The sequence below is a fragment of the Saccostrea echinata genome, unplaced genomic scaffold, assembly GCF_033153115.1.
Source record: "Saccostrea echinata isolate AGI-Se365-2 ecotype Australia unplaced genomic scaffold, CSIRO_AGI_Sech_v1 ptg000009l, whole genome shotgun sequence".
Taxonomy (NCBI): domain Eukaryota; kingdom Metazoa; phylum Mollusca; class Bivalvia; order Ostreida; family Ostreidae; genus Saccostrea; species Saccostrea echinata.
Window position 1 is genome coordinate 9,909,121 of NW_026889758.1, and position 72,089 is coordinate 9,981,209.

The 72,089-nt window shown below is 32.8% G+C and overlaps 2 protein-coding genes across 3 annotated transcripts; one reads left to right on the forward strand and one right to left on the reverse strand.

Annotated features, from left to right (window-relative positions):
* Positions 1-15,965: 15,965 nt before the first annotated feature.
* On the forward strand, positions 15,966-23,663 carry LOC133181744 (E3 ubiquitin-protein ligase TRIM71-like). 2 transcript variants are annotated; one of them, XM_061316320.1, is made up of 2 exons: positions 15,966-16,047; positions 21,103-23,663. In XM_061316320.1, exon 2 carries the CDS (start codon positions 21,116-21,118, stop codon positions 22,769-22,771), a length of 1,656 nt encoding a protein of 551 aa, XP_061172304.1. In that variant the 5' UTR covers positions 15,966-16,047; positions 21,103-21,115; the 3' UTR covers positions 22,772-23,663. The 2 variants fall into 2 exon arrangements, with proteins under 2 accessions (XP_061172304.1, XP_061172303.1); XM_061316319.1 differs by lacking the exon at positions 15,966-16,047 and adding an exon at positions 16,174-16,263.
* A 4,341-nt stretch (positions 23,664-28,004) lies between these two features.
* LOC133183269 (neuropeptide receptor 15-like) lies at positions 28,005-44,074 on the reverse strand. The gene is made up of 3 exons (XM_061318230.1): positions 43,827-44,074; positions 37,263-37,855; positions 28,005-28,811 (listed from the first exon to the last, which is right to left on the reverse strand). Exons 2-3 carry the CDS (start codon positions 37,754-37,756, stop codon positions 28,082-28,084), a joined length of 1,224 nt encoding a protein of 407 aa, XP_061174214.1. The 5' UTR covers positions 37,757-37,855; positions 43,827-44,074; the 3' UTR covers positions 28,005-28,081.
* Positions 44,075-72,089: the final 28,015 nt, after the last annotated feature.

A 72,089-nucleotide genomic window follows, 5' to 3' on the forward strand; every position in this document is an offset into this window, starting at 1 on the left:
TATATATTCGGTTTAGATTTAAATCTGGAACATGTGAATATAATTACCATTTACATGTATACAGAATTTCATATTCTATAATGGTAGATTTGTCATTATGAAATGTTCAATTTACGTCTGAGAGAGAGAGAGAGAGATAGATAGATAAGACAGAGAGGAGAGAGAGAGATTCCCTCTTAATCCCGATCCTCCTATCCATTTACATAGACCAAAAATTAGTTCTATATCGGTCACACCCATTCTTTATTAAATGTTTTCTGATTTCATAGTCATGGTCACATTCTGTATATTTTTCAGCTTAAAAAGTATCACACGGAGTGCACCTGTGTTGACCTGTCAATCAAAATCACTTGACGCTGTATGCACTGCAATTAAGTAGCCTGAGTTCGAAATGATCTTGAAGTATGATCTTTAAGTAAATCTGATGCAACAAACTTGTGAAAAAGTAGAATAAAATAAAAAATAAAATATCTCGGTATTATGAACTTCGATTGTGGGACGTGGAGACCGGTCCTTTGGATGAGATCGTATAAATCGAGGTCCCTTGTCGCAGAAGGTGCTGGCATAAAAAAGATTCCCCAATGCTCAATTGCGATAAGTGCCAAAGTATAGGACAAAAATTTGCAGTCTCCACCGGCGAGTGGTGGCGTCTCCATGCGAGTGAAAAATTCTGGAGAGGGACGTTAAACAACATACGTATAATCAATCAATCAATCAAATCGATTGCTGAAGAATTACTGTAATTGAATAATCTGTCTTATAGGTATGCTGTCAAATCTTGATATTATAACTTTACAAAACTCAGTGACTTTACGTTCAATGTGATACTAACTTAATTCATTATATTTTTTTATAACACCAACACAATTATGCCAAAATATACACACAATGAAGTTTATGATAGTACAGTGTTCGTTCGTCTGTTTGTTTGTCTTAGAAATGATTGCAAACAATTTTTTTTATTAAATTGCTAATGATATACGTTTATCTCTTATAGGTGCCAAATGTATTATACAAGATTGATAATGAAAATCAAAGTACCTGAAGTACTGAAAGGACTTTTTTTCCAGTTTTTTTTTCTTTCACAGTAAATATGATATGTATGTTTTTTACACAGAAAAAAAAGCAAATTCTTACAGATTTAGAAGAACGGAAGACTTTTTTGTTGCCATGGCAACAAGAGTCTAGTTATTATTATTATTATTATTATTATTCCTCCCAAATTTTGTGAGCGCGGTTACTCAGAGATGGCTGGATAGATTTTCACAATTTTTTACAACATAATAGGTTGATATGTGAAGTTTATATAAAATTCCGTTTTTTGAAGAATTCACTTCCGGTCCGACGTTATGGCCGAATTTTAAATTTTAAAATGGACTTTTGTCCGGCATTTTTCTCGGAAACGGTTTGAGATAAAGATGTGAAATTTACAGGAGTATTAGATCATGACATTCTCTTTGTTTCGAAGTTGTTTTCGTGTGTTTCCGGTACTTCCTGTCCGAACCGGAAGTAAATTTGTGTTTCGGTAAATTTTTAACTTTTTTGTTTTTTAATATTTTTTCAAGATATTATTATGTATAACAGAGGTTATTCTACAAATACTAGATATATAATTTGTTTTGAAATCAGATTCCACATTTTGTAGATTTTTGGTACCGTCATTTTCCCTATTTATCTAGTGGGCAAAGAAAGATAACTCTGACTTGTGAGAATAGAACTTTCGAGATAAAGGCGGAAATAGTATCGATGACGTTAGAAACATATACACTCTCCATATCAACATATTTAGACGTTCCATGTTCACTCTTCTAAATGTAAGAGTACGTTAGTTACCGCCTCCAGTGCATGTATAGTTTAAAGTTACCAGTGTAGTGTAAGTCTGTATTGACAGTTAATTGATTTACACATGTATATATCTAAAAAAAAAACTATATATGCTAGGTAGCTAATTCAAGTAAATATATTATAAGCACTGAATATACATTTATAGTGATGGACAGGCATGCAGTTTTATTTATCTCGTATAGTAGTAAGTTCAGAATATTTATAAGATAGTTACTAAGCCTTCTATAATCAGACGATTTTATTATTCTCTATTATTTGAATGCGAATTTATCCCGATTTCCGAGTATTATTTTCAATATTAAAAAATATTACATACACTCGAAAAGGAACTGAGCGATTGAAAATCGTAATACAGTACTGTTTTAAAGCCTTTGGAAATAAATTGATATCTGCCACTTAAAAGAAAGAAAATCAATTTATAGATTAGATTTGTTTATTACATGTATATTTGACAAAAAGTTTAATTATTTATGACACATGATCTATACTCTATATACTCAAGGAGTTATAAAAGATGTGAAAAGGCGATTCTTGGATTCTTGTGAAATACTCAAAGAGTTAAAAAAAAATATGTGAAAACGCGATTCTGTGTGAAATAATACTACGCTATGTTTCTTTTGAAAAAAAAAAAAAACATGATAAAAAAATTGCACAGGTCTGTTGATATGTGGGATAATTATACCTGAATGAGCACAATTTTATGCAATGATATATAATTATATACATGCAACTGACGTCTCTACTTTTCCTTATAATTCATAAAACATAAAACTATCTAATTCCTTTGACCCCCCCCCCCTCGTCTTGATTAATATTTGGAGACGTTCGTGCAGCTAGGCATTTGAATTATATATTCGTTTTAGATTTAAATCTGGAACGTGGTTATAATTACCATTTACATGTCATGTGTACAGAATTTCATATTCTATAATGGTACATTATGATACTGAAATGCTCAATTTACATGTCTGTGTGTGTGAGAGAGAGAGAGAAAGAGAGAGAGAGAGAGATTCCCTATTAATCCCGATCCTCCTATCTATTTACATAGACCCAAATATATTTCTATATCAGTCACACCCTTTCTTTATTAAATGTTTTCTGATTTCACAGTCAGTCATGGTCACATCCTGTATATTTTTCTGCTTAAAAAGTATCGCAGAAGTGCACTTGTGTTGATCATGACCTGTCAATCAAAATCACTTGACGCTCTATGCACTGCAATAAAGTAGCCTGAGTTCGAAATGATCTTGAAGTATGATCTTTAAGTAAATCTGATGCAACAAACTTGTGTGAAAATATAAAATAAAATAAAAAATAAAACATCTCGGTATTATGAACTTCGATTGTGGGACGTGGAGACCGGTCCTTTGAGATCGAATAAAGCGAGGTCCCGTGTCGCAGAAGGTGCTGGCACAAAAAAGATTCCTCACTGCTCAATGGCGAAAAGTGCCAAAGTATAGGACAAAATTTTTAAATCTCCACCGGCGAGTAGTGGCGTCTCCATGTGTGTGAAAAATTCTCTCGAGGAACGTTAAACAACATATGATCAATCAATCGATCGATTGCTGAATAATTACTGTAACTGAATAATCTTTCTTATAGGTATGCTTTCAAATCTTGATATTATAACTTTACAAAACTCAGTGACTTAACGTTTAATGTGATACAAACTTAATTCATTATATTTTTTTTTATAACACCATCACAATTATGCCAGAACGTATACACAGTGAAGTTTATGATAGTAGTTTGTTTGTCTTAGAAATGATTGCAAACATTTTTTTTTAATTGCTAATTATCCTTGCTCTATGATATTCGTATATCTCTTATAGGTGCCAAACGCAGTATACAAGATTGATCATGAAAATCAAAGTACCTTAAGTACTGAAAGGACTTTTTTCCAGTTATTTTTTTCTTTCACAGTAAATATGATATGTATGTTTTTTTACACAGAAAAAAGCAAATTCTTACAGATTTAGAAGAACGGAAGACTTTTTTGTTGCCATGGCAACAAGAGTCTAGTTATTATTATTATTAAGTCTTCCGTTCACAACGGAAGACTTATAGTGATTGTATTGTTTCTTTTTATTAAGTCTTCCGTTCACAACGGAAGACTTATAGTGATTGTATTGTTTCTTTTTATTATTATTATTATTATTATTATTATTATTATTCCTCCCAAATTTTGTGAGCGCGATTACTCAGAGATGGTTGGATAGATTTTCACAATTTTTCACATGATAGTAGGCTGATATATGAAGTTTATATAAAATTCCGTTTTTTGAAAAATTCACTTCCGGTCCGAAGTTACGGCCGAATTTCCAATTTTTAAATGGACTTTTGTCCGGAATTTTTCTCGGAAACGGTTTAAGGTAAAGATGTGAAATTTACAAGGGTATTAGACCATGACATTCTCTTTGTTTCGAAGTTGTTTTCGTGTGTTTCCGGTACTTCCTGTCCGAACCGGAAGTGAACTTGTGTTTGGTCAATTTTCAACTTTTTTGTTTTTTAATATTTTTTCAAGATATTATTATGTATAACAGAGGTTATTCTACAAATACTTAATATATAATTTGTTTTGAAATCAGATTCCACATTTTGCAGATTTTCGGTACCCTCATTTTCCCTATTTACCTAGTGTGTAGACAATGGGCAAAGAAAGATAACTCTGATTTGTAAGTGAGAATAGAACTTTCGAGATAAAGGCGGAAATAGTATCGATGACGTTAGAGACATATACACTCTCCATATCAAAATATTTAGACGTTCTATACATGTATTCACTCTTCAAAATTTAAGAGGACGTTGGTTACCGCTGCCAGTGCATGTAAAGTTTGAAGTTGCCAGTGTAGTGTAAGTCTGTATTGACAGTTAGTTAATTTACACATGAATATATCTTAAAAAAAAATTAATATATATATGCTAGGTAGCTAATTCAAGTAAATATATTATAAGCACTGAATATACATTTATAGTGATGGACAGGCATGCAGTTTTATCTATTTCGTATATTAAGTTCAGAATACGATAGTTATAAGCCTTCTATAATGCAGACGATTTATTATTCTCTATGATCTGAATGCGAAATTATCCCGATTTCCGAGTTTTACTTTCGATATTAAAATATTTACATACACTCAAAAAAGGAATTAAGCGATAGAAAATTGTAATACAGTACTGTTTTAAAGCCTTTATAAATAAATTGATATCTGCCACTGAAAAGAAAGAAAATCAATCTATAGATTAGATTTGGTTATTACATATATATTTGATAAAAGGTTAAATTATTTATGACACATGATCTATACTCTATATACCCAAGGAATTATAAAAGATGTGAAAAGGCGACTCTTGGATTCTTGTGAAATACTCAAAGGGTTAAAGAGTGTGTGAAATAATGGTACGCTATATATTTCTTTTGAAAAAAAAAAAAAAACATGATAAAAAAATTGTACAAGTCTGTTGATATGTTGGATAAGTATATCTGAATGAACACAATTTTATGCAATGATATATAATCATGTACATGCAACTGACGTCCGTACTTTTCCTTGTAATTCATAAAATTATCTAATTCCTTTGAAGCCCCCCCCCCCTCCCCCCCGTCTTGAATTTGAATTATATATTCGTTTTAGATTTAAATCTGGAACATGTGAATAACATTACCATTTACATGTATACAGAATTTCATATTTTATAATTATGAAATGTTCAATTTACATGTCTGAGAGAGAGAGAGAGAGAGAGAGAGAGAGAGAGAGGAGAGATTCCCTCTTAATCCCGATCCAGACCAAAAATTAGTTCTTTATCGGTCACACCCATTCTTTATTAGATGTTTTCTGATTTCATAGTCAGTCATGGTCACATCCTGTATATTTTTCAGCTTAAAAAGTATCACACGAAGTGCACGTGTGTTGACCTGTCAATCAAAATCACTTGACGCTGTATGCACTGCAATTAAGTAGCCTGAGTTCGAAATGATCTTGAAGTATGATCTTTAAGTAAATTTGATGCAATAAACTTGTGAAAGAATAGAATAAAATAAAAAATAAAATATCTCGGTATTATGAACTTCGATTGTGGGACGTGGAGACCGGTCCTTTGGATGAGATCGTATAAATCGAGGTCCCTTGTCGCAGAAGGTGCTGGCATAAAAAAGATTTCCTTACTGCTCAATTGCGATAATTGCCAAAGTATAGGACAAAAATTTGCAGTCTCCACCGTCGAGTGGTGGCATCTCCATGTGAGTGAAAAATTCTGGAGAGAGACGTTAAACAACATACGTATAATCAATCAATCAATCGATTGCTGAAGAATTACTGTAATTGAATAATCTGTCTTATAGGTATGCTGTCAAATCTTGATATTATAACTTTACAAAACTCAGTGACTTTACGTTTAATATGATACTAACTTAATTCAGTATATTTTTTTATAACACCATCACAATTATGCCAAAACATATACACAGTGAAGTTTATGATAGTACGGTGTTCGTTCGTCTGTTTGTTTGTCTTAGAAATGATTGCAAACAATTTTTTTAAAAAAAAATTGCAAATGATATACGTATATCTCTGATAGGTGCAAGATTGATAATGAAAATCAAAGTACCTTAAGTAATGATAGGACTTTTTCCAGTTATTTTTTTTTTTCACAGTAAATATGATATGTATGTTTTTTTACACAGAAAAGAGCAAATTCTTACAGATTTAGAAGAACGGAAGACTTTTTTGTTGCCATGGCAACAAGAGTCTAGTTATTATTATTATTATTCCTCCCAAATTTTGTGAGCTCGATTACTCAGAGATGGTTGGATAGATTTTCACAATTTTTCACATAATAGTAGGCTGATATATGAAGTTTATATAAAATTCCGTTTTTTGAAAAATTCACTTCCGGTCCGAAGTTACGGCCGAATTTCCAATTTTTAAATGGACTTTTGTCCAGAATTTTTCTCGGAAACGGTTTGAGGTAAGGATGTGAAATTTACAGGAATATTAGATCATGACATTTTCTTTGTTTCGAAGTTGTTTTCGTATGTTTCCGGTACTTCCTGTCCGAACCGGAAGTGAACTTGTGTTTGGTCAATTTTCAACTTTTTTGTTTTTTAATATTTTTTCAAGATATTATTATTTATAACAGAGGTTATTCTACAAATACTAAATATATAATTTGTTTTAAAATTGGATTGCGCATTTTCTAGATTTTAGGTACCGTCATTTTCCCCATTTACCTAGTGTGTATACAATGGGCAAAGAAAGATAACTCTGACTTGTAAGTGAGAATAGAACTTTCGAGATAAAGGCGGAAATAGTATCGATGACGTCAGAGACATATACACTCTCCATATCAAAAATATTTAGACGTTCCATATGCACTCTTCTAAATGTAAGAGTACGTTGGTTACCGCTTCCAGTACATGTATAGTTTAAAGTTGCCAGTGTAGTGTAAGTCTGTATTGACAGTTAATTGATTTACACATGAATATATCTAAAAAAAAATTAATATATATGCTAGGTACCTAACTCAAGTAAATATATTATAAGCACTGAATATACATTTACAGTGATGGACAGGCATGCAATTTTATCCATCTCGTATAGTAAGTTCAGAATACGATAGTTATAAGCCTTCTATAATGTAGACGATTTATTATTCTCTATGATTTGAATGCGAAATTATCCCGATTTATTTTCGATATTAAAAAATATTACATACACTCAAAAAGGAATTGCGCGATAGAAAATTGTAATACAGTACTGTTTTATAGCCTTTATAAATAAATTGATATATGCCACTGAAAAGAAAGAAAATCAATCTATAGATTAGATTTGGTTATTTCATGATTGTATATTTGATAAAAAGTTAAATTATTTATGACACATGATCTATACTCTATATACCCAATGAATTATAAAAGATTTGAAAAGACGATTCTTGGATTCTTGTGAAATACTCAAAGAGTTAAAAAAAATATGTGAAAACGCGATTCTGTGTGAAATAGTGGTACGCTACTTGTGTATATGTTTCTTTTGAAAAAAAAAAAAAAAAAAAAAAAAAAAAAAAACATGATAAAAAAAATTGCACAGGTCTCTTGATATGTGGGATAAGTATACCTGAATGAACACAATTTCATGCAATGATATATAATTATGTACATGCAACTGACGTCCGTACTTTTCCTTATAATTCATAAAACATAAAACTATTTAATTCCTTTGAAGCCTCCCCCCCTCCCCCGTCTTGATTATTTGGAGACGTTCGTGCAGCTAGGCATTTGAATTATATATTCGTTTTAGATTTAAATCTGGAACATGTGGATATAATTACCATTTACATGTATACAGAATTTCATATTCTATAATGGTAGATTTGTCATTATGAAATGTTCAATTTACGTCTGAGAAAGAGAGAGAAGGAGAGAGAGATTCCCTCTTAATCCCGATCCTCCTATCCATTTACATAGACCAAAATTAGTTCTATATCGGTCACACCCATTCTTTATTAAATGTTTTCTGATTTCATAGTCAGTCATGGTCACATCCTGTATATTTTTCAGCTTAAAAAGTATCACACGAAGTGCACGTGTGTTGACCTGTCAATCAAAATCCCTTGACGCTGTATGCACTGCAATTAAGTAGCCTGAGTTCGAAATGATCTTGAAGTATGATCTTTAAGTAAATCTGCTGCAACAAACTTGTGAAAAAAATAGAATAAAATAAAAAATAAAATATCTCGGTATTATGAACTTCGACTGTTGGACGTGGAGACCGGTCCTTTGGATGAGATCGTATAAATCGAGGTCCCTTGTCGCAGAAGATGCTGGCATAAAAAAGATTCCCCGCTGCTCAATTGCGATAAATGCCAAAGTATAGGACAAAAATTTACAGTCTCCACCGGCGAGTGGTGGCGTCTCCATGTGAGTGAAAAATTCTGGAGAGGGACGTTAAACAAGATACGTATAATCAATCAATCAATCAATCGATTGCTGAAGAATTACTGTAATTGAATAATCTGTCTTATAGGTATGTTGTCAAATCTTGATATTATAACTTTACAAAACTCAGTGACTTTACGTTTAATGTGATACTAACTTAATTCATTATATTTTTTTATAACACCATCACAATTATGCCAAAACATACACACAGTGAAGTTTATGATAGTACGGTGTTCGTTCGTCTGTTTGTTTGTCTTAGAAATGATTGCAAACATTTTTTTTTTAATTGCTAATGATATACGTATATCTCTCATAGGTGCCAAATGTATTATACAAGATTGATAATGAAAATCAAAGTACCTTAAGTACTGAAAGGACTTTTTTCCAGTTATTTTTTTCTTTCACAGTAAATATGATATGTATGGTTTTTACACAGAAAAAAGCAAATTCTTACAGATTTAGAAGAACGGAAGACTTTTTTGTTGCCATGGCAACAAGAGTCTAGTTATTATTATTATTATTCTTTTTTTCTACTTTCTTCTCCGGTACTTTTTTGTCCGGGAGTGTTCTCATAGAACCACTCATCCGATTGACATGAAACCTTTTTAGGGTTAATAGGCATGTTGTGTAGGTGTTCGGAACGAAGGTCATTTTGCGCGCACATGCATGCACGTGCGCGCGCGTGCAATGAGTGAAATGACTGGTATACTTGATGAAGCCGTAACTTTTATATTTCTTGATGAATTGCTTTGAAACTCAAAATATAAAGATATATTAGTAGTCTAGACAAGATGACATGGTCAAATTAGCGTGAACTCACGCTCATGCACGTGCGCTCTTCTCTGATTGGCTGATACAAAAATCTCAATATTTTCCTTGTTTTTTGACAAAATACTTTGAAATTTAGAATATAAGTATATATTATAAGGTGCTACAACATGTTATATAGGAAATTCTTGAAAACACGCGCATGCAGGTGTGCTGCAATCTGATTGGTTGAAACTTTAAATGTCTATAACTCCCTTGGTTTTCAACAAAACAGGATGAAATTTACGACATGGATAGGCACATAGAGCTCCTACATTATGATACTATCAAAATTGAATGTAAGGCCATGCATGCGCGTATGCTGAATTCTGATTGGCTAATACTTAAATGGTCACATCTCTCTTATTTATCAATGAAATTCTTTAATATTTAAGACAAATGTATGTATTGTGAGACACTATAAGAAAATTAATGTGAAAAATGTAGAAAACATGTGCAAGCACATGCACTGAAATTTGATTGGCTAATACCCATATGGCTATATCGGAGTAGTTTTCCAATGAAATACCCTTAAAAATAAAGTGTCCATCTATATTACAAAATTATTGTCCAATTTATTGAAGCTTGTAGGGAATGGGGCATCATAAGGGATTGGGGAGCCGTTTGGGGAACATCTGTAACGGTTCCCGTTACAATTAGCACTAGTTATTTTATTTTGTTAAAAGAAAATCACAGGCATTAAGCAAATGTAAAAGCTAGGACATCTGAAAACTAAGTCAGGAACTTTGATGTTTACTTTAATAAATTGAAAAATTCGTTGCCTAGGACCAATGATCAGAGGGTGGTACTGTGCTTGAAAACACATTGCATCTGAAAATCTTTGCTCATTTACATTAAGTATGTAAAATGTTAACATGATAACAATGAGTACTTAACCCTTTAACAAAATTTTAAATTTCATGCCCCTTCGGTCGATGGATCTTAAGGTGGGCATACATGGAAAATTAATATATTATCTGAAAGATGGATAATTTCAAGCGAATTTTATTTGCGTGACCTTGATTTTATTTTTAAAGTTTGGACCCTCTATTTAAATTTTTTTTTTTTAACTTTTTTTTCAATTTTATTAAATCATGTATTGAACGCAATGGATTTATTTCATACGATGTGTTTTACCCAAAAAATGCTGTAGACAAAGTGAACAAAATTTCACCGTATTTCTATTTGCTGAAATTCTCGGAATTTTTATTCTATATTCTAGCAGAATATATACAAATATTTCAGGATTAAAGATACTGTTTTTAATCAAAATGGTATATACCATTTCCCCTTTATATATACCAATTAATTACCATTTTATTTCTAACAAACCCAAAATCTGAATTTTGGAAGACGTTTCGAAAGAGATGTATCACCTCCAAAATAAAGTAATATTCAGAGGTCATATTTTCTGCAGATAAACTGAAACAATAAATTCATTTTGATGATAACTGAAAGATGTCTTAAATCAGCTGAAACAATAGTATATCAGGGAAAATTGTAAACTGAAGTAAGTCCGACTGGAATGCATCTACTGTAGTCGTGACCAGATCAGTTTCATTACTCAGATTCTACAAAGAGTGATATCCACATGTAAAAGATACTGACAACTATTGTAACATGTAGGCAGATCATTCTAACGACATTAAATTACCCTAGTTCGTTGAGATGTGTTTAGAGCTTCCTTATCTCCAATGAGAATTTCTCTGTAAAAAAAACAATTCTTTGAGGATGTACAATCCAGTCTTATCGTACCCCCGTTTGAAAACTGGGGGTTGTATAGTATAATGATGGGGTGTCCCTCCGTCCGTCCATCACCATCTGGGGTATCCATATCTTATCCGCAACTCCTCTTATACCACTGAGTAAAATTTAATGATACTTTCACAGAATCATTGTTACATAGTGTCACTGTATTACGTTTATTTGCGTTTATTACGTTGTATTTGCGTTTAATCGCAAAACATTGCGTTTAATCGCAATAATCATTGCGTTTAAACGCAATACTTTTGCGATTAAACGCAATAATTTTTTCGTTTAATCGCAATAATATTTTTGCGATTAAACGCAATTATTTTTGCGTTTAAACGCAATACTTTTGCGATTAAACGCAATAACTTTGCGTTTAAACGCAATAATTTTTGCGTTTAAACGCAATGATTTTTGCGTTTAAACGCAATACTTTTGCGATTAAACGCAATACTTTTCCGTTTAAACGCAATACTTTTGCGATTAAACGCAAAGTGTTTTGCTTTTAAACGCAATATACATTGCGATTAAACGCAATCAATAATCAATGATTATTGCGATTAAACGCAATGTTTTGCGATTAAACGCAATAATTATTGCGTTTAAACGAAATAAAAAATATTTCTTTCTCTGAATTGGCCTCAACGGGCTTCCGTAAGTTTCACGAAATAATTTTTTTTTCTTCATTTTTACAGTCATGTGATGAGTCATTTATTGATCATAGCTATTTCTTCCCATTCTTGTTTTTTATATATGTACATGAGTGGTCGAATAACCAGCTGGTGTCATTTATGCAATAACGCATTTATCTATAAAAACAAAGCCAGGTTTCAGCTAAAACAAAAATATCACATGATTTTTGTCATGACAAAATTGTTGACGGATAATGATTATTCTTTAATTGACTGCAGTCTAAAGCACAAAGAATTTTTCAAATTGTTGAAATTGACAAATTTTATGTAAATATGTATCAAATTCACAAGTTTTCGTTCGTTTGTCGAGTTTGAAATCCGAGCGAGTATGCTCGCAACTAGATATTACACTCATTTATGCATAATTTTGCTCACCAGAGGTGGGAACAGGTGCATACTGGAGTAGACTTTTGACAGATGATGTTAAATATGGAGATCTGGCTTCTGTACTACTTTCATAATGGAAAGAAAATTATAAAATGTAAAACCTAAGTCCATGCCTTCTTTTAGAGTATGCACTATTGCATATTTTCAACGCATCGTATTTTTAGAACCACATACATGGGAACAAAAAGCATGGTAAAATACAGATTTCTACGAAGTCTGATCTGTGTCGAGGTAAACTTCCTTTTCCAAGTATTGCACGTACATATACCTGCAACGTGACTTGGAGCTGTAGCTTGGAATTCTAGACGACATTTATCTGCTTATGCATGACCAGGTATATTGCATTTAAAATTTAAAAAAAATTCTTCTCTCATTTCATCAAAAATTAGCAAAAGTTCGTTGCGTGTCATGTACTCATGATATGCAGGGTATTGCCTGTCTCTATCGTACGAAATGTATCGCGCATATCAGACAGGCAAGCCAGTCTAGTGAAACGATTGTTATCCACCTTACTTCCTTAAGTTAATCTAACTAATTTTTTTCAAGGCTTGTCCGTCAATTTTATATATAATTTTATATATGTGAGTCCAATGTCAGTAACTTTCTAGTTACTCCCGAACCACCAGACTAATTTCAACTTATCTTTCAATTAAATTTATCTACAATTAAGGCAAATTAGTTCAATTTTCTGTCTTAAAAGGGGGTAATGTGACCTTGAAATAAACCTGATTTCTTGAGAAAATGCTCCTTACCTGAGTGAAGTCAAAATTACAATTTCAAACATCATGTTTAGATGTATTTGGCTAGGACAGAACATAAATAAATGCTTGAATTAGGTATTGTATGGAATATACACTAAGATTGACAACATTCAATGATAAATAAATACGACTTGGTTTGTTTAAAAAATGTATTTTTGCAACAGTGTTTATTAAAAACAACTAGGTTTCATAATTTGATTTATAGAGAGTTGAAAAAAGGTTCCCACGAATAAAATTGACGCCAGGAAAACAATTCTTTTATTCTGGAGATATATTTTCCGCCTTTTACACTTCGGTGTCAAAGGGAACTGGTATATAACTGGTATATAAAGGTACTAGCTGGTGTCATATTGTAAGCCTTTTGGCAATTGTACGGAATATATATATATATATATATATATATATATATATATATATATATATATATATATATATATATATATATATATATATATATATGTATATATGTATATATATATATATATATATATATATATATATATATATATATATATATATATATATATATATAATTAAAAACTTTATTCAAGCATATCAAATGCCCTGCACGAATCAGTAGGAATTATTAACCCTACCTTCAAAAAATCCGACAAGGACGATCCCTGAACGAGGAATGTTTAATATAAATCTGTAAGAATAGCAAACGATCCACCCAAAGAATATTTACTATAATTCATTTCAAAGAAAATTTAACTACGGATGTTAGCAGACTTAGAGGATAAGACACTTGAAAACTTGGACTAAAATTTCAATTTTTACATTTTAAAGTTACATGGATCCTGATATGATCTAATGTTGTTATCCGGTTTTTTGTCCGTCTTTTTTTTTTGCTCTACATCTGTTTTTGCCTATCTACAACTTTTGCCTATTTTCAGCTTCTCCTCTAGAATGGTTCAACCAATTTCATCAAATTTCAGGATAAGGTTGGAAAACAAGCAATCAATATGTTGACATACATGTACATGTAATTAAATGAGCAGCTAGTATGGGTTCATTGCCCCGGGGTTCAGACCTCCGTTTGCGCTAACTTGGTAATGATGTGAAAATGCAATAAAAAAAAAGCATGTTGACTCTCTTTCCAAACTCATTATATCCCTTGAATTAAGGCACCATGATGGCCTAAGTTCTTCATATAACATTGGAAATGCTTGATGTGTTTAAAGAACATCTATCAAAAGAAAAAGTTTGCCTGATTATAGCCCCTTACTATTGATATAAAATTCGTATCCTCGGTTTTTTGAGGGTGGGGCTTAGTTGGTCACGTATTGATAATATATATTTGAAAGATATAATTTTTCAAGGACATTTATCAGGCAAACTAATTGCATGAATAAAATAAACACTAAGCTGTCTATCTGAATGTTAAAATAAATTCCCGCTGGTCCATGAACAGGCCTAAGGTGGGGATATGTTTGTTATTTATTAAAAATACAATAATATCTTTGAAAAGTTTTACTCCTAGACTTTCTAGCAGACATACTGTTTGCATGATTACAGCAAGCAACTTACAGTTTACCATTTTTATTAACTTCATGGACCTTGGGACGAGTGATCAGGCTTCCGGGGTTGAGAGTATAACTATGTCACATATCTACGATATACTACATCTTTAATGTGAAAATTTTTCATATACTGTTGGACTTTCTAGCAAGCAAACTGCGTGATTACAAATTAAATGTGAAGATAACAAATAGTAATGATTTTTAAAAGTTCATTTAAGCAATGTAAATTATGAGCAGAGCAAGCTCGGATTTCTAAATAGAAGTGGGATCAGGGACCATGGAAAATTAAACATCCTTTGTGGATTGGTCACACCAACACAGGACTAAACATCCCCTGTCGATCGGTAACACCCGCACGTGATCCTTGTCATGATAAGGTAAACGGAAAAATCCAATTCAGTGTGAACATAATAGCATTAAAAAATTGTATGAGAGATGTAAGTCAACATTCGACTTAACGACAGATCGTTAGTGCTACAACAGTGTCTCTAATAAGAATTTTCATATACCTAAGATAAAAAGGTAAATATTCTTCATGTTTCAATGCTGTTAAAAGCTGGAATGCATTGCCATTTAAGATCAAGGAGATGAGTACTAAACAAAAATTTAAGAAAGCTGTAAGATTCTTTTTAGCTACAAATGCAAGAGATACTACATGTACATGAAGACTTGACCAATTTTATATTTCATGAGTATTATTATAATAGAGAATTTTTTAAACTTAAGAAACATTTGATAAAAAACACAGTTACCCTCTAAATGTAATCACACCCCCCCTACCCCAGCGCTATTGTTATTTTAGTCCAGAGTTCCACCTATAGATGGGGTCGAATTTGTTATAACCTATCATTGGGTCTTATTTTGACTGACAAATTTCATTCCAATTGTTAAGCCCTGTTTTTATTCCTAATTTGACTACCCGATCAATACATAGAGCTCACGGCGGGTGTAACCAGTCGACATGGGATGCTTAATCCTCCTAGGCTCTTGATACCAACTCTGGAATTTCCTGGAGGGGGGTTAACGTTATTATATGCTCTGTTCATAGATTTGTATTGTTTTTAGATTTGTTTTTGATATCGATCACTTTTTTCATCAAGAAGCCTGTGAATTATAGCACACACCCCCCCCTCCCCACCCAAAAGTGAGGCCATGCCTTGTTTTAGAGTGTGCGCTTTTCAACGTGGCGGAAGCAAAGAATCGATAACGATTGTACAATGAGTATGTGCCTAACTCGGGAATCAGGCTGAACATGCACATGTTGTTGTTATTAATCAATGTTAACGTATTGTATATCACCCTACTCTGAGCTGTAGCGTGGAAATCTATTAACATTCCTATACGTAAGTATGACATAACAAGCAAGGGGATGTTTCAAAAATTATCAATTTAGAGGTTTTTGTCCTTCATTTAATCAATATTAGCCAATATTGCCTGCAGTTGCAAGTCGTGTACAAGCGATATGCACAGTTCAACGTTTATATATACTCCCTCTGATGTTTTGCGAAGCGTCCATCTTTGAATTTGAAAAAGGATGTAACAAAAACATGTGAGCCCAGGTAAAGTGAGATTATCCTTTAAGGTTCATGTTTATTTTGATTTGAGCTTTGTTCGGTGACTCTTCAACAAAATATATTATGCAGATAAGAACCGTATCCGTGTAACATGATATCATTAACATCTCTGTGATTAAATTATACAATGTATTTTTGCAAACCACAGAAGCAGCAATAATAAAAAGTGCATTTTTGTGAATGTAAAGTAGAATGGAAATAGTATATAATGACAGTCGTTCTCGTCATAAATTGATTGAGTCTTGCATTGCATATAAGCAGGAAAAATTTTCATCGGACAACAGGGTATTTATAGTCATGTAAATATTCAGTCATCCTCACGTAATATAGAATCATTTTTTTTCCAAATCTTTGTCCCTTGAGGTATAGTGGGATCACAAATTACGAGAATATATTATTACGTAGAAATGTCTGTAAAAGTTTTTAAAAACGGATTTCTCAATTACAGCAAGGAATAAGTCATATTAAAATCGAATTATTCTAATACAGTGTAGATTAAAGTTTTCTGAAATCCTGGTCCCAAGGGCTTGGGTTTGTTGACAACAGGGTCAACCGTTTAAACATCAGAAGATAGAGGGGGAAATTTTGCATTGAAAGTTGTTCTTTTCAAGAACTAGAGGGCAACGGTTAATTGGATATCCGGGTATATTCTAATTATTTAAAATCATGGTCCCTGTGACAAGAAAGGAACAAGAACAGAATATCAAAGCCTATGTTAGACATATATATTCATATAAATAACAATTAATATCCACACAATTTTTGAAAATCTGCTCATAGATCCACATACTCCCCATATCCGACCAATTTTTCAAATTTCTCTCTGCCTTTTTATACACAAAAGCTATATATACATGTCGCTAACGCTTTCCTATAAGACCGAGGTTTTTCGTTTGAGATCCAATTCAAATTGCAGCAAGAAACTTAAGCGCAAGAGTCAAATTTGGACAGCAAATCCAAGTTTCTAAAATAAATACGTGACTGAATGCATTCAAAGATATATATTTTCATCCACTAAATAACATTTCCTATTTTTCTTATGAAAACCCTTGCCGTTTATCAGACAGTAAACGACACTAAGCAGCCACCTGCATAGATTTCTTGAGCAAAGGCTTTTCCATCAATTATGCATACAATGGCATACACATCTATAATACCATCTTTAACATATTTAATTTTACTTTGAATGTTTTTTATGCAGATATAAATATAATCAATAAAATGTCTTTCTTTGTTTATTAGTACGGGAATTAACGTCGCAGCTATTGCAGAATAAATTTACATAACCCGCTTCTTGTTTGAGTAAAGATTTATGCTAATAGTCTTATTCTTAAATGTATGGAGATATAAGATTGATTGATTGTATTTGTTTTACGTCCCGTTCGAGAATGTTTCACCCATATAGAGGACGTCACCATATACCGGTGAAGTGCTTCAAATTTAGACCAATACTCAGCACTCAGGGCCATTGAACAGTGAGGGTTCCTTATCGTGCCAACTCCCAAGCCGGAGGCTCAAGTAAGCTTTTCTGATCAAAATTTGTCCGTTGTCTGTCGTTGTCGTCGTCGGCGTCGTTGTAAACTTTTCACAGTTTCATCTTCTTCTCCAGAACTACTGAACCAATTTCAACCAAACTTGCCACAAAGTATCCTTAGATGAAGGGGATTCAAGTTTGTTCAAATGAAGGACCACGCCCTCTTTCAAGGGGAGATAATAAAGAATTAGTGAAAAATTAATAGCATCTTTTAAAAATCTTCTTCTCAAGAACCACAGGCCCAGGAAAGATGAAACTCATGTGGAAGCATCCTCAGGTAGTGTAGATTCAAGTTTCTTCAAATCATGACCCCCGGGGGTAGGGCGGGGCCACAATGGAGGATCAAAGTTTTACATAGAAATACATAGCAAAAATCTTTAGAAATCTTCTTCTCAAGAACAGCAAAGCCATTATGAGTCATATTTGTATGGAAGCATCTTCAGATAGTGTAAATTCAAGTTTGTTCAAATCATGACCTCCGGGGATAGGGCGGGGCCACAATGGAGGATCAAAGTTTTACATAGAAATATATAGCAAAAACCTTTAAAAATCTTCTTCTCAGGTACAGCAAAGCCATGATGAGTCATATTTGTATGGAAGCATCTTCAGATAGTGTAAATTCAAGTTTGTTCAAATCATGACCCCCAGGGGTAGGGCAGGGCCACAATGGAGAATCAAAGTTTTACATAGAAATATATAGCAAAAACCTTTAAAAATCTTCTTCTCAAGAACAGCAAAGCCATGATGAGTCATATTTATATGGAAGCATCCTCAGGTAGTGTAGATTCCATTTTGTTCAAATCATGACCCCCAGGGGTAGGGCGGGGCCACAATGGAGGATCAAATTTTTACGTAGAAATATATAGGAAAAATCTTTAAAAATCTTCTTCTCAGAAACAGCAAAGCCCTGATTGGTCATATTTATATGGAAGCATCCTCAGGTAGTGTAGATTCAAATTTATTCAAATCATGACCCCTGGGGGTAGGGTGGCGCCACAATGGAGGGTCAAAGTTTACATAGAAATATACAGGGACGATTTTAAAAATCTTCTTCTCAGAAACAGAAAAGCCTTGTTTATCATATTTTTGTGGAAGCATCCTCATGTAGTGTAGATTCCATTCTGTTCAAATCATGACCCCCAGGGGTAGGGCGGGGCCACAATGGAGGATCAAAGTCTTAAATAGAAATATATAGGAAAATATCTTCTTCTGAAGAACTGCAAAGCCATGATTAGTCATTTTGATATGGAAGCATCCTCAGGTAGTGTAGATTCAAGTTTGTTCAAATGATGACCCCTGGGATAGGGAGGAGTCACAATTTGGGATCAAATTTCAATAAAATTTCAAAGGAATATATGGGAATTTTTTTAAAAATCTTCTCAAGTACAACAAAGCCATTTGCATGGAAGCATCATCAGGTAGTTTAAAATTCAAGCCCCCCCCCCCTCGGTAATCTTTTCAATACTGAACTGATTTGTGCTTTTGCCAAGCCAGTGTGCTCAGGTGAGCGATGTGGCCCATGGGCCTCTTGTTCTGATTACATTTTGTTTATCGTCCGTCTGTAAACTTTTCATATTTTCGACTTCTCCGGAACTACAGGGCCAATTTAATTCAAACTTGCCACAAAGTATCCTTTGGTGAATGGGATTCAATTTTGTTCAAATGAAGGGCCATACCCTCTTTCAAGGGGTGTAATTAAGAATTGGTGAAAATTGGGCAACATCTTTTTAAAAAATCTTCTTCTCAAAAACTACTGGAAAAAAATGAAACTTAAGTGAAACCTTCATTAGATAGTGTAGATTCAAATTTGTTCAAATCATGACCCCCGGGGTTTGGGTGTGGCCACAATATACATAGGAAAAAATCAACTTCTCAAGAATAGCAAAGTCATGATTAGTCATATTGATATGGAAGCGTCCTCAGGTAGTGTAGATTCAAATTTGTTCAAATCATTATCCTCGGTGTTGTATAGGACCACAATTGGAGATATATATATAGGAATATATGGGGAAAATCTTCAAAAATCTTCTCAAGAACAGCAAATCCATGATTAGTCATATTGATGTGGAAGCATCTTCAGGTAATCTTCAGGTAATGTAGATTCAAATTTGTTGAAATCATGACCTTTTGTAGTAGGGTGTGGCCACAATGGGGGATCTACGTAAGATTTACATAAGAATAAACGGGGAAAAAAAATAAAATTTTCTTCTCAATAACAGCAAAGATATAATTAGTCATATTGATATGGAAGCATCCTCAGGTAGTGTAGATTCAGGTTTGTTCAAATCATGAACCCCGGGGGCAGATTGGGGCCAGAATGGGTGTTCAAAGTTTTACATAGAAATATATAATAGAAAAAATATTGAAGGACAACAGGGCCATATTGACTCATGTGAGCGTTGTGGCCCATGGGCCTCTTTTTCAGGTCTCATCCAAAATACCCATTACTTCTAATGCCAGGCGAAGGAACAGTCACTGTCTATGTTAACGCCTTAGGTTTGACGCGGCGTGGCTCGAATCGAACCCGGCCCTCCCGATCACGAAGCGAACGCCCTACCATAAGGCCACCGCATACGAAAATGGAGTCAGTAAAAATGTCATACACTTTAGGTATATTTAATAAATGAATTTAAATTTTGAAAATTCATGAGGACATGAACTACGAAGCTTCACGCCGGCATATTTCATGAAGCGCGTTATGATCCTACTTTTGAATCCCTGACAACGAAGAACCTGTAAAGTAGCCAAAAGTTCGTCTTAACCGTAATATTATAGGTATTAAGAGTAATTTCTCTGTAGCTACAATGTGTACTTTTGTGTATGTGTATTTTATGGCTTGAAAGCATAAACATATATCAAACAAAGTATAGTTCCTACGTGTCTTTGTTGCCATGGGGACAGGTGGGAAAATTATTTAGAATGAAATTTTCACCTTATTTTGAAACTACAGCCTTAACAAAGACTAAGAAAACCTTATTCACAACCTACACGAAAACATTGTATATGTACACTTTGTTACTTCTGTTGTAAAGAAACTGTTTGGAATATACATATCTCTAAATAGATTGTTTCCATGGTAACCTAGTAAAAGTTCTTTTCCCAAATGTTTTCAGCATCCGCATACTATAACAAATCGACCTTCGATATACAAGGTAAAATTACAGGAAATGGCTCTTAAATCTCACAGCGATTTAGCTTAGAGGCTAAGCTACAGGAAAAATGTACGTATCAAAAATTTCCTGTCTAATATAGTGATATGCTTGAGCTTTCTTTTACTTTAATTTTAACAGGTACATGTGAAAGATGAATGGTGAAACTGCTCAGAAGATGGCCCAAGATGCCGTTCGTTGCAGTCAATGCACAAATGTGGTCGTTGTTTATTGTAGAAGTTGTGGTGTTAACCTTTGCAGAGAGTGTAGAAGCAAACATTTAGAAAATGAATCATTGAAGCATGAAATTGAGCCATACATGCCGCAAGCTTCCTCTACAGACAAATGTAAAGATCACTCGAAAGAAAATGTCTTGTACTGTCATGATTGTACAGTTCCTATTTGCTTTGAGTGTCTTTTGGGAAATCATGAGGGACACAGAACTGAAAATTTGTCAAAAATTACCAAAACAACTCAAAGCGCCGTCCAGAACGATTTGCTTGAATTAAGACATTTCAAAAATGAATATGAAAATGTGGTGCAGAAAATGAAATCAAAGTTTTCTGAGTATGCAGAATACAGTAAAAAGGAAACAGATTCTCTAGAAGAGTTGAGAGAAGCCTGGCACGAGATGGTTAATGTTACGATAAACAAATTCAGAAAGAATATTAACGACATGGTCGAAGAGGACAATAGATACATGCAGGATAGTATAGAAGAAATTCAAACTATTTTACAAAATGTGGAACATTGCATTCAGAAAAACGAGAAACTTTTGAAAGATAACAATATCTTGAACCTCCTTAAGTACGAGTCTACGATCGAGGAATTGCGACTTGTTCCTAGTAGAATAGAAATCCTACCACCAAAAATTATTCCGTCAGATGTTAAAGAAGAAGAAATTATGAAGCAGCTTTTGACACTCAAACCCTCCAATCGAACAACTCTACCAGAATTTGCCATAAGTAAAACCTGTAGCGTATCGGCAGTCTCAGCCCGATTGCTACTGAAAGAACCAAAAATTTTAGCTACTCTGAAAACAAACAACCGAAAATTAAAAGGAATTTGTTGTGAATCCACAGACAGGGTGTGGGTTTATGGAGATGATGAAAAACTGAAGCAGTTTGACAAGCTTGGCACCCTGCTGAATTCCATAACGGCAGTTTCAGGAAATAGTCAGAAAGATATCGCGGTAAACAAAGACGGCGATATTGCTTTTCCTCACATAACGGATGAATGTATTAAAGTATTCAGAAAAGGTCGCGTCGAGAAGATGGTAGAGCTGGCTGGCTGGATTCCATTTGGACTTTGCTTCAACACAGATGATGCCTTGATGGTCTGCATGCGACGAACTGACTACTCAGAGGCCAAGATTGGCATATTTTCTGGAGGGAATTTGATAAAAGAAATTCAATTTGATGATAAGAAAAAGGCACTGTTTTCAGTGGGTCGAAACAATATGTACATCACCGAAAATGGAAATGGGGATATTTGTGTGTCCGACTGGAACGCCTCTGCTGTAGTCGTGACCAAGAAATCCGGAGAATTTCGATTTCGTTACACCGGAAATCTCTCTCGCAGCCACAAAGAATTCTATCCACATGGAATAGATACTGACAACTATTGTCGTATTCTCATTGTTGATCGCGACAATGATTGTGTCCACGTGGTTGACAGGAACGGGAAGTTTTTACGCTACATCAACTGCAGTTTGAAAGACCCATTCGTTATCAGTATTGATAGCGACGAAAACCTCTGGGTTGGAGAGAATAGTGAAGCATGCATCAAAGTTATTAAGTATTTGGATTGATAATGATATATACAGATTTTATTTACTATGAAGAAAACATTTTCTTTATTAGTCTCCTAACATGTGTGTCTTTAACGCGCATGCGTCTTTTCACTTAGAAAATGTTCTGACCCGTGTTTTCATTGTCGTATAAAGCTTTTCATAACTTTAAGCAGGAGTTACGTTTCTTTAAATATAAGTCTTACTTCTCACGTTTGCATTGTACCAGGCGCCTTTGGGGAAGTACAGATAAGTGACAGCTAATTGGAATTGAACACAAGTAAATATCAATTCAACATGGGTGATGCGTATTACTTTGTATGTATTTTTATGAACTTGTTAATGTATTATTATTGCTTTTATTATTGCTTTTAAATCATATTTTTTTTCTTCATAATATTATTACAGAGCAAATTTAACATTTTAAAACAAATATTTTTTTAATATATTGAACTAAATTTGGACTTTTACCTGTGAATTTCTTTATCTTTTTTCATTGTGTCCTTATTATTTAATTTATTGTTACTTGTTTATCTCATTCCCATTGATACAGGAATAAGACATTCCGAATGACTGAAGTAACTCTATCAAAAGAATTGATACTCATTAGGTGTAAATGCATCAGGACTCGTTAACTTCTATTTGATAACATGTATTTAATAATGTATTTCATGTCTATTCTATCAAAGAAACACACCTGTCCATCAGTTAACTCAGCTAGTTCAAATTCGATTATTGTTTACTCTCATATCTTACCAAAATCTATGTACGTAATACTTTCTTCAGCTTGGAGGTCCGATGCTCTATCGGCCACATTTAACTCGTTTATGACTGGACTCGTTATAATATTTTTGAAATTCGTGTTGCTTGTTATGAACCTTCATTTTTGTATTTAGTAAATTGGGAAACCTGATTTTATCATTTCTTTGATTGTATGAAATATGAAGATAACGAACAATAATCAAGCTTTTAACTCCATTGGAACAAATATAAATTGGGAGCAGAGCAAAGACGGGCCCTGAAAACATTAGAGGTGGGATCAGGTGCAATGGAGAAGTAACCATCCCCTGTCGACCGGTCACACCCGCTATGTGCTCCTTGTCATGATCTGGCAAACGGAAAAATCCGTAGACAATTCAGTGTGAACATAATAACTAAATAATTTGTAAGAAAACCAGTGATTTTCGAGTTAACGATATATTGTATTTGATAACAAGGTCATTATTTGCAAAATGTTATATATATATATATATATATATATATATATATATATATATATATATATATATATATATATATATATATATATATATATATATATATATATATATACTGGAAGATCAAAGGGAATACGGCACTTTCTCGTTTTCGATTCATTACGACCCCAAAACGCCGCTGCTTTATTACTGGCTAAAACTCCTTCTTCCTCGTCTGCGCTAGAACAATGGATACAGACCAGGAATCAGTGTTATGGTTTTATAACAAAACCAAAATCTACTTTGTCATAATTTGGACGGCATAGAACATTTGTCTTGAACCGCATCCGTTGTTTGCAGAACAAGCGAGGTGAAGAAATGGGGGGTAGAGGGTACTAGGTAAATGTAGAGGTGCTGTGTGGCTATAAAGTAAAAACGAAGTATAGGTGTGCCGAAGATTGGCCAATATGAAATTCCAGAGATAAAACAAACTGGATAGGTAATCTCTTTGAATTCGCTTTTTTAAGTCCAAATAAAAAGTTAACGTAGTATGTAATTTAACTTCTGATTTTTCCCAAATATCGTCAGTAATCATACTGCATTTCATTTCCAAGGAACACACAGTAGGCCAAATGCACAATGAGACATTCTCAGTTCTCGCTGGGACGTTAAAACAATGGTACAGAGAGGATATATCTTTACTCACATCCTTTATATCCCTCGAGTTTCATAAAAAAAGTAATCACACAGCGATGTGATTTTCACATTAATATGAAACCATCGAAAAATGTATTCTTTGTAAATATTTAAAGTTATATTTATATAATATTTAATGTATTGTATGCTCATCAGGAAAAGGCATTGTCACAACCAGTAGCATACGTCATTGGAAACTATTTCCCTCTTTGAAAAAAAAAAATTCTGAACTCGTCTGATCGTGCGAATTGTGAAGGAAGCCAATTATAACATATTTTAGTGGTTGGGATCGTTTTACAAATCTTAATTGTCTTGTGAACCCTTCTTCTATATCATCTGAGCTTGGGTCTTAAAAATTTTGCAGGTAGAAATTGTTACAGTATTTCCATATGTCTATATGCGCTTGTTTTATGTTCAAAAAACACTATTTATCTGTTAATAAGTACCTTGTCAGTTATTACCTGTTTCCGGTACCTTAAGTAAGCTGTCGATTTTGGCCTGTTTCGGTTACCTTGTGTAATGAAATATATGTAGATAGCGAACAGTATTCAAGCTCCATTAAACATTACAAAATAGGAGCAGAGCAAACACGGACCTCCAAAACATCAGAGGTGGGATCAGGTGCCATGGAGGAGTGAGCATAAATCATAAGATTTTACCCTCTTTCAGTTATCTACATGTAGTTTGAGCTGTCAGTTCTTACCAGTTTCACGAATGTTGTTTAAATGTTAAGTTCTTAACTGTGACAGGTGCCTATTACAAGCAATTAGTTCTTACTTGTTTCAGGTACCCATTGTAAGCTGTCATTTCTTAGCTGTGAAAGGTGGCCATTGTAAGCTGTCAGTTCTTGCCTGTTTCAGGTATTCATTGTAAGCTGTCAGTTCTTGCCTGTTTCAGGTATTCATTGTAAGCTGTCAGTTCTTACCTGTTTCAGGTACCCTTGTAAGCTGTCAGTTCTTACCTGTTTCAGGTACCCATTGTAAGCCGTCAGTTCTTACCTGTTTCAGGTATTCATTGTAAGCTGTCAGTTCTTACCTATTTCAGGTACCCATTGTAAGCTGTCAGTTCTTAGCTGTGAAAAGTGGCCATTGTTATCTGTCAGTTCTTACCTGTTTCAGGTACCCATTGTAACCTGTCAGTTCTTACCTATTTCAGGTACCCATTGTGAGCTGTCAGTTCTTAGCTGTGAAAAGTAGCCATTGTAAGCTGTCAGTTCTTACCTGTTTCAGGTACCCATTGTAATCTGTCAGTTCTCACCTGTTTAAGGTAACCATTGTAAGCTATCAGTTCCTATTACCTGTTTCAGGTACCCTTGTTAAGCTATCAGTTTCAACCTGTTTCAGCTGTAATGATTATCTATAGATGTATTAAAGTTCATTTTCACATACAGTGATTATCCATTGTAGAATTGTGTTTTTTGCTTATTTAACTCACACGTGTGTTGGATAGTGGATACTACCTATTACATAAACCTATTTTTCACCCACGGGTATTATACGTGAAAAGAAGAAAAGACTTGCTGTGGCCTTCAACTCGACATTTAGACGACATATTGTCAATTACATGTAACAATCATATGGTTATTTCCATTCTTATGTCGATACGATATATCTTAATGAGCTTGAAATAAAAGATACTACAGAGTCTGACACATCTGTTGGATATTTTACTAGAAAAAAGCGTTAATCGTAATCTAACAACCAAGCTCTATGATAAACGTGATGACTTTAACTTTACAATCATCAGCTTCCCTTACTTATGCAGCAATATACCTTCATCACCTGCATACGAGGTTTATTTCTCTCAGTTGATTCGATACGTAAAAGCATGCTCGACGTTCGTGGATTTTTTTAGATCGATCACTGTTCGTTATCTTACCTTTTACATTTAAAGTGCATTGATTTTGTCCCAAATTGAACGCACTTTGAAAAAAAAATTCAAAGTGTGTAATTTTTAGAGTGCGTTGCCATAATGCTCATTGTAAGAATGCAAAATAAAACAACAACAACAACAAAATATCTCAATAGTTTGAGATTTAAATATATTACATATATTGTGTAAATATTTAAATTTATATAGATTTTTATTTCCTCTAGAGTACATATAAACGAAAACTAGATATAACTGAGATGAGCTTGAAATAAAAGCTCATCCACAGATTCTGACACATCTGTTTCATATTTGGATATTTTACTAGAAAAAGACGTTAATGGTAATCTAACAACCAAGCTTTATGATAAACGTGATGATTTTAACTTTTCAATCGTCAACTTCCCTTACTTATGCAGCAATATACCTTCATCATCTGCATACCGGGTTTATGTCTCTCAGTTGAGAGCATGCTCTACGTATGAACAATTTCTTAAACTAGGTAAGTTATTGACAAACAAGTTGATGAAACAAGACTATCAGCAGTCTCCTGTCTAATGGACTTTTGAGTTTGAATACTGTTCGTTATCTCCATATATTTCACCTATAAGTCCCACTATCGCACATCACACAAAATCATGATAATTGATATGTATAGGATTCATGATTCATAGGTCCATATTCTTGAAGTATTCAACTTCCTGTCAAAATTTTCTATGAAATAAATCTCCAAAAGATTGTTACATATGTCAAAAACACGCAATAGACCATAAAAATCCAGTTTTCATATTTTATGTCAACGAAAACCCTTTTTTCGGCATGTCAACGTCAACAGAATGACATCATCAATTTAGGTGTCATCGATTTGAGGAGAGCTTAATCAATATATATATATATATATATATTTTACTTTACTTTTCTTTACTTTTCAAGTAAGTTCAAATCATCAAATTAAAGCTGTTTGTAAAATATATCTAAATTAAAAAAAATTAAAAAAATAAAGAAAAAGGCGATGTAAGTGTGTCCATGTTCTCTTCGATATTTAAGAAAAGTTGAATATCTGTGGTATGTTATTAAAAGATATGAAAACTATAATCAAGAAATATAAGGAAGGAATACCGACACAATAATGTTGTTATGTTCAGTGATTTTTTAGTGCAGTTCTAGTAATCGAACACTCTTGGTAAAACGTAGACATAAATGATAACATTTTACACAGGTGTTTGGATATGGGGGATATCGTTGTGATAAAATATTAACTTCCATGTAAGTTCAAACCATTAAACTGGAGGTAATCTTTTAAAATAGAGAAAATCAAAATAGTAAACAAAACAGCAATACTGTGAAACTTCAACACAATGACGCACTCAATCTTAAGGTCATCCCTTATCATATCCTTGTCTACTTGATAAAATGGCATTTTAATTGATGTAAAGTTCTGATTTTTCATAAATAAGAAAAAATTCAACAGAACAAAGAGATACAAGTTCAGAGAAATAATTTATTATAAACACTTATTTTTATTTAAATAACAACAAAGACAAAAAAAAAAACTTTAAAAAGCTTATATTTACATTTCTGTAGTGGCGGAGACATAACTTGCTTGTCGCCAAACACGTGATGTGTTAGAGGTCAGGGTCGGTTGTCGCCTCGGTTTGACCTGGTGGTGATTATTCTGACAACATCTACAGATTATGAATTTAAAACATTGCCTAAAATTTTGACTAAAAATAGAATAAAGAACCGGGTTAGCAGCTGAGTTGACGTTAGCGATTATCATAACGAAGACCTGATATGCGAAGTTATGATGAAAAGTCTGTGGTGAGATAGTGTTGGAGATGAGGAGGACTTGGTGAGGGAGATAACTCAGAAAATATACAACAACACTTGATATCAACATTTTCACCACACCCCTTCTCGCCTGTAGAGCTTCTGAAAATCGCTCAAGCGAAGAACCATTCACCAGACGTATCGTCACGCGTCGATGAAGTCTTTCCGAACCAACAAACAAGTGTTTCGTCACAAAGATGTACAACGTCACTTGGATTACTAGTGGCAAGAAGTAAAATAACACTGATTCTATATATTTAAATAACACAAAATAGAACATGTGATCGTCCGGAAAGATTATCATGCAGTATACAATAGGTATCCTAGGGTCGCCCTGGACGACTTCATTAAATATAAGAGTGGGTAAACCAGCCAGACAGGCACACGGCCAAATACAACCCAATACAAACACGATTCTTCTTTTGTTACACACGATGTGCGCCTTGATAGGGTGAATGATTGCCACGTATCTGAAAGCAAAAAATGAATAAATAAATAAATTCAGAACAGGCATGAGCAATCACATATACGATAGGAAGATGATGTATATGGCATCGAGACTTCTGAAATTTCCTTTCATTAATTTACGGGATTTTTTTCTTATTTATTAAATTTAATACCTTAGTTACAATTCTTAAAGTAGTGTAAAAACTAGTATATTGAAATAATTGTATTTCTATACAGTTACTATTTGTTGAAAAATTCCGATATATATGAGTTGCGAAATGACTATAAGATGGTTATATACTTAGAGGTACTGTTAGTACTGAGCTCACAAAATGATACCCCCGCTCGCATTTAAGTATAATGGCAAAGTGTATTTCTTGACAGAAAATAAATCAGATTTTATGAAAGTTTGATTTTTCAGTAAGGGGTTTAGGAGGAATTGTAATAAGAAAACCAGTACCCTTTTATCGAGTATAATAGCAGTGTTCATTCTTTGCTATGGGAAACCCCAAATATCTGTCCGATCAAAACGTAACATAGGAGGGGCACGATGGCACTATGTAATAAAAATTATTTGAAAGCCTCATTAAATTGCATTCAGTTGTATAGCAGGGGTTGCGGATAAGAGATGGGTAGTCCAATTTGGCCCAGATATCATAGAAAGAATGTCAGTGTCCATGTTTTATTAGGGGAAACACCATATATATGTCAGACTGAAACTTATGAGAATTATAATGCCACTATGCAATAAAAGTTTCGTGAAAGTTTCACAAAAGTGCATTCAGTGGTGGAAGAGGAGTTGCGGGGTGGCTACCCCCAGTATAACGGACGGACACCCCTATCACTATAAACCCTTCTCTTCAAGCGGGGGATACAATCATAACCATGCTGTTACAAGCCTAGTTTTGCATATATATTTTTTAAAGTAATGGTTGAGATTTCTCACTTGCTATGTTACATGTACAGGGTGTAAGAACATTTTAAAGAAAATTCTGTTTGATATTCATTGTTATAATAAACACGTTTTTCTTTTACTGTAATTATGGACATTTACATACCTAAAGTCGTTTGACTTTCGCGAATTAATTGCATAGACTCTCATGTTGAAGGTAATTTCTGCTATACCGTCTTTTAAATCCCTATACTTCCTTACATTTTATGCTGTTAAGTAGTCAGTTACCCATGTGAGGAACAATTCCCTCATTGCAGATGGCAAATGATTTGTTGTTATTTATTATCATTATTTATATGTAACTGAAATTGCTCGTATAATAATCAATCAAAGTATGGTACTTTGCATCATTGCTTAGTAATTGCTTATGGAACTTGTTCCAAAGATTTATCAGATGTTTTTGTGAATGTACTAGGGTAAATTTGTCTTTTTTTTCAGAGCAATAGTTATATTTTACTTCAGTTTTTATGACAATCATGCAGGTTTAGATGAGTTATTGAGTACACTGAACTGTTTTCACGAGCAATTTTATCTAACAGTGCATTCTAAGAACATTCATGTCAAACCCCGAGGACTGCAGTCTGGAATTGACAATTGTTAATTGCAAAACTGATGATTAAATTAAGAATCTTAGAAAACAGGCGTCTGTAGATCTCTCCAGCAGAAAGACTATATCTTGTGAGAGGCAGCATGACCTTTTTAAATGGCAGTTAAACAATCTTGGCAAGGATATTTCAGAGAATATCAAAAATGCGTTTCCTTCATTATTGTTAAATAAAAAAAATATTTTCTACCATTAATGTGAATGTCAGATAAAACTTAAATGCTTAAAATGGTATGCAAAAAAAAAAAAAAACAAAAAAAAACAAAAAAAACAAAAACAAAAACATTTTCCTTTTTAGCAGAAGAAATATTTCATGGTATATTTACGAATTCTAATTATCTGTAATTTTCTTTTAATTAGTATGTTTCCAGTAATGTTGTTTTTCAAAGATAAAACGTTCCTTCTGCTTTGACAATGTTAAATTTTTAATTCAAAAGAAGATTGGATGCAAAAGCTAGGTGCATGGAGTTGTGTGTTTTTTACTGATTTCCATGCAATACAATGTTTCTTTTAAATTTGAATCTGTAATTCACACTATTCAAAACAAATGTATGGTTTAAACTACAATTGAAGAAAAATACCCAATTATCAATCGACTTTCTTATGATATCATAAACATTAATTGATCTGAGGTATGTATATTTTTCTAAATTGTAAGATAATTGATCAATCTTTTTAAGACTAAAAGGGGCTTATTTGATGCCTACAAAGTTACACAGTGCGAAGGGTGAAGTCATAGAGATAATCAGGAACTTAGGTTACTCAATGATTCTAACTGAGACTCTCTGCCTCTCTGACGTAAGCCACACACATTGTAGTATATAGGTTATGACATTTACAATTTAAAGTATCAACAATATACTCGATCACTCATTTATTTTTAAATATTTTACTACTTCAAAGAGTTATGCAAAATTAAACACACACACACACACCCTCACACAAACACACACACACACACACACACACATGTTCTTTATAAATAAGTTGTATATCCACATCTCGTTTACAATTTTAAATTTTATAGCACAGAAAAATAAGATGCAAGCTATGTCAGCATAGCATGAAAGTCCACAGGTGAGTTATTAAATTAAAAGGTCTCTGCTGAAGGTAAGTCATAAAGAACCAACCAAAATCAAAATCTGAAACAAACATCAACTATTTACACCCCAGATATCGGATCAATAGTTTGGCCTTTGTAGCAAAATTACAGTTTTCATTTTTAAAATTCAAATTCAAGGACACGACACATTGCAATACAATGGGTCAAAGGAAGTTGAAAATATATAAAAGACGAAGTTCTATCTGCAGACATAGCAAGAATAAGGCTGGTAGCTAGATCTGTTGTATATTCATGAATATTAGATCATAAAACTATTTGCACTGACTGATTTAGTGCACTAGTGCTTAATTTTTTTTTAAATTTCAATTTTCTCTCCGACAGATTTTGTCTTGCGAATAACAAATCTTTCAATTATTCATATTAAAACATTTATTCGTCAAAAAACTCTGTCTGAAACATTACAAATTGAATGTAGCTAAACCACTCAACAATGTTACAATGATACAAACGAATCACCACGACCATTACTCTACAGGACCAAAAGTTTGTTTGTTTGTTTGTTTCTTGTTTAACGTCCCACTCGAGAATTTTTCACTCATATGGAGACGCCACCACTTGCCGGTGGAGAGCTGCAAATTTTGTCCTATACTCGGCACTTACGGCCATTGAGCAGTGAAGGATCTTTTTCGTGCCAGCACCTAATGCGACACGGGACCTCGGTTTATACGGTCTCATCCGAAGGACCGGTCTCCACGTCCCACAGTGGGATTCGAACCCCCGATGTAAGGATCAACTCCTTACTCCGCGACTCTAGAGCAGACGCTTTAACCACTGCGCCACGCGGGCGACCAGGACCAAAAGTAGAGAATAGGTTTCTTAAAGGGGAAAACATTTTAAGTGTTATGTGAATATTTTCAAAAAGTGTGTGTAATGTAGTCAACAATAGTAACGTCAACTATGAAACATGTACATTACATGCCACATCTAAAACAAGACTGGATGCACGTACGTTAATATGGAACATAATTTTGAAATCTGATCTCTTTTTGGATTGTGGTTACTTAGGAATGAAACTCTTCTCAGATATTTTACAGTGGCCATTGTACTGAGGAAAATATGTCACATGACGCATCCGAGGCTTTATTACTGATATGCATCTCCAGGTGCATGCATGCAATATATGTGCCAGCTTGGTCAGTGTACGATATATAGCTAAAGCTTCAGAGCTAAAACGTTCAAGTTAATGCTGCATTCGAAGAAAAGATCTACCCTTAGTCGTGAAATGTGAAGCAGAAAAGAATTCATGCTCAAAAGTCTAATTAAACAAAACAAAATGTGAGCAGGGGAAAAACGAACCTATAAAAGTATCAGAGGTGGAATTAAGTAGTATGGAGGAGTAAGCATCCCTTATTGACCGGTTACACTCGCCGTGAGCCCCTTATCATGATCGGGTAAACGGAGGAATCAGTAGGCAATCCAGTATCAAAACAAGAAGTACTGTGAGCACCGAGCTCACAAAATGATACCCCCACTCCCGAAAGAATGTAATGGCAAAGTCCGTTCAGAACATAATAAATAGGAACATAAAAAATTATAATACATAAAACAGGATCGTAAAAAATAACATGAAAAAAAAAAGAAATTTGTAAAAGTATCATTAAATTTTATTTTGTGGTAGGAGGAGTTGCGGAAAAGAGATGGGTGCCCCCAATATTATACAAAAAATGGCACTTTTTAGTTTTTCTATGAGAAACCCCAAATATCTATCTGATTGAAACAAAAAACAGTGACACTATGTTATAAAGATTCTTTGAAAGTTTCATTAAATTTCATTCCGTAGTATATATAGTGCTGGGGATAAGAGATCGCCCCCCCCCCCAAATGTTATAGAAACAGAGGCCCATGGGTCACATCGCTCACCTGAGTTACTATGGCCCTGCTGTTCTCCATCAATCAATTTTCCCCTATATATTCCTATTAAAAATTTGATAAGATATTTGCTCCCTACCTTCCAGGGGTCATGAATTGAACAATGAACAATTGAAGGATGCTTCGATATAAATATGATTAATCATGACTTACATTGTAGGTGTTCTTGAGTATGAGATTTTACCAAAAAATCCTATTTTATTCCTTTAAAAATCTTTGATCGTCCATTGTGGCCCTACCCTACACCAGGGCGTCATGGTTTTAATGAACTTGAATCTACACTACCTGAGGATGATTCCTTATAAATATGACTTATCATGGCTTTCTGTTCTTAAGGGTAAGATTTTAAAGATTCTTCCTAGATATTACTTTTCAAAACTTTGATGGCCCATTGTGGCCCCACTCTACCCCCTGTTACCATATGATTTGAACGAATTTGAATCTATAATACCTGCGGATACTGCCAAATAAATGAGACTTATCATGGTTTGACTGTTCTTGAGAAGATTTTTAAAGATTTTTTCCTATTTATTCCTATGTAAAACTTTGACTGTCTAATGTGGCTCCATCCTAATCCCAGGGTCATGATTTGAACAAACGTAAAACTACACCAGTTACGGATGCTGCCAGATAAATTAGACTAATCATGGCTTTACTGTTTTTTCTTCAGAAGTTTCTTTTAAAAAAAGTCCAATGTAATCCTAATTAAAACGTTAATTTCCTATTGTGGCCCCGACCTTGCCCTGATGGTCATGATTTGAACAAACTTGAGTCTACATTATGTAATGAAGCTTTCACATGAGTTTCAACTTTTCTGGCTCGATCATTGGTTATTGACAAGAAGATTTATAAAAGATTCTATTAATTTTTTTTCTAATTTTTAATTATCTCCCCTTGAAAGAGGGCGTTGCCTTTCATTTGAATAAATTTATACCCCTTCACCCAAAGATGTTTTGTGGCAAGTTTAGTTGAAATGGCCCAGTGTTTCTTGAGAAGAAGTTGAAAATGTGAAAAGTTTACAGACAACGGACGACAGACACCCTTCGATAAGGAAAACTCACTTGAGTCTTGAGTCAACGACACTATGTAATGATAAGATTCTATGAAAGTTTCATTAAATTTTATTCAGTGGTAAAGGAGGAGTTATGGATAGGAGATGGTTACCCCCTCCCTATGTTATGAAAAGAATGGTAGTGTCCATATTTTGCTATGGTTAACCCTATATATCTGCCCGACCAAAATAAAATAGAAGATGCACAATAAAACTATGTAGTTAAGATTCTGTGAAAGCCTCATTAAATTTTATTCATTGGTATAGGTGGAGTTGCTGTTCTCAGATCCCCCCCCCCCCCAAGTGTGACAGACGTAGGGAAGGACATACAGATGGTCGTACAGAAGAAGGGACATCTCACCACTACATACCCCATCCCCCTCTCCATCACCACCACTTTTCAAGCGGGGATATAACAATACCTTAACAATTTGTATTTACAAAAAATTACGACAGACTGTATTTGCAGTTGTATTGTATTTGAGTTTACAATAACATTTCACCTGCATATAGAGTTTATGTCTCCCATTTGATTTGATACGCACGAGCATGTTCTACGTAAGAACAATTTATAAAACGATGAAAACTATTCACAAATAGGTTGATGATTCAAGGATATCAACAGCCTCGTTAAAAGTCAACATTTCACAAATTTTATGGTCGATATAACGATCTGTTAGCAAATACAACATATCGTTAAGTCGAATGGTGAGTGGCTGTTTTATACAAATTGTTAGGACATTATTTTCGCGCTGAATTGTTTACGATTTTTTTTTCGTTTGAGCGATCATGACAAGGAGCAAACGGCGGGTATGACCGGTGGACAGGAGATGCTTACTCCTCCATAGCACCAGAAACCACCTCTGAAATTTTTAGGGGTCTGTATTTGTTCTGCTCCCAATTTGCATTGTTTGAATGGACTGTTGAGTTTGATTAATGATCGTTATCATCATATTTCATATTATCAGAAGAGAGTAAATTAATAACTATTTGTAGTCGCCCGCGTTGCGCAGTAGTTAGAACGTTTGCTTTAGAGTCGAGGAGTTAGGAGTTGATCCTTATGTCGCGGGTTCGAATTCCGCTTTGGGACGGTGAGACCGGTCCTTCGGATGAGACCGTATCAACCGAGGTCCCGTGTCGCAGACTATAATACTGCCATCTTGAGTGGCAAGACAATTCGGTCCAACGTGCTTCTGACTTGCACATAGTTTTCTTGTGGAAGTAGTAAAAGAATATGTAAGGAACACACGGTTAGTGATATTTTTATATACATGTATATACTAAGAAATAAATCGAGAAACAGTGCTCTTTTTGTATGCAATAAATACATTTTTTTGCAAAGGGTGGCACTGTAGGTCTCTGGTCGTCCATCCCAAATTTTTTCAGATCGAGCTACAGATCTGCAGCTACCAAATATATCGTCTCTGACTTCTTTTTTCAAAAGTTTTGAGGGGGTTTAAAGTTTATGACAGAAATATAGAATGACAGAACGACAGAAAGAAAGTCTTAATTATCTAGACGCTTCCACTATCTCGAAATACTGTGAAAACAAGCGTATGGATGATGGACGCTAAATGACAGTACAAAAACAATACGTCCCCATTCTTCACTCCGGGGCATAAAAATAATGATTTCTTTTACAAAAACAAGCTTTCGTTTTGATGTATTTTACTGACGTTTTATACCAATTATTAGGCCATTGATTAATTCTTATTTTACCACAAATTTCTCCAGTTGCCTGATCAATAAAGGGCACACGGCGGGTGTGACAGGTCAACAAGGGATTTTTACTCTTGCTAGGCACCTGATCCTACCTCTCGTGTGTACATGGGTTGTTTTCTTGTCCTGTTCAAAATTTGTATTGTTAAAAGGATTTTAAAGATCGATCACTTTTCGCTATCCTTACCTTTTTCATTTCTATCAGAAGCCACAGGAAAGAATTATAGGCGATATTTCTGATATTGTTAAATGTTTTGTAGCAAACAAATTCAGAGAATCGAATCAATGAAAACACTTTTTTCTACAGCTAAAACACATTCTTTTCTCATTGTTATATTGTAGCTACTAAAGTTCTTATCCACCGGAATTTCAATGATTTATATACTTATATAATATTGTTATTATTAGGATGTGCTATGTCGATTTATGTCAGGGTTTGACACATGGTGCACGAGCCGGAGGCGAGTTTGTATACGACAATTTAATCAAATTTGTTTGCAGACGTTAAATCTAAATGAAAATTTTCTTGAACTTCTTTAATCAAGCGTCATATCATTAAGCGATTTAATGACTCCGAAGTAACAATTCATATTACTTTTCAATTTAGGATATTGTTTAATTCGATTATTTGTTAGAGAATTTTTCTTCAAACCCCTTGTCAATGTTATCAGTCTTTTGGAAATGATATTCATTTATTTTTCGTTTTGTGTCAAATGTATGAAAACTACGTTTTTATACTTGAAAATACACTTCGTAACGTATCGGTAGAGGGTAGCGCGTTGGACTGACGTTTGCAGGATCATGAGTTCTATACCCAGCATGGGTGCTTACACATTTTTTTCTGTAGAAAAAAACTTAGTCGCGCACTATTTCGGCATAATGTGCTTACACTATATAGTTGGGCATTGATTATAGAGACAAACTGACAAGCATTATAATGATTTTTAGTGAAAAATATGTTCATTGGGAGGTGTATCTGTGTTATATTTCCTAAGGTTATAAGTTTCAAATAAGTAAAACTATCGAAACGAGAATCATAAATGCCCCCCCCCCCAAAAAAAAAAAAACAAACAAACAAACAAAAACATTAAAACAACTCAAGCTCTCTTTGTCAATGATTATGATATGATATTTCTTATACTCTTTCGACTCTCACCTTTCAACGCATAAAGCTATGAGAGTGAGTACAGATCCATACAATGACGTCACCATGATGTAACGGTTCACTTTACAAGCTGTGCGGTTAAATAACCAACCCTGTTCTAACATAAAAAGAATTGTCTCCGGAATTCCAAAAACCATGATTAGAAGGTCGGCAAATGCCAGATTGGTAATAAGTAAATTTGTCATGGAAGTTCTCATCTTTTTATTGCATACTACCGCACAAACCACGAATGAATTTCCACAGATTCCCACCACACTTATCACAAAAAACAACAGGGAGAGTCCAACAATTGTTTCCGGGGATATTGAATCACTTCCGAGATTTTCTGAGTGAGATTCGTTTCCGGTAAATTTCAAAGCTATGCCGTGCGACACATACCCCGCAGAGTAAGAATAATTTGAAATCTTCCTCGAGATTATAATTTCCGAGGACACACTTTCTGGATAGATATTTTCTAATGTTGTCAGATTGCCGCTGTCACCCATTCTTCCGGGAGATTTATTTTCTTCTGTTATATCATCTAAAATGACTGTTACGAAGTCATTGACAAAGAAATTCCGGCAGGAACTCCTTCTTCACTCATTCTAAAAAAAAACAAAATGTGATATTGATTAGCTCAAACAAGTATCCCAGTTCCTCTCTCTACGGGTGTGATGTATGCCTCGGGAAGCTACTGTAGACACAAAAGAGCATTCCTATTACTGCATATCAATCAAGGAAGAGATGGTTTAATTTAATTACAATTCCTCAAAATAATTTAATGCAAAAAACCAATTTAACGTATTACATTTTTTTCTGTCGAATTCATTAACCGATATTCTTGTTTTTTTTTTTAGTATAAATAATTGTTTTCTTGAATTTGTGTTTCTATGACAATAAAGTTAATTTTTCACTTTCCTATATGTATATCGTATATGAACATTTTTTTTCTGGTTGAAATATTGTTTAATTAGACAGTTAGTATGGTATAGTAGAACTTTAGATATAAACACGTAACTTGATTTCCTGACATTTTCAGCTGCACCTTCTCTGTTAACGTTTTGTTCGATTTCTCGCCTAACAGCAATGATTGAAAATCTTCGCTCTAAACAATACACATTGGATAGGTAGAACAAGTTTCATATTTAGATACCGAATGCACTGACATGGTCATTTGCCTATAGTTATCCAAAACATTACTAAAACTTGATGAAATTACAATCATTTTATAGGCACTTTAGAGAAAATACGATTGAAAGTAATATTGCTTAGCTTGTGTGATCTGGACTGTATTTACAGAAATTAGTATGTCTGTAATGGTAACGGGTAGTTCCAACAATATCTATTTTACTACAATCTCTTTGATAAGAACTAATATTGCTCATCTTCCTTTCAACAGAAACTGTACAAATTCTTTGTCAGATTATTGCATTTTCTCACAATGATTGTTTTTTGTGGAATTTTCTGCGTATCCTTTGATACTCAAACCTAGCTTAACTTAGTTAAGATCGTGCATAAAATCAAAGATAAACCTCTACTTGAGAATAGAAATAAAGCTTTTACTGCTATGTAGCGAGTGAAATAAGTTGCTTTTTAAATATGAGGAAATACATTTCTCGAAATAACAGAAACAACTAAATTGTTACAAGTATTGCAAACCGCATATGATAATTGATCATTGTTAAATGTATAGGAACAGAATATCGTTGTTTTTGGACGATTGTAGCATGTCACAAACAGGATTACTTTTTATTATTATTATTCCATTATTATTATATGTGAACATTAACGCGTACGAATTTTCTAATTATTTTGCTTTCTAATTATTTTGTTTATCATGTACGTTTTTTTTCACAGATCATTAAGGTATAACCGCCAGTCTAAAAAACAGGAAGCATGTCACGTCAGCTCCGTGATTGATGGTGCATGTGGTATGTTACCTAGAGCACCGTTACTTCTACAAGGTCATATTGTCTTGCAATGGAACATTGAAAGACAGATTATATATCTGACATGAAAATTTTATGATTAGCATATTGTAAGACATTTAGTAGACGAAGTGTTTTTCGCAATGTAACATATGGATCTTTATTTTTCGAGATAAAATTTCTAAATTCCAGGTCTTATTGTTCCTGTCCGCTTGTTATTTGCACTGAGTTTATAACAAGCGCCATATATTTAGTTTTATGTATCGTCAGAATAATATTTAATTCACCTTCATTATTCACATTTTTTTTAACGATTAAACTTTTCAACCTTGACTAATCTATATCTGCATCATTTAGAGATGAAATATGATTACGCATGTACTAGTGTTTAGTTAAATTCATCTCGGCATAACGATGTATAAACCGTAAATCTGTAGTTAACAGTTATATAGGACTCTTCCCTGATACAGGTGCCCATTTATAAAACAAACAAGAAAAGGATTGCGAAAGCTTCGGAGGCTTGCTGTTAGAGCTATGTTTTATAATGCCTGAAAAATGATATCACAGACGATGCAGTTTTATATATTACTTCATGTTTTAACACGAAGAGGTACATTTTTATTTGCTTTGCTCACGTATTGTTTATTGGTATGTATGATTGTAATTGCGGGTCTTAATATGGGTATATATATTACAGATTTTTTAAACAGGCAAAGAATATGAAAGCTGGTTAAATTTGCTTTACGGCAGAGCTGGAAAAAATTTTATGAAAATCTAGTAAACTAAATCACCCCTCTCCTGTAGCTTTAGAGAGTATCATAAGAAAAAAGATCTTGTAAATGTGATTCAAAGAAATTTCAAACTAGTGCTCACTCACTTGCTAGGATGAATATCTATTGAAGAATTCATACCACTAGCACAAAAATTTCAAGAAAGAACTTGCACATACATGTAAGCTGAAATATTCCATATTTAACACTTATTTCTGAATATGTGAAAAGAAAACATAAGTTTTTAAACGTGTGTGGAATGAACATTATGTATCTTGCTATTATTTTATAGTACACATTGAGCACTTGTTAATCAAATATTGAAATTTTAACTTTGTACAGCTAACAGCTTCGTAATATCCTTGCTTATTTCATATTCAGGGGTCGAATTACACCCCTACATATACATCACAAAGGTCACAATTCATAGTGGGTATTCATTCACAGACCAAAAGCATCATTTGATAACATAGTGTGAAAAAAAATTGTACAAATGCTTTATGTCGAAAACAATATGACAGACAAAAATACCAGTATATGTAAAATTATACTTATCAATTTGAGGTCGAGACATAGAAAAAACTAATTCACTTCAACTGTAAAGTATCAGACTATTTTAATTCGGTATACTTCAATAAATAAACATTCATAAAAACTAAGTCATTCAGAAATTTATCTTTCCAACAACGATAATTCCAATGAAAAAGCCATAAGAACTCTCACAATTCTTAATGAAAAAAGATAGCAATGTATTTTATCACTTGAGAGGTGTATGTGCAGTGGGAAATATTAGTGGGATAGGTACCAAGACAACATTTGAAATACGTTGCCAAAAAAAAAAAAGAGTTATCGATGTGAACAAACGTCTACCTTTGCTTAATTTTTAATCATGTTAATAGATAAAGAGCAGGTGCCCTTGATCTTCAGTTAGAATTAAAAAGGTGAGTCCCATTAATTAAAAAATGTTCGATTATACATTTTTTAAGCTAGGCTGCTATAAGGGTCTTTGAACTTTGGTGTGGCTTTGTAAGTGTTTAGTATTAGATCTGACTAGGTTACTTGAAATATAACATCCAATTCATGGTTAATCTGTTGCCCTCTCAGATAAAGAGTTTCACGAAAGGTGCTGTGGAGAGTCCTTTTAATGTGTTTAGATCCAAACACATTTAATTTAATTTAACAAAAATATTTTACTCATAGAGATGCATTATGGATGATAATTTGAAAAGTAATTTGAATTATTGAAAAAGCAAGTTCGGAAATGAAGCCATTAATTAAAGCATTGTGTGCGGATGTTTTGTCCTCATGATTGTTTTCAGACATGAATCAGAGATAAAATTACGTTATTTTCATGGGTATTGTCAAACGACCTACTGAGAGTGTATTTCGGTAACAAGACATGAATTACGAAACTATGAATTGAAAAGAGAGAGAAAGAAAGAAATGAAAAGAAGAAGAATTTCCGTTACTTCAATTCAATTATGCAATGGATAACAATGTTGACGTTCATATTCAAACTTTGAAAATAATTACAACTATACTTAATATATACAAATACAAACTTAAGTAGAGAAACTTATCTTGAGAAGATATTTGATGTTTTGAACAATTTTATTGCAATTATATTGTTAAGAGCTAACAATCAGGATATTATAATTTGACAATCATGTTTGATGGTCTAATGAGGGGTGAAACCAGTAACTGAATGTGTGGAGTGCCGAATTCCGTTCATTAACGAAATTGCTTTGAACTGATTCTGAATGTACTCTACCTGATGCCTGACAGGGTGACAATCGTATTGAGAAAAGCATGCCCAAGGTAATCATGGTTTTCAAAAGTTCCAGGACATTGAACGTCCTTTAAAACATTTAAAAGTAAATTGTGGAATATAAGATTTACAAGAAGATAATTAATGAAATATGAAGATAACGAACAGTATTCAATCTCGAAAGTCCAATTAATCGACACAAATTTGGAGCAGAGCAAACACGGACCTCAAAATTTAGAGATGGGTTCAGGTGCCATGGAGGAATCGAAATCTATTTGCAGAAATGATCGGTGTATCAATTGTTGTTTTGCTGCACTAATATCGTCCACACTAACTGTGGTTTGCAGTGCAATCTTTACATGAAGGGCTGCCGTGTAACTATCAAAATGAATACAATTTTAATAGATAATCATGCAAACTGCAAATTAATTTACTCTTTCGTTGTGCGTTGAGTTTTAATGACATGTTAGGTGTAATAGAGGAGCAAAAAAGACGGAAAACAACTATTGAAATGCAGAATTTAATGTAAAGTTGCACATATAAATTAAAGAAATAGTGTTCCGAAAAGTTATTGAGAATTATTTGTAATAAATTTATCTAAAATATTGGAATAATAATATATATGATATAATTTTTTATCGTATGACAATACCCCCTACTTTCTTATGAAACATGCAGTTTTCACGGATAACCTCCCATCTGTTGAATTTACTTCCTGTTCTCTGCTTTTGTTAAAAATTAATGGTTTTGAAAAAAGAAAGCCATATAAGATATATATTAGCAAGGGATTGTAAATTCTGGTAATATTTCTGAAACACTTGAGTACTTCACTATATGCTTTGTCTATATAAAGTATGGTACAAAATATTTTGAAAATAAGAGGAATTCAGTGAAGGAAAAAGAGTCGGAAGGCGTAGTTAGCTAACATTTCTTCTCAGTAAGTAAACTTTAAGAAAAACGGGGTTTCTTTTCTAACCCTTCCAACTCTTTTCCTCTGCTGAATTCCTTCCCTTTTTCAATATTTGAAAACAGAGGAATACTCGGTGCTTCAGAAGTATCACTACTTTTGCAGACCTTTGATAATGCACATCTACAATAACCTTTCTATTTTCAAAAGCACTTATTTGGAACATTTATTTAACAATCGACAGGAAGTACAGGTATATAAAGTTAACGGTATGTTATTCATAAAAACTGCACAAAACATGAGAAAGTAGGAATTGAATTGATGTATTTTCCTTTGATAAAAATATTAATATTAAACTATAGATATTTTTTTTTACAAATTTTTTGAAAATCATATCACCAAATAATTCTTAAGTCTATCTGGGAACACAATAAATTTAATTTCCAATGCAGATCGTTTACTGAAAAGCTTATTGGGGGGGGGGGGTATGAACCGAGAATTATAACAAACCCATACCTCTAACAAAATTCGTGTAATCATTGTTTCAAAAATACATAAATATAAATAAACTGATATCCCCCCTTCCAAAAAAAGATTAGTGAATTGAGGACACATTGATAATACATGACAATCCAATGACGCAATTAAGCAGTTGGAAGTCCATTTCTTGTTTCATTTCTCAGGAGTTATAAATTTAAAATCAAGGCAAACCTCTCTCATTCGAAAGTGGAAATGGAATTATGACGTCTTTTCTTATTGTATGAGTGCTTGAAGTTCTTGATTGAATGTTACATTGAGCACCACGATCAGTGAAGAAAATAACTACTATTGAAATTAAACATTTTTTTATAATTCTTTCTTCAACAAGAGAGAATCCAAAGTTTTGTAGATAATTTTTTTACATTACTGTATATGATTTGATTAGTTTTTTAAATCGAATCATGAAAAGTTTTCTAGCAAGTTATTCAAACCAAGAAAAGAAATGAAAAATTGTTCAGATAGATTTTTTATATTAATTTGTTTTCTTTTAAAATAAAGATAAATCTCTATATCTATAGTTATATTTAAAAGATTGATAGCCTTTGTTATAATTTTTTTTTTTTAAAAAGTGCATTGTTATTTGAAACAATGATGCTGTCATTAATTAAAGGAAGACGCCATAAAAACAAGAAATCAATCAACAAGAAGATACTTTTTACTCACTTTTAAACGATGCTTTTAAAATCACAAAATTCCATCTTTTACTAAAGAGACATTTCGTACTCACAAGTCGAAGCACAGGGCACCGCTGGTCAAATGACACGCTTATCGAGTTACACTGATCAACTCAGTGCTTGCAGTCAATACCAATTAACATCACAAGCGATATTTTATGTTATAAAATACAAACAGTCTGCAGGCTGTCACGGAATTCTAACGGATATTATTTTATCCAGTGAGTGTTTGATTAAACTCTACCTCCCAGCTGGAATGCTTTTGAATCTGCCCATTTGTGTGAGTTGAATTCTTTTATTTTCATTCCACTTGCCGCTCCTCTATTGTACTCTTCAGCGCTTACTTAAGTCAGAGGAAATAATACATAAGCCACCGATATTGTTTACAGGATACTTACAATTGATTATATGAAAATACAATGAAACATTGAACATAACTTTTCAATTGTTCATAAAAGGGGGGGGGGGGGGTGAAAAGTACTGGAATCACGACTGACATAGAAAAACCCAACATTACCACGCCAAATCCTCTATTGATATGATAATGGTTTTAAGTTTTATTTTTCTGTATTGAAATTTTCAGTGCTTTGGTGACTTCAGGTTTTTCTTTTTTCAATAGAAAACTTCCAGTATTTATGTAGTTATATTTTACTATCACCTGCATATTGAGTTATTGTATCCATTCTGATTCGGTACACAAGAGCATGTTCATAAAACTATCAATTTTAATCCAAGACAGCCTATTGAAAAATAAGTTGATGTTAAAGAGTTTTCTACATTTTCGTGTAATGTCACAATTCACAAATTATATGGTCGTTATAACGATAAATTCTGTTGTTGGGTCATATGTGGAATATGTTTGATAACTCCAGTTTACTAATGAATACAAAAGGCTCATGGCGGGTTGTATCGGTCGACAGTGGATGTTTATTCTCCCTAGAGATGATATTGATCACTGTTCATTATCTTCTCCTTTTTCAGACCTCAAAAATGTTAAAAATAAAACATTTATAAGTATTATCATAATAGTCACACACTGAAGATGTTCCTTTTGACACAGACGTCCACCATTGTCTATAAACATTTCACAAAAAGATTTTTTAAAAATCATTTCACAAACACTTTATCAAGCACTGCTAATCTAAATACTTTTGACAACCATTTTATTTTCCCTCAATAAGTGAAATGTGAAGTCATAAAGTGTAATGCCTTTTGATCCATTTCAGTTGATAATATTTCCTATAGTCTGGAAATTATCATAACGGAGTTCCCTTTTTTTAAACGTTTATGTAATTATATATGTAAAAAGAGAAGTTTTCTTAAAACCAAACAATTTTTTCCGTGAAGTTGTGTCGTGGCACGTTTATGCCAAATCCTTTGAGATTTGTTCTCCTAATATTGAAATACAGCATTGAAGATAAATAAAATCATCATAAAATGGTGCTGGAATTTCCCACAGTATTTCAGCTCAGTTTATTTTACCCACAGTTTTGATTAATGCTCTAATAATACGATTATATCAGCAACCATGGAAACGTGATTATTATAAGAATGGTGTTCTGTCCGTAAATTTTTTATCATCTAGTCACACTCTTTGTCATGAAAATAAATTTATTCATTGTATGTTTCTTTAATTGATTTTAAGTATATTTTTAGTGATTAATGTATATCCCAGATTAGAGAATAAATATCATTGGAAACTCTCTATAAATATGAACAAGCCCAATACTGCAGATGCTGACATTAAAAAATATTCTAAAACATAACTTCAATTTACCTTTTTTTTACAATGGGGATAAGTTTCAATAAATTTTTGAAGACTACTGTTTTGGATCCAATTTCATAACTGCAAGAAACTGCAATTTCTGAAAATTGTATTTATCAATTAATTCGACCGACATTTGAAGCAAAATAATTTTAACGACAGACGTAATTTAATAAGGAATTTATTCCAAGAACCTTTATATTCCACAATCGTCTCTATCTAAACTGTAGACTTGCCCGAGTTTTTCCGTCATTCGTCATTTGTATTTTGATTAATGATAATATCCAATCTATGCTGCTTATGTTTATTGGTTTATGATTTTACAAAATTCAATTTACAAAACTCCAAAAACAATTACACGTGCCCTTGAGAAATAAAAATCAAGTTATTCTTGATTGCATATAGGAAAATGTTTTCGACAGGCAGAATCTAAATCATTATAAACATCTCTCTCTCTCTCTCTCTCTCTCTCTCCATTGTGAGGTGTATAAATAGGTATAAAATACATATTCAAGATAAGGTGAAGATGAAGAACAGTGATCGATCTCAAAAATCTACAAATAATGCAAATCTATGAACAGATAATAATACACCATAGCACCTGATCCTGAGGTGGGATTAGGTGCCTAGGAGGAGTAAACACCTCCTGTTGTCCGGATAGATGATATGCAGTTATCTTGACCAATTTTCTTAATCCAAGGTCAGGGTAAAAAATGAATTTTAAAAGATTCTTGTATTAAGCATATTTTCTTTTCACTTGGCCGAATCTTTTTTAAAACTACACACACAGATTGCGTATTGGTAAAGAGGATGTGTTGTAACCTATATCCATTTCATTTAAGATCAAAAATCAAAGTTTGAAGAAAATCTATGCGTAGATCGTTGTCTTAGGCTTATTTTCTCTCACCTTTACCTAATCTGACCCGTATTTACCGATAGAATGCTCAATACTTATGCAGTCATCTTGAACACATTTAAAGACATTTTTAGAATCAACGTTATAGCACATCGCTGTTTAAAATCCTTGTGATTAGATTTTTTCTCCCTGTTGTTACATCTGGTTCATACATCATCCAAAGAGCACCAACGGGTAAAGAATAAGTCAGTCAAGAGTAAAAGTCAAGCTCCAAATACATTTCTCGACAAATCCATTTCATCATAATGATCCTTACAAAAACAAGAAACTCCATACGATAGTCACCATCTCAGTGATATCTAGTTTTCGTTTATATGTACTCTAGAGGAAATAAAAATCTCTATATATTTAAATATGTACGTAATATACGTAATATATTTAAATCTCAAACTACTGAGATATTTTTGTCGTTGTTTTATTTTGCACTTGCAATGAGCTTTATGGCAACGCAATTTGAAAAAAAATAGGCACTTTGAAAATTTTTTTCAATGTGCGTTAAAATTGGGACAAAATAAGCGCACTTTGAAAACAAAAATTTAAAGTGCAGTAAATTTGGTACAAAATCAATGCACTTTAAATGTAAAAGGTCAGATAACGAATAGTGATCGATCTCAAAATATCCACGAACAAAACAAATATGTGATGGCATAAAACACGGACCCCTGGAAATTCCAGAGGCGGGATCAGGTGCCTAGGAAGAGTAAGCATCCTTTGTTGACCGGTCACATCCGCAGTTTGCCCTTTGTATTGATCAGGTAGACGGAACTATCCGTAGTCAATTCAGTACAAAAACAAAGGCCTAACAAGTCAGCCAAAATACGACCAAATGATAGGATATATTTTAATGATTTTTTTAAACTGCGTTAAGAGTGTTCATCAACATTTTTACCATGAAGACACTTAACGCACTTTGAAAAAAATCTAAACCAAAAAAAAAAAAAAAAAAACCAAAAAAAAAAAAAAAAAAACAACAACAAAAATTCTGGGCTTAGATTAAAGTAATATACAACATTATTTTGTTATTTTCTTTCAAAAAACTGATGAATTGATCTACCCTCATAAAGAACGAGGAGAAGACAGATAGAAGGTTCCTCAGCTCAACTCTTTATCCTTCTTACCCAAATATATGTATTTACATAACTGGTTTGACATTGATATACTTTCTCTCAATAAAGAGTTAACGTAAAATAGATGAAAAAATTGAGATTAGCTTTCCTGAAAAAAAAATATAATTCACCCTATTATATTAAAGAAGAGAGGCTCAAGGGCCATAATGGTGATCTAAGCAACAATAGCTAACTGACTGTACTTTGGCTTTTCTAAAAGTAGCTTAACAAAATTAAATACAGTACAAATCAAAACAAAATAAATCTATAAAATGCATAAATAATTTTTTTCGTAACTCTAAATGTTAATCAAATAACTGTAAAGAAAAAAAAAGGGGGGGGGGCATCATATTGTGCGGGAATAAACTATTTTGTATACTTCTAGATACTTATCAAATAAATATAAAAAGACCATCATATTGTGCAGGAATATTATTTTCAATGAGCATACAAACCTGTACCCCATTTTGTCTCATTTCTCTTACCATTAAGGGTTATTTTGAAAAAAAAAATAAAAAAGATAAAATATAGGAAAATAAGTATAAGGAAGTCCTTAGTACATTTTTGTCATCAAATGTCCATCTGTCACCATATCTGATAATCTCTCTGTAACCATTTTCATGGTATGGAAAAATAATAATTGCTCCCTTTTACCTAAGACAAATGGGATGCTTCAAGTCACTTATGGACCCTTACATCTACGAACTTATTACAGACTGGATAAAATTAAAAAAGAAACGAAATTGTGCTATTAAACAATCACTTATACATGATTTCTAAAAAGCCCACTTTCCTTTTATAAGGAAAACCTTTGGGAACAAGACGACCCCTAAAAATCTTTAAAATGTCTATATCTTAGATCCTGAAGTGACGTTATCACCGAAGAATTATCCAACCAAGTTCAAATAATTTATTACCATATCTAAGATTTGAAAGAATATTCACCTAGCCGTGCACATTTTTCAAAAGTGCGTTAATATTGTCGATATTAACGCACTTTGAAAAAAAATTTTTTTTTTTCAAAGTGCGTTAGCTTGGTCAAATTTAACGCAGAATTTTGACTGTATCAATTGTTAAATTCATATTTCTATGTTCTATTTCAATTGCATGACATATTGTTATATTTAGAGAGAAACCAGTAAGTTAGAAACATTTTTTTCTAATCCTTTTGATTCATTCAATAAAATATGCTCAAAACAATGTCTTAATTATTTTTTTGTAAATATATAAAGACCTTGCTCGATAAAAAATCCCTTCATTTATCTATTAGGAATATCAATGCCATGTGTATTTTGATTCCATTAACCGGTTAATCTGTTGCGGTTACCTGACTCGCAATTCTGCAACCGATTACTATCCCTAATATATATGTCCTTAATAATAATAAAATAACGATTTGGCACACTTGATTAAAAACAATCGTCAGAAGAACATCTAAATAATTTAGTAATTCGAGTCTAGTTTAGACTGCGGTACTACCTCAGTGCGGGTTTTATCCAACATTACGTTTTATCCAATTAAGGGTGCAAACGATAGTCCGCAAATACACAATTTGTGTAAATTTGCTGAATAAAGTATTCTTGCAATTTCACGTTTCTCTCAGATTAATGAAGAAGTTGTTATACTGGGCGGTTAAATCAACGATTCTTGATTAGATCTCTAAAAAGAACTCTTTCCTCCTGGTCTTTGTTATACGGATTGGCAGCAAACATTATTAAAATTACAACGTCGGTATGTTTCTGTATTTATGAAGTGTTATTGAAAATAAGTTCCTCACCCCAGAAAAATAAGGTAAGACCAAACGCTTTTATGAGACTGTAACTCTTCTGGTTTGTAATTATAATACATTCAGTGGAAATAAATGTTGCACCTTAGACTTGAAACATACGCAAAAGCATGTTCTACGTACTTACAGACAATTTCTAAAACGAGAAAGACTACTGATAAATAAGATGATGATACAACGATTTCAACAATCTTGTTTAAAGTCAACATTTTTCAATTTCTATGGTCGGTAAAATGACCTTCTTTGCAAATAAAATCTGTCATTAAGTAGAATGTTCACTGACGTATTTAGTTAAAATTGTTAGGCCATTATTTTCAAACTGCATAAATTTTCTAGGATTTTTTTCTGTTTTTCTTGATAGGGAGCATGCGGCGGGTGTGACCAGTCGACAGGTGATGCTTTCTCAAGCTTAAAAGTCCATTTAAAGAATACAAATCGGAAGCAGAGCAAACACGGACCTCTGAAAACATCAAAGGTGGGGTCAGATACCATGGAGAATTAAGCATTATCTGTCGACCAGTCATACCTGCCTTTGCCCAATGTCATGATCGTGCAAACGGAAAATTCCGTAGACAATTTAGTGTTTAAATAATGGTCTAACAATTAGGAAGAAAAACATATGTCAGCATTCAACTCAAGGATAGATTACATTTGCTGACAAGGCCATTGATGACCATACAACTTTAAACGAGACTGTTGATATCCTTGTTTCATCAACTTGTTTGTCAATAGATTGCCTCGTTTTAGAAATTGTTTGTACGTGGAGCATGCTTATCCAATCGATCAATCAACTCAGAGATATAAAGATATAAAGCAGATGTGTCAGACTCTGTGGTATCTTTTATTTCAAGTTCACTGGGATATATCGAGTCGACAAATGAATGGAAGTTACTATTGTTAATTGATAATACGTCGTTGATATATCTAAATGTCGAGTTGAAGGCCACAGCAAGAGATTTCTTTTTCTCATGTACAAGTTTTTTAATAAATTCTGCTTCATATGAATACAAAAATAGATCTACTAATAATGGGGCACAATTAGTACCCATGGGAATTCCGACAGATTGTTGGAAGACCTGATCTCCAAAAACTACATATATATTGTCAATCAGAAACTCAGGCATCTTAAATATCTGATTCAGAGTACTTGTGTGTACAATCAGAATGTTTTTAATAAAATAATTTTGCAAGTGACCAATGGCAAGGTAAGTTAATTTAAGGGTTCCATTTTTATTGAAAAAGCAGCTGTCTGTGATATTAAAAAGCCTGGATTTTAATTTCTCGCGAGGAATGGTTGTATAAAGTGTTGAAAAGTCGACGTTTTGATGTTATTGATTTTGGTAAAATTTTGTGATTTCAGATTTTAAAAAAGTTCCTTGGAGTTCTTTTAAACTTGTATCCACATCTGATTTACACTACTTCTCGATCGATTGTTGCACTTTACTCCTTAAGTTTCTCCTTCACTGGTGTTAATATTTTAGTGAGGAGTAGAGAAAGAGGCTTGGTAGAACATTTACTGGAACCCTCTGTGTATCTTTGTTTGTAAGAATTTTTGTTTGTTTAAAAGGAATTTGGAGAATAATCACTGTTCATAACTTAATATTTCATCGTCCGATATATGTACGAGGGTTGTTCGAAAAGTTCGTGGACTGATGCGATAAAATTAATACTATGTAATTTATACTTACAAAATTTTTAATGAACATAAAACAACAAAAGTTAAAGATTTGTTGAAAATTTTAGCTTGATACCTTGAATATTTGCCAAATTATCATAAAATAAAAAAGACATTATATGATCACCCGGCGCTGTCGCCATTTAGTCTCATGGCTTCATTGTTTTTCAATGTCCGCATTCTCTACCTCATACACTTATCTTGATGAGTTTCCTTGGAGTTAAGTAAAGATTTAAACCCGTCTTTTTAAATGATTTTACAATGTCATAAACAGCTGATTTCAATGCATATAATATTGTAAATAGATCTGAAAGATTCTCACTTGATTATAATAGCATATTTGCTTGTCGGACTTCAACATCTATCACACATGATCAACGTCACTTTTCGACGTGACAAACTTTGAACACCCTTACTACAAATCGACATTAACTTTTACATCTCTTGTCTCTCTAATCTTTTTCGGCGTTTAAAAACAAGTACTCTGAATGCATTTTATTTTTCAGCAGCCCATAAAATTATTTCCTAGGTCTATGCCAGTTTTTCCAGAGGGTAAATCTTTAAAGAATGTTGGAAAAAGAAACCCACCCCCTTTTTGACGTCATTACAACCCCATAATTGTTTGGACATTTCATATAAAATTTACGATAAAATTTCATAGAACTTACAGAATGGGGTAAAAATTGCAAATTTTACGGTACATTTGTGTCATACCACATGAGTGAATTAACGGGATTTTAGAATGACAAATGCTCATATCCAAAAAAGAGTCTTTTCTCAGTTACACTTAGGTAGAAAAAACGGAATTTTCGAGGTTGCGCCGCCTGGACATACCTTTGTTTTCAAAAACATCAACAATTCATTAAAAAAATAAAACTAATGATGTATAGTTTATTATATAAATAAAAAAAAGATGATGCTAATTAAACGTTAAAAAATTCATTGATGTATCTATAGCGGTTTTAATTTTATGGCGCTAGTCCACGAACTTTCCGAACAACCCTCGTACAAAGTAATTTTTAAAGTGTACTTTGGAAAGCAAATTCTTTGAATATTATCTCTTTTTTTTTCACTTATTTGTTAGAACTATGTATGGAACTTTACATACTTTCATCATCATTACATTGTCTTTTAAATCATTCTATTTTCTCATCTCTTCTATTTCTCGTGTTTTGCAAAACCTCCAATAAACTGAATTTAAGACTTGAGAAACATGAATAATTTGATATGTTAGGCCATCTTTAAAAAATTGTTTGTTTGCCCTCTTCCGACCGACTGGCTAAAATTGGCCCGACTCAAAAAAATTTTCAACCTCCAGAAAATAAGATATTTTTTTCCTTTTTATTCCTGAATTTTCCCATTTCGTCAACATATATGTTGAATTTTTTTGAGAAAAAAAATCCTACCTACCTACCGACCCAATTTTGTTACCCTGAGTCGGGAGAGGGCAAGCAAACATTATTTAAAAGATGACCTTATCAAATGACATTCTTCTTTTATATTCTTCATGAAGAATTTGTGGTTTGTTTTTTTTATGATGCCATTGTAAGAGATAAAGAGGTACCCAAATGCAACTAATGGCTTTCAATGTAGAACTGTTGTATATTATATTATCAGTATATAGCGAGGCGTATCTAAACCTCGGTGGTTATTGTTCTGCTCTTCCAAGCTTTGATGCGAACATAATGAATCCCAATTTTGAAATATATGTATCAGATAAAATGGTAAGTAATTAATGGGTTTGCACTTGAGCTGTATTGTTTCTCTTTATTACTGATTATAGGAGATAGAAGGACCTGTAGAAAGATACTTACAGTGCACGGTGAAAATAATAATTCATTTCAGATCACGGATATTCATTATAAAAAAAATACTCATTTCTTTTCAGGATTCATTCTCAAAAGCTAAACATCAAACCTTACTAGAAGATTAATCAGAACTCCAGAAAAACATTAGAAAGTAAAATATTGCTGAGCATGGTAATATTACTAAACACTGACGTCATTATATCCAATAACGATGAAGCATTCGTGGATGATTTGGCATCCATTTATATACTGCAGACCTCTTTAATATTGTTTTAGATTAATATTTCGTGTCTTAGAGAAAACAAAGAAATTAAATCCAACACGATTTTTTTTAATCTTAGAAACTTATAATTTAAAGTCAGAAATATACGATTCTGTCATCCGTATTCCATTCTTTATCGTTTTACTTTATATAATAAACCTCTGATAAAGGACAGCTTTTTACCATTAATTAAAAAAATAAAGAGATGCATATCAAATGCATGTAAACTTTCAAAACAGTACAGTTCTTTTTACGATATTGACATCAATGTGAACCCTGTGATCGGAAGGTCGTGTGTTCGAATCACGGCCGCGACTGACCTAAGTTGATAAAAAAAAAAGGTAGTAACTGTTCCTTTGCCAAACGTTCGGCTCTTTGAAGTGAAAGTTGCGGGTTCTTCGGATGAGACCTTAAAAACCGAGGCCCCGTGTCACGGTAGGCGATGGCACGATAAAGAACCCACACTGCTCAATGGCCCAAAGTGCCAAGTAGAGGTCTAAATTTGAAGCCCTTCACCGGTATATGGTGAGGGCTTTACATGAATGAAAAATTCTCGAACGGGACGTAAAACAACATACTATCCATCAATGTGAACCCACTTCTCAATCAGTAGATCATGATCAATTATGCACAGAGAGCGTCTACCGACCCTAAAGACTAAAAATATGGTCGTTAATGTCGCATTCCCAATTCAAGCTACCAAAATATAGTCATAAAGGCTATATTTTCCACACCTTTGAAACCTGGATAACTGAGAGATAATTTTGATTCTCGGGGGTCAATGTTCATGGCCAAGCAAAAATTTCACTTGTTCGTGGGGACATAATTTCGCGGGTTACTCGTTTATGCGGTAGATTCAATGAATTAATACTTACAATATAAATGTTTATGGGGTTGTAAATTCTTAGGTATAAGGGTGGCCCACAAAATCCACGAACAGTAATAATTCTACAGTATATATTGAAACCCTAACTACTGTTTGATTACACATTATTCTTATTGAATATTCGAATTTGAAGTCCCAAGTAACAATATTACACAAACATATGCATATTATGTTTTTGTCTCTCTAAACAGATTCGATATCCATAATCTGAGCTCGACCAATTTTTAAACAGATGCGGGCTACTGACAAATAAATTGATGTTACACGGTTTTCAACTATCTCGTTAAAAGTTAGCTTTTTGCAAATTCTATGGCCGTTATAATGACCGTGTTTGTACATACAACCTATTGTTGGTTCGTATTTTGTTTGAAATGTTTCCCACCAATTGTTAGGCCATTGTTTTATACCATTATGACTACGGATTACCCGTTCAACTCATCTATGTAGAGGGTTTACGACATATGTAACCGTTAGAGGAGATGGTTACTCCTCTTACGCATGAAACATGGAGATAACGAACAGTATTCAAGCTCAAAGTCCATTAAAACAATACAAATCGGGAGCAGAGCAAACACGGACCTCCAAAAACAGAGGTGGGATCAGGTGCCATGGAGGAGTGAGCATCCCATTTTTGGTAATTTAGCGTTCCGTCTTTATGTCTCGTTTACGATTCGTACTCTACACTGGATTTATGAGATTGATCACTATTCATTATCTTCACCTTTTACATTTTTGGTATATTTGTATAAGTTTATCAAATTATTATTATCGCATTATAAAAACGTGACATTGCTATCCAAAGATGATTTCATCTGAATTATTAGTGGATATATTTGGGGACTTTTTGATTGCTTGTAACGGATCTGCAGGATGCTTGGCAGACAATGATCGTTCTTGGAAGAAAATGGAGTCTTTATGTTAGTGTGTGATTGTCCTTATTTTTCTTCCAAATAAATAGTCTTTTTAGTCTTCTTAGGTACATCAGATTATTTTGTTTAATGATGTTGGTATCAATGTATATAAATCTATATGTGCTCTATTCATTAGATAGATAAAAAGGGGACGAACATCTATCAAGAGATTTTGCTACACTTTCAAATTGATATATTAAGAAAATAAATTCATTATGAAACTAAAATAAATAGCTCTACTACAATACTGACTTTGAAGAATGGCATTCAAATAATTTACTCTAGGCATTAATAGAACAATTAAAGTTATATTTATAAAACTAACTTTTGCAATATTGTAAAGTTTTAACTTCCTGTTAGTTGCATGCTTAATAGTTATATTCATGTATAACAACCAAATGACATATTCTAAGATAAATTTTTGACCTCACTTGTTCTATAATAATTGATCATCAAAGGATATTTGGAGGAAGTCTTAATGTGAATCAAAGCTTTGTAAAACAGGTAGAGAGGGAAAAGAGTTACAGCTCCGACCTCTCACCCATAACTGTAAGAAAAAAATAAACAAAAGTATCACAGATTTTATTGTTCAGGTCTAATGCTGTTGATGTCTGTAATCATATCTGTTGTTACACCTGTAGCTAGGCAAATCCGTATCAGAAACAATTCACCTTATTTTCACGATACCATTATTAATAATGTATTGTTAATGATAAATTGAATAGATAAAAGTTCATTGTCATCCGAAAGAATGGATATTTGTGAAAGATTTCTTTTAGCTTGGTAAGTGTAAATTTCCAAATGTGTAAATGACCTCATTTACATTGCATTAAACCTATAAATATACTCTGTATTAAACCCAAAAATTATGTTTTTGAACATGAAGCAGATGATGCTGTGCGCATCCTGTTAAATGATAAAACAAAAATTCATAAATTAACAATATCAATAATGAAACCAAGACATTTTATATTTTCCTTAAAATCCATCAAATATTCAGTTGACCGCTATTTGATACTAAGAATAACCGGAATAAATTGTTGAACTTTTTTGAAATATAACGTAGATATAAGGTTTCCCCATGCTAATGACTTAGCAGTGATGAAATTCCCACACTAATCCACATTCAGCGAAACAAAGATGAAAACTTATGAGAAGAAAACAATGGAGATTTACTTTTTGTTGAATAACGAGAACTCAAGTTTCTCTTCAACGCTCTTCTGAATTCATATTTTATCTGACAATTAGACATAAAGCAACTATGTGTAAATTAGGTTAGTCAAAATAATTTCTATCTTTTCATATTTAATAATTTTTATCCAATTCCTTTGAAATAGCATTAAATAATAAATAGATTTGGTAATGCAATAGAATATAAAGAAGAATATGTTACAGAAAATATCATAAGGAACTAGAACGCCCGGAAAAATGTTTTGGCAAGGATGTTTGCTGAGTACGAAGACCCCGGCGAGATAAGTAGGTGATCCGTTATTCTACATGTAAACACTTTTATTCTCGATATTTTTTTTTTAAAATTTGCATCACACTTTGTAATTATTTAATTGAAATCTTCCAGGGGAGCCCGCTGAATCTGCCGTAGAGAGGGGCTGATCCATTAACAAGCACCAGTTTTCCCGCTGTGACACGTGCGCGGGCAATTCTGCGAGAATTTAAAGGTGGTATTATTAAAACATAAATTTATGTCGGTTTCTTATTTTACTGTCTGTAAACAATGTTTGATGTCTGTTTATGTGTCCAATCGACAAGGAGATGCATGCTCTAAGATTGATGATGTCTTACCTTAAGTAATAATTTCCGTGAACAATGATGCAAATAATTTTAAGTAAGCAAAATATGAAGATATTAATGTTTTAAAGAGAGATTTATAGTCAAGTAGTACATTTAACCCCCCACCCCCACCCACCCCCACACACATATACAAAAGTTTATGCTTGATTATCAAGATGCTTCAAAACAAATTTAAAAAAAAAATATTTATAAAAGAAACGACGAGAAGATATTAAGTGGCTATGGAACCTTTTTTTCTTGCATGAGTGGTGGGAAGCTCAGATAGAGTGGATAACTAGTACCCTTTCCGATTTTATTCGATACATTTGTTAAATGTAGCATTTGATTTTGATATCTGTTAAAAGCAACAAAAGTATCATTGTATCCATGTGTCTAACACTGAACAGCGGGAATCCACGCTGGAGAACATTTATTTCGAATGTTTTTGATAAAATACAATGTATATTGTGAAGAAAACGTCTAGAAGCATTCATATCCATCATAAATAAGATTACAATAAATCCCTATCACAAGTAACCCCAACAGAGAAAGAATGGCAGCAGATTTGAAATACATTTCCAAACATCTAAATTTGCAAGTCGCAATTTAAAATGTACTTGATAATCTTTCTTTGATTTTGAAAGCATGTTTAAACCAAAAAATCAGCCCAAAATGGATTTCACCTGATTTTGCCATTGGCAAATCCTCGTAATTTTCTAAATTACACAATATTCTATTCAAAATAATTCTTTTGTTTATCCATGGTCTGATCTTTACCCAACTAATCATGATTTTTTTCTTGCAGCTATGGGTGAGAGGTCAAAGCAGCAACTCTTTCCCCTTTCTACCTGTTTTATAAAGCTTTGATTCACATTAAGTCTTCCTACAAATATCCTTTGATGATCAATAATTATAGAACAAGTGAGGTCAAAAATATATGTAAAAATGCTCGTATGCCGTTTGGTTGTTAAATATGAATATTAAACATGACACTAACAGTAAGTTAAAACTTTACAATATTGCAAAAGTGAGTTTTATAAACGTAACTTTAATTCTTCTATTAATGCGTAGAGTGAATTGTTTGAATGCCATTCTTCAAACTCAGTATTGTAGTAAAGATGTTTGAGTTTCCTGAGATTTTTCACCCTTAATATATCAAATTTGTAGCAAAATATCTTGATAAATGTTCGTCTTCCATTATTTAAAAAAAATAATTTAACAATCAATATATAGTTAACTGAGTAAATGTTTTTATTAAATGACTTTTTTTATTATCTTTCCAACGAATAGAGCACATACAAACTTATATACCTTGATCACAACATCATTAAACAAAATAAATTGACGTTGACTATCTCACTCAGTACTATTTATTTGGAAGAAAAATAAGGACAATCACACACTAACATAAAGACTCCATTTTCTTCGAAGAACTATCATTGTCTGCCAAGCATCCGTTACAAGCAATCAAAAAGCCCCCAAATTAGCCCATTTAAGTCATTTTGATTATAAAGTCGTTGCACTTTGTACACTTTTTACAGTGGGAGAAAGATACATTATTTTTGTTAACATAAAAAGCAATGTAATTGTTACGTAACAAATTTCCTGAAAATACAAATTTAGCTGTAAATGTAATGTAATTAAAGAACTAAAACAACATACTTTCCAGTGGTATATTTTATCCGCAGTGCCTATGTATAAATGAATAATGACAATGTGTATGTGTTTTGTAGAGCCAAAATACAACTGTAAAGTCATATTTAGAAAACAATCGACAAAAGTACATTCATTTATCAATCACATTTGTCGAAGTTTTCCGTCAGCATCATTGGACCTCTTCACAAAATATCTTACGAACAAGACAAAAATTTTCAGTTTTCAAACAAAAAAAGTTTGAGAAGGTAACGATTAATCTTATATTTTTATATTACATAAGATTATTTTGTGAATAATCACTTAGAGAGAACATAATAAATATTTTTAAAAAATAACAAATTTGTCAAAATCTTATTTTTTTTTTTCTTATTATCTTTTTTGTGAAAAGGGCTAATAATTCACACTTTAAAATAAGCTTCCGAAGTGAATGATACTTTGTATAAGCTACTGATATAAAATCCACAATTAATTTACATGTAATTTAAGTGGATGATTTAAATCCATTAATGATGCATATTTATCTTTAAATAATCAAGCACTAAGTAAACCACGTACACGAATATATCCTCTTATTATCCAGATTAAATCATCCTTTAGAAATGTCACCTATGTAAAATATGATAATAATAATTTGATAAAACTCAATATACATATATGTACAATGTTTCATTAATGTAAAAGATGTCTTAATCTACCCTCCTCCCTTTTGAGATTATCAAGCTATAACAAATTAGTTTAACGAGTTAGTTATCTCGTTATTACGAGTTAGATATCTCATTATTAAGAGATTAAAATTGATCTAAAGAGTTGATTTCTCCTAGTAAAAAATAGTCCAGTGTTGAAAATATACAGAGTTGAGATCACAATTACATGTAATTGTTTGTAGTGTATATAATAAATATCATAAGGAATAACAGAATACTAGTTCATTGTCTTGTGCATTTGATTGTGTTCCTTTTTGAAAATACAAAGGACAAATATCTGCTTGTTTATGAATCATTTTCAACACAGTGCAGAAACGAATAACCCCTCGTGTCGTTGCTTTAGAACGCCATACATTCTTAGAAAAAATATTGTCAAATACAATTGCTTCAACGTTTGCCAATTTATCTATGACAAGAATAACATGTTTTGGACTACTAATGCACTTTAATATATCAAAGTCAAATTTCTCAATGTCGCACTAAAATAATGCATTTTAGGCCGCTAAAATTAAATATCGCAGACATTATTGCAACATATTATATATGAAGACTTCAAGTAGGCGACATATCTCAATCAGAGAAAGTAAGTCACGGCAAAGGCATATCCCTGCCCCCATAAAAGTCAGATTTTGAAGACATAATGAAATATTCACGATTGGAAATCCTACATATACTCACAGTTCACTTTTAAAGACATTCTTCAAAGTTTAATACTTTTAATATACCAGTCAACCAAGGTGAGTTCGATCTACTCTATCTGTATTGGATTCCTAAATTTCATAAAAATCCATACAAACAAAGATACATTTTTGGGTCCAGCAAATGCTCTACCAAGCCCTTATCTTTACTCTTTAAAAAATCTTAACTGCTGTATAGGAGAAACCTTCAGATGTACTGTGCTACAGCTTATTCTAGAAGTGGTGTAAATCAGATGTGGATCCTCAGAAATTCGAAAGAACTTTTATAAACTTTAAAATCTCTAAAATTTTTCAAAAGTCTATCATATCAAAACTTGCTACTTTACTATACTTTATACAACAATTCCTCATGATAAATTAAAATCTAGACTTTTGATATCATAGACAATTGCTTCTTAACATCAGCAGAATTACTTCGTTAAAAACCACTCTAATTGTATACACAAGTACTCTGAAGTTGATATGCTGGATTCCTCATTGACAACATTTATGTAGTCTTCGGAGACCAAGTTTTCCAACAAACTGTTAGAATTTCGGTGGGCACTAGTTGTGCTTATTTATTTGCTGACCTGTTTTTATATTCTTATGAAGCATAATTCATTCAGCAACTACACGAGAAGAGGAAAACACTAGCTGTGGTCTTCAATTCGACATTCAGATATTGTCAATTAACAACAGTTATTTTCTTTCGTATGTCGACTCGATATATCCCAGTGAACCTGAAATATTTACATTTACTGATGTATCTTCTTATATGACAATGCTAATTAAATTGATATTCAATTTTCAATGACATGCAATTGGTCAGGCTTTCTTAGGTATGTAAAGCAAACTGCGCGAGCTATTTGGAAAGTTCCGATTGTGACGTCAAATGACGCCATAGGCACGTTATGTTGCATTTCCATAACAAACTCTGCACATTTTTCCTTGCAACACGAATAAAAGTAATATATATATAAATATTTATTATATATATATAAAACTTGGTCTCCGAAGACTACATAAATGTTGTCAATGAGGAATCCAGCATATCAACTTCAGAGTACTTGTGTATACAATTAGAGTGGTTTTTAGCGAAGTAATTCTGCTATATATATATATATATATATATATATATATATATATATATATATATATATATATATATATATATATATATATATATACAAGAAATAACTTCTTCATATCCCAATGAAACTCTAAAAATGATATCTTATTTCTTAGATAACAGACACCACAGAGTCTGACACATCTGTTTCATATTTAGATGTTTTACTGACTATAGGCGATAAAGACCAATTGACAACTAAATTGTATGACAAACGAGATGACTTTAGCTTTTCCATCGTCAACTTACCTTATTTATGTAGTAATATTCCGCTATCACCTGCATATGGTGTTTATGTCTCCCAACTAATTCGCTACTCAAGAGCTTGCTCTGAGTACGATCAATTTTTAAAACGAGGCAGGCAACTCACTGATAAGTTGATATTACAGGGATTTCAACAGCCTCGTTTAAAGTCAGCATTTCGTAAATTTTATGGTCGCTATAATGACTTTGTTGCAAGTATAACCTATCACTGGGTCGTATTCTGGCTTACGTGTTTCATACCTATTGTTAGGCCTTTGGTTTTGTACTGAATTGACTAAGGATAGTTCCATCTACCTGGTCAATACATATGGCTCCCGGTGGGTGTGACTGGTCAACAGGGGATGCTCACTTCTCCTAGGCACCTAATCCCACCTCTGGAATTTCCAGGAGACCATGTTTTATGCCCTCTTCACATATTTGTATTGTTTATGGATTTTTGAGATCAATCACTGTTCGTTATCTTTTCCTTTTACAAAGTATAAAATAAACCTGAATTTACCAAATATAATTCTTATTCATTTGGAAAAATATTTGAAATTTTTCTTTCTGCGAATTCATAAACTACAGAGATACAGAGGATACTAAATGTTTTGTAGTTGGATATGGAATTTATTTCACGAGTGGGACAGGATTTTTCGATATTATCACGAGTGCGAAGCACGAATGAAAATATCAAAATATACTGTCTCACGAGTAAAACTTCTCTAAACCGGCCAGCTCGTCAGGACTGAATAAAATGGCCGGAATAGAGGGGTGGCTGGTTTACCGAGAATTTAACATACAGTAGCAGATTTACAGTAAATTACAGTATTAATATAGTGTTATGGCTAATGTTGTAATAAACAATACAAATACCTTTTCAAGATAAGTAATTTTGAGTATGCTTTACTTGAGAAAAGTATTCAAGCTGTATCATTGCATATGGAATTATCTGCCAAATGCTAGGAAAGAAATAAAATTGACATCGTATATGTTTATTGGTCAAATGTGACTAATTATCGGCAGGTACTTAATGTATACCAAAGGTCTAAGAATCCAAAAAGTGGCCGGTATAATGAGGAGGAATGAGGGAAAATTACCTATGTTTCTTACCTTTGGATCTTGAAAATATGGCCGGTTTTCGGGGGTCGCCGGTTTTATGAGAATTTATGTGTAAAGAAACGGTAAGAATTTTGCCGGGACTTACAAATTCGGCCGATTTTTAGGTTTTCATGGGGACCGATTTGGAGAAGTTTCACTGTACAAAACATAAAATTTTCTGTTTATTACATTTTCTTTGATTTTTTCTTTGCCTCTGTGTTTTCTTAACACAGAATTAAAGGCTGTGACTTCATAGTTGACCAGTTGAACGTCATAGCTTAGCAGTTGTGAGATTGAAAACATTGTAACATGGATTTTAGCAACATATCTTGGAAGAAATTGGCAGTTTTAGTTTCTATCAAGATGGTTTAGTTACTTTTTTGCGGTACTTACTCTGATATCCTTTCACATTGTGACAGTAAATCACTTTGATATATCCTTTCACACTGTGAGAGAATATCACTTTTATTCGATAAACAAAACACAGTATTTCACTGTTGAAAAGGTAATTCCCGTTAAATGATCCAAGTGAAAACATTTTCTTGAAATGATGAATTTACTTTATATTTGACGTCATTTTTAACGTTTAACGTATAACGTCTAGATGGATGAGAATGTTTAATGCATTGATGTCTGCATAATTATATTTCCCTGGCTTAGAACATAATTTAAGATTTCCTTACCAAAGTTTGATTAGTGGGCGGATATTGGCCTTAACAGAATATAGTCCTCATATTTATTATTGGGGGGGGGGGGTCTGGATGAAAATTATGTTGTTAGACATTAAACTTTGTACAGCGACTATCAGAATTCAGAGCGTAAATCTGATTTTAATCACATTGCATGAACATGTACTTCCCACTGATAATTTTCCGAGAGATTCTTTGTTTAAAATCATAATGCCATCACATGTTCGCAGATAAGATTCAGCATACATTTCCAGGAGTCTTGATCAGATATCGAATGATGAGAATCTTTGTATTTTTTTTTTAAAAATTAAGGAGGAAAAGTTTTAGCGGGTATTACTCCAAAAAGGCTAAGACCCCTTTTTGGCCCCTGGTTTTGAGTGTCTTTTAGAATGCTGCAACAGTTTATCGATAAAAACCTGTTGTCTACCCTGCCACAAAAAGAGTATTGATTCTAAGTTATGGGATACACAGAGGTCACGGGAAGGTCAGAAAATATGTCAATTCCGAATTTTCTCATTTCTTTATTCAAATTTTCATCCATTTTACAGCACATTTTGTTTCACAAAACATAGAGCACAAGCTTGCCTATCTTCCAAATTTATATATTTCATACATTAGTATCAGATGGATCTTATGTATAAAAATCTCAGATAGGCTAACCTTTGCTTGTGCTCTATGTTTCTCGAAGTGAAAATTATCTCAAATTTGACGAAATTTCACTAGAATTGAGGAAATTCGGGAAAATGTCCTACTTCTGCACCCTCTTGTGACCTCCGTGTAATCTTTGAATCAAAATTAGTTCTGGTTTTAAAACAAGCATCATTTTAAGTTCTTAACTACAAACAATTACAATTTTAACTGTGTTCTGATTTTTACATCAAATAAGGGGCCAAATTCGGCCGTTACCATACCTTGTCCTTTGAATCAGAGGAGGTGTACAGCATTACTAGGCATAATAAAATTGCACAGTCAGGTCCCCCAATTATTATAACTATTGAATTATTTAGGGAATATGAAAATAAAGTTCAAAACTACGTTGCGTATGTTCTTAAGTTTATCCAACTCATCTGCGAGAAAATGTTTGGACAAAATAATTAGTGAAAACAATATATCGTGCTTACTTACATTCTGGACAGTTTTAACCAAAAGCCACTGTGACGTATCTATTGTGCAATTTTAATTGTGTGCTGAGAACACAATAGGTCTAATAAAAAGAAACACATATAATGTTGTTAAATAAATTTTTATTGCGTAATCAGAAAAACGCAAGAGAAGTACCCAATGAGAGCCAAACCTTAGCATCAATCATCTTTATTCAACTTTGTATCGCTTTGTTGGGATTGGGTTCATTTTTAAACGGTGGTCAATTTCCTATTTAGTTTCCTAATGTAGAAAACTGACTCCTGAGGTCCTTTTTCTACAAAAATTACATTTTTCTACGGCTAGCGGGTCATTTTTCGATGACCCACGGTCATATGTCTACGGGGGTCATTATTCATTTTTACACCGGCTCTCGTAACTCCGATAGATTTTCTGAAAAATGGACTTTCATTTCATAAACTCTAATCATGTCAGATAGAAAAAGATTAGAATATGACGTTGGTACGATTAACTATAATTTGGTAATTTGTTTTGTATAACTGATCGGAATCAAACTCTTTGATACTAAATTAAAAAAATTGGAAGGAAATGCAATGTTTTATTAAGATTCTTAACCATGAGCAATAAAACTAGATTCTTTGAAGTAGATAAGAAAAATAGCTTAGGACCTGAGCACCTTTTATGATGTTGTTGGTATCCATAAATACAACATCCATGGGTACACCTTGACTGGACGATTGTGCAATGTTGGGATTTATTGCTCAACGTAGAACTACGAAGAAGGGTTGGTGGCAAGATGATGGTAAGGCAGCCAATAAAAGGTACGTTACATCCGGGAACATGAATATCCCTCTGAGTATATACCCCATTTACCCTAATATTTTAGAACTCTTTGCTCTGGAATATTTCGGCTCTTTAGATCTTATTGGGGTTTTTGGCTTTTCAACTCTCTCTGCGTTTAGTTTAATTTTACAACATTTTTGGTCTTTGGCATCATCTAGACTAATCGAATGACTTTTGTATATTTGCCTACTCTGATCAGATTCCAGGATAAATGTTTAAAAACTATACACTGTGGATTTAATGAACTTTTGAAAACGGAAAGCTTGTTGTTGGCTCAACGATTTCACATAGGCAAATTTAAACTTAAATCTTTCACAGTGAAAAAAATATTGAGCGCCATTGATATTTTCAAACTTTTTGATGTGTTTAACTGTCTGGTGAAAAAACATCTAGAGCCTGTATATGTGAGTTTTGTATGTAGCAAGCACATAAAATCCAGACAAATAAAATTGAAAGCAATCAAAAGATTTAAGGCTGTCTGAAGCCCACTGTCGTTCTAGGCTGAAATAAGCCTTTACTTAACACTGCTTTTCTCCGCCACTTGTTTTCAGGGGGGTTGCCTATTACAACCTTCCCCTATTTACTTCTGCAGACTAATTGAAACATCAAACAGTATCTCGTCGTATTTTTTCACACATTAACTTAAGGAAATGCATGCACAAACCTAAGTGCGAAGGTCATTTCGTTCAAATGCAAAGTACGTGAACCGATTTAATTAATTTACAGAAAAGATTCACAATTTTCAGCTGTAAAAAGGTACTTATGTTAATCCACATTACTTTTCAACTGGCGATTTTTTCTTAGTGAAAAAATGTCTGATTTTTGTATACTTTAACATTGTTGAAGGATCTTTGCATCACCAGTAATAAATCGCCTGACTTATTTTTTCATTTTACATTTATTTAAGTGTTGAGTCTGCATGGGTAATGAATATACTAAAGCATCAATTTTTTTTTCTTGTGAGTTTGTTTCGTGGTTTTGAAACATGATTTATCTGAAAATGCTTGGAAATGTCCTAAGTACAGTTACATTGAATATAAGTTGTTTTATTGCCTTTTTTTCAAGAAATCCTGATGCTTATAAACAAAAAAGTTATATATTTTCTTTCTCAATGATAATTGATGGTAAAGATGTAGCATCACAATATTAGAAGTGGTATTGTTAGATACAAAGTTTTTTTTTAATTTACTTTCGAAAGAGTAAATACAAATATTTTAATTTGACACCTGTCTTTCCCACGTACCAGGTAAATTTCTAAAACTATGGTATAAAAACTATTCTTGTTCAGTGATCTCATTCATAAGGATTTTTTTTAATTCAAAGTAAAAATTTGAAATTAAAAGCTTATAGCACTTATAGCTTGATTTTGTTGTTTTTCACAAAAACGTTTGTAATGTATTTTCGAAAGGAAACGCATTCTCACAAAACATTAATAAAGAAATGAAAACGCAAATTGTGACCAAATGAAATATATGGAGATAACGAACAGTATTCAAGCTCAGAAGTCCATTAAACAATACAAAATAGGAGCAGAGCAAACACGGACCTCAAACACATCATAGGTAGGATCAGGTGCCATGGAGGAGTTTTGATCAAATTGTTTGTCAATAATTTACCTCGTTTTAGGAATTGTACATACGTAGAGCATGCTCTGGCGTATCGAATCAACTGAGAGATATAAATCCCGTATGCAGGTGATGAAGGTATATTGCTGCATAAGTAAGGGAAGTTGACGATTGAAAAGTCAAAGTCATCACGTTTATCATAAAGCTTGGTTGTTAGATTACCATTAACGTCTTTTTCAAGTAAAATATCCAAATATGAAACAGATGTGTCAGACTCTGTGGTATCTTTTATCTCAAGCTCACTGGGATATATCGTATCGACATAAGAATGGAATACAGTTGAAAAGTCGTACGTTTTTAAGCTGTTGATTCTATTGAAATACAATATAAAAATTATCTCTCACTTTAAACATAATACTAGTACATGTAATTCTCAACGAGAGGGAGTTGTCAAAGGGGACTTTAAAAAGACAAACTATTATGGATTGTTTCAAATGTATTTATATTTGAAGTGTGATGAAATAATATAAGAAAGAACTACCTCCTCTGTAGATATTTTAAATGATTTAACTACTTACAATGGAGCTGTATCAGGGGTATATGATAAAGAATAACATACATTTTTCTAATCCACGAATCTCTTGAAAATGTCTGTCAATTTATTTCTCATCATTCAAAGTCTTATTAGATTTTGAGATTTTACTATTGCCGAAAAATGGTGGTGAAATTTGATTATTAAATTTTTATCAGAACAAACGACGAAGAGTAAACTAACTTATGAGTGATGTAGGTGGTATGTAGCTTTCCATGCTGGAATGAGCTCTTGCAAGGCTTGAAAGACAAAAGCCATCGATCTTACTAAGGTCAGATTTATGTCGATCTGGGCAAAAACGTCGATTTATTTTGAGAAAATGCTCTAAAATTTTTCATGATCTCTAAAAGAATTTGACACAAATACGTCTCAGTTTATAAACTCTAGAACACAATGAGAAGGGAATCCACTTTGTTTTATGCTCGCTCTCCGCATACATCAGCCTTCCCTACATCTGCGCTTCTGCTACTCGCATCATATATAATCAACTTCAAAAGCATTTTACAAGTAACAAAATGTATATGAATCTAAAAATAACTGATTGTTTTACACATGTTTTCCTTGTGGAATTGTGATAACTCTTTTAGAAACACTTAGTTTCACTATAGTATAAAAACAATGGAATTCACCAAGGCATTTCATTATCAGACACTGTCCTTTTATCAGAAATTAGCCATTAGCTGGGTAGATCACTTTACATTGGTCTTCTTCATACCAATAAATTTTGTAATATTAGCTTTAATTAATACATTATTTTTCTTTAAAGTAAATAATAAATTCTTGTTATCAATTAAATCAGTAGACAAAATATCAGATACAAAATATTACAATATTGTACATAGGGACAAATCATTCAATTGACAAAATACAAAATAACACTGGTTTACTGTCTGCAGAATGTGTGCTGTTTTTAATCCATGTACACAAAACTTATCAATGTTATGTTCCCAGTGTGTGAAATTTGTCTCTTGTCTCGGTTGATTCTTGTAGACAACAGTATAGCTTATCATTAAAACAACAGTATTTAACCATTAAAAGCATCTGTCCATGATTTTACATTCAATGAACAGTGTCTCTCAAATACCTTCTGAATCATCGTAGCCTAAATGAGATGTTTAGATACTCCTATTTAATTCTATTAACTGATGAGAGCATTTCAATGCCATTTCCTCAAAATTTAAAACAAGATACAGCTGCTTCCTCAAAATAATAAATGTCTACCAAAAAAATGATCTTTTTAAAAAAAATTATGTTTTAATAATATTAACATATTGCTAAACATATCAAGATCTAAAGCCAGTCGCTTATAAGGTGACTAACCAAAGTAACATTAGCAGTACATTTTTTTACATTACGCCAGGCGATGGGTCAAACATGAAAAAGGGACCTTCACACTTTGTCAGAATGTTTTAAAAGTACCAAATGGATGTTGAAATCTCGCATTACCGGTAAACGATTAAGGAGTCATAACTATCTATTCTTCTATCTTCAATATTTCAGAAGTGAGAAAGAATTAGATAGATTACACGATCAATATGTACTGGTCCCAACTGACAAAGCAGGTAATAACATTGTCTTTTTAAAGTTCTTTACTAGTATTATATATAATTGTATTTTAGAGTAACTTGAACTTAATTCTGCAAAAAGTAATCTTATAAGTAATAACTTATACTCATAGTTCCCTGTCTAAGGTGGAAATTGTTCAAAATTATGTCCGTTTTAAATATTTTTATTAGCGGGTTCTAGTTAATGTACTACCAAGCCTCTTTCCTTACTCCTCGCCAAAATATGAACAGCGGTGAAGGAAAAACTTCTGGAGAACTGTACAACAACATATTCGAGAAGTGGTTTTAATTAGATGTAGATGCTTGAAAACTTTAAGACTTTTTTAGAAAATTTGAAATCACAAAATTTTACCAAAAACAATTGTATCAAAATATACGACATTTAAACACTTTATGCAATATTCCTCCACGATAAATCGGTGTCCAGGCATTTGACATCATGGAAAACTGGGGGGGGGGGGTTTAAATAAAAGTGGAACTCGTACATTTATATACCTTGTCATTGATCATCTGCAAAATTATTTTGTTAAAAAAAGTTCTGATTGTACACACAAGTACTAAGTTTATATTAAAAAGTTAATATTAAAAAGATGTTCGAGTTTCTGATTGACAATATCTATGTAGTTTTTGGAGATCAAGTCTTTCAATAATCTTTTGGAATTCTCTTTGGTACTAAATGTGTCCCGTTATAAGCAGATCTATTTTTGTAGTCATAAGAAGCAGAATTTATTCTAAAACTTCTACATGGAAAAAGAAGACTCTTGCCTTGGCCTTCAATTCGAAATTTAGATATATCGATGACGTTCCACTAATTAATAATAATCATTTTCATTTCTACGTCGATTCAATATCTGCCTTTGAACTCGAAATACAAGACACTACAGAATCTGACACATCTGTGTCATATTTGGATATTTTACTTGAGAAAGACATTAATGGCAGACTACCAACGAAATTTTATGATAAACGTGTTGACTTTACTTTCGTTAACATTCCTTCTTCCATTAACACCTACATATGCGATACGCACGAGATGTACTAGGAACGAACGATTTTTAAAACGAGTTAAGCTATTGAAAAATAAGTCGGATTTTTCGGTTTACCCGATCATGACAAGGAGCACAAGGCGGAAGTGACCGGTCGACAGGGGAAACTTACTTCTCCATGGCACCTGATCCCACCTCTGTTATTTAAGAGGTCCTTGTTTTCTCTTCTCCTAATACATAATGCGCCAATGAACTTTTGAGCTTGATTACTGTTCATTATCTTCATATTTTTTTTATTGTAGAGAGAAAGTAACATTTAGAAATGTAATAACTTTTATAATTAATGAAATAGTATCTTATATAGTGCTTAATTTTATAAAGTTTTCCAACTGTCGATATTATTGAAAAGGCAATTCATGTGATAATTAACCAAAAGTCAATACATGTATAAGTAAAGCATTTCATTTTCCATGAACATATACATGAAATATATGAAGATAACGAACAGTATTCAGGCTCAAAAGTCCATCAAACAATACAAAATAGGAGCAGAGCAAACACGGACCGCCAAACATCAGAGGTGGGATCAGCTGCCATGGAGGAGTGAGCATCCCCTGCCGACCGGTAAATAATTAAAGCACTTCATCTTCAAAGGATATTGTTGCTACCAAACAACCAAACAGTTTTATAGAGAGGTTTATCAAACTCATGTGTACGTGTACTTGTAAACTACAAGTTAGAAATAAAAGTAAATGTTTACATTATTTTTTTTTTGTTTAGCAGTGTATATTCTGAATGTGTACTTGCAATTGTTTTAAATGTAGAAGTCCTTATTATTTAAAAAAAAAAATGAAATACTCATGAGATCACCGTTTTAAATAAATATACGCATATATTCATAAGAAAAGATTTGAAAAGAGCTATTATAATTTTGGTCCATCAGAGATTGTTTTGAGAGTCCAGATGCTGTGTATTTAACACTCTATAAATTATATATTTTCATTATAATAGACGTTTAGGTCTTTATATCAGGAATGTATTTATATTAAGGACATACGCAACGTATAGTACAACGTACATACCTACTGATAATTTTTCAAGATATTCTTAATCTAAATTATAATATCATTTGACAGTTTGTAGACAAAAAAAATCAGCATACATGACCAGGGGTTTTGAAGAGATATCAAATGATAAAAATCCTTGTGTTTTTTCGAAGAAATATAAACAAAAACATGGTTGTTTTTCGTTATTCTTTATAATTTGATTTAGACGAGGTGTACAGCATCTGTCATTAAGATAAATATTAGCCGCACAAAAGTCTATCAATTATTGATTTTTTTTTTAAGTATACAGGAAACCAGTAAATAAAGCCCAAAACTATGTTTCGTGTGTCCTTAAATCTGCGTGTATTTGGCCATCTACACTTAACAATTACTTAACTTGTTTTGAAATGTGAAAAATTAATTGTCTGTTTGTAACAAATGATAATCAAGCATAGTCATTTATTCTTCATTTTGGTAAAATTGGTTAAATTTTAGAAGAGAGATACATTTGAAATCACCTTCCTCTATTTAATGTATTTCTACTTTTCTTTCATTCTATTTTTTTGTAGTTGTTTGCCGTAGGTAATGCTTTAAAAAAATATAATTTTTTAATCCCAACTATTTTCATATTAGAGAAATAATGAATGTAAGTAATAAACTATGTTTTATGTCTTTTTTGATTATTTAAACATTCGAGAAAAAAAAATCTATATAATCAACTTACTGATTTTATGAAATTAAAAAAAGCCATACATTTTATATACATGTATCTCAGTGTAAACAATAAGAGCCGGTAACCGAAAGGTTGGTGGTTCTAACAAATACCGGGACGAAACAATTATTTCTTATGTACCATTCTTTCTGCTTCCGGTGTATATTTGTGAAGAAGGCCTAGTGTTTGACACATAAGAATTGAAGTACAATGATATCTGTAAGGCCAAACACTAATTGCTTCTATAAATGTCAGGCTGGAACTATACCACGGGGATATGAAACCGTCCGGATTCTGTTTGATGCGTAATAATAAATATATGACGACGATAACCAATCCTTGTTTAATTTTTCAATACGAAGATTGTCCTTTCATTAAAACAAGAGGTATATGTGAGCACTTAGCTCTCTAAATGATACCCCGCTCCCATATGAGTATAATGGCAAAGTCCATTTCTTGGCAGTACATGAATGTCAACAAGATTCTGTGAAAGTTCCCACGGGCACTTGGGGTATGGAACCCCCCCCCCCTCTCCATTTTTTTCTTTTTTAAATCTAAGATCAGTAACCTTTTTCCTTGTTTTTGTAATATGCAAGATATGTTATCGATAATGTAACCCTTTTTTCTACAAGCTATTTTTAAATATATCGTTTTCGACTTAAAAAGCTCTCTTTTTATGTATCAGTCGAAAACGATATATTTAAAAACAGCTTATAGAGACAAAAGGGTTACATTATCGA

Coding starts and splice junctions, on each gene's coding strand:
- LOC133181744 (XM_061316320.1), top strand. CDS start 21,116: ATGAATGGTGAAACTGCTCAGAAGATGGCCCAAGATGCCGTTCGTTGC.
- LOC133183269 (XM_061318230.1), bottom strand. CDS start 37,756: ATGGGTGACAGCGGCAATCTGACAACATTAGAAAATATCTATCCAGAA. Junction 28,812..37,262: donor ATAGCTTTATGCGTTGAAAG/GTGAGAGTCGAA, acceptor TTTTGCTTTCAG/ATACGTGGCAATCATTCACC.